A 70,219-nucleotide genomic window follows, 5' to 3' on the forward strand; every position below is an offset into this window, starting at 1 on the left:
CCTCCCAGAGATGTCGCACCAAAATCCGAAGCCAAGCACCGCCTGCCAAAAGCTTGAGCAACACCATTCATAAGGGAATACTTGAATAGTCACATTTAGTCCCCATCTGGCAGCAAAACCGTGTGGCATCTGCAAGGCTAAGGCCAACTGAGATGTCAGGGCCGCCGAGTTCGGGTTTCTCGAGAGAGAGAAACGTTTAAAAGATATATTGTTTTTCACAAATCATTTGATCTTGATCATATATATGTATAAAATAATATACATATTAATGATATTTTAATTACATGTATTTTTCTTCTAATATTCCATATATATATATATATATTTTCAATTGGACTTTATTAGAAATCATTAACAAATCGATTCTTTCATATCATTTCCTAATCTTGACGAAGTAGTGTTAGCTCAGTGGTTAGAGCACTCATTACCTAAGATCTATGTCATGGATTCGAGTCACCATAGGGGTAAGAGTGAAATCCTTTGATCTTCTTTTCAAATAAAAGTAAAGAAAAAAAAAATCATTTCCTAATCTCAATTCTTGGAATGATAAATCAATTCCATTCCATTCTAGATAAGAAAATGAGTAGTGAGTACAATTCCTTCTTTCATTGTACCCTTCCAGTCAACCAAATGAGAGTTTGAGACCAGAGGGTAGCATTATCTCATATCCATCCCTCTTATATGTATCTTATGCTACTGTTATTATATTTCCTGCAAAGTCGATGACTAGACTCTGTCACTTTCTACCATTATACTGCACCCCTGTTCATGCACTCATAGTTCTAAGAATTACCACTCTGATTACTGACATACACAACTCTTTAAGAGCTAAATTTTTGGGATTCAATTACAACAACAATAAAATCATAAACAAAAAGCAAACTTAGCTAATGGTATTAAACTTGTTACCAAAAGAGAAAAGTTTATCCAAAAATTATTTTCGTAACAAGTTTAATACCATTAACAACGTTTATTTCCTTCCCAGGAACACCGTTTTGATAACAAGTTTAATACCATTAACAACGTCTATCCAAAGAGAATCAATCAAGCTTTTAGATAAACTTTTTTTTCTCAAGAAATAAGCGCTTTTCTTCTGATAACAAGTTTAATACCATTAACAACGTTTACTTCCTTCCATAAGAGAATGCTAAGATATTTGACTTTATCTAAAATGTTTTACCTGAGCCAGAGGTAATTAAGCAATGACATATGCTAATCACCTGTATGGCACCACGTCAAAGAGCTATACAAACCCATTTCCATCTCATTATCCTTCAACTCATCCCAATTCAAAATCCAAACTCATCACAGAATACACCAACAGGATCAAATGGAAAGAAACCGATCAAAATACACACCAAAAGCCACATTCCATCATCTTCTACCATTCTTCTTCTTCTATGTCTTCTTCTCTCTTGATTGCTTTGTTGCACAAGAGTTGGTTGGGTATGGTTATAAAGTCGAGTCTGTGAATAATTCTGATCCCTCGGGGAAGACATTGACCGTTAACCTTGGTCTCATCAACAGCTCCTCAGTTTATGGACCTGACATCTCAAATCTCACCCTCTATGTTAGGTATGCACCTACGCTTCCATAATTTTTTAGACATATATATATTTTGTTCACTGACAGTATTATGTCAGAGGAAATACATGTTACATCAATTACTATAAATCATTCATATTGTTAATGTTGTCTATTAATGTAATGATATGGATGAAAATGGTTAACATTACTATATTTTTTTTTGAAACGAACATTACTATATTTATCTTGTAATAAAAAAAAATATTGAAAATTTCTTCATTATCATTCTATCTATCGATATATAATATGTTATGTTATGACTTATGATTAATATTTCAAATATTATATTAACAGCTATGAGACTAAAGACCGTCTAAGAATTCGAATAACGGACTCAACGCAACAAAGATGGGAGCTGCCACAAGACATTCTCCCCCGCCAAAACCAAACTTCACAGAACTTTTCCGTCACCGACAACGACCTCGTTTTCAACCTCCGCAACACCACCCCGTTCGGCTTCACCATCACCCGCCGCTCCTCTAACGACACCGTTTTCGACACCACCCCAAACCCCTCCGACCCCAACACCACCTTCATTTTTAAGGACCAATACATCCAGCTCTCCTCCTCTCTCCCTAACAACAGGTCCTCCCTGTACGGTCTCGGAGAGCATACCAAGAGCACCTTCAAGCTCCTAGCCAATCAGACTCTGACACTCTGGGCCGCCGACATTGGCAGCGTGAATCCCGACCTCAATCTCTATGGGTCCCACCCCTTCTACATGGACGTGAGGTCACCGTCGGGTGATGGAAAAGTTACCGCGGGAACCACTCATGGGGTGTTGCTTTTGAATAGCAATGGCATGGATGTAAATTACACCGGTGACAGGGTTACTTATAATGTGATTGGCGGAGTTGTGGACTTGTATTTCTTTTCGGGCCCGACACCCGAATTGGTGATGGAGCAGTACACTGAGCTCATTGGTCGACCCGCCCCGATGCCATATTGGTCTTTTGGTAAGTTGTAAATTTTTTCTTTGGTTTATTGTGTGAATTTCAATCATCAAATGGTTACATTGCAAAGTCTAATTCTTCTTTGTAATGATAGAGGAACAACCTTCAAACTTCTGACATTTATGTGATAGAGTTCTACGTATCACATAACATGATCAACTAATCTGATTATATTAACATTATTTGTAATAAGAATGAATAACAACAGAGAAACAAATCATTGTTTTTCTTTTCTTCTTTTTTTTTCTTAATATTATTCATTTTCAATCGAATATTAATCACTCCTAGAGACTAAAGTCCTAGTAGGTATGTTTTATCTGCAAGTTTGATGGGGGATAATTTTTTTGTTTATTTCATACATAATTGCTTCACTTTGATTTTGTGTTCTCTCTTGAAGGATTCCACCAGTGCAGATATGGTTACAAGAATGTTTCTGATCTTGAGGGGGTGGTTGCTGGCTATGCAAATGCTAGTATCCCTCTTGAAGTTATGTGGACGGACATTGATTACATGGATGCTTACAAAGATTTTACTCTTGATCCCGTCAACTTTCCACTAGACAGGTTGAAGAACTTTACCAACAACCTTCACCAAAACGGTCAGAAATACGTGCTCATCTTGGATCCCGGTATGTGGTGGCATTGTTCCTTTTTCTTGCGGTCCAGGTTTTGCAAATTCTCTTGTTAGATAATATAGTATGTTATGTTATTAGATTATTAATTTTAACAATTTTAACGGTTAGCGTTTAGGGCAAGATACTCTTGTAACACCAAATGATCAATATATATTACATACTGAAGTTCTTTTTGCCATATACATGGTTCCACTTTTACAGGTATTAGCATCAATGATAGCTATGGAACCTACACTAGAGGGAAGGAAGCAGATATATTCATAAAGCGTGATGGCAATCCTTACCAGGGAAATGTTTGGCCCGGCAATGTTTACTTTCCTGATTTTGTACATCCACAAAGTGAACCATATTGGGAGAATGAGATTAAACTATTTCTAGACCAGCTACCTGTTGATGGCCTTTGGATTGATATGAATGAAGTATCAAATTTCCAAACTTCTAATCCCACTCCGAATTCCACACTTGATGATCCACCTTACAAAATCAACAATTCTGGAGGCCACAGTCCGATACTTAGTAGGACTATTCCAGGATCAGCTCTACACTTTGGTAATGTTACAGAGTATAATGTTCATAACCTATATGGGATGTTACAAGCCAAAGCAACAAACAAGGCCTTGACCAATTTGACTGGTAAAAGACCGTTTGTTCTCTCGAGATCGACTTTTGTAAGCTCTGGTAAGTACACAGCACACTGGACCGGAGACAATGGTGCAAAATGGAATGATTTGGCGTACTCAATTCCGGGCATTTTGAATTTTGGACTCTTTGGAGTTCCAATGGTTGGAGCTGATATATGTGGTTTCTCTGGGGATACTAATGAAGAACTCTGTCGGCGTTGGATTCAGGTAATTAACTGATTACTAGCCTTTAGTTTGAACACTTCCACAAAATCTAGACCAAATTATCTTGATTTAACTAAAACTTGAAACGTTGACAACCATGCCTATATGTAGCTAGGGGCCTTTTACCCGTTTTCAAGAGATCACTCAGACAAGAATTCAATCCGGCAAGAGCTCTATCTTTGGGAATCAGTGGCAGCATCAGCAAAGAAGGTGCTGGGGCTGCGATACCGGTTGCTTCCCTTGTTCTACACATCAATGTATCAAGCACACAAGAACGGGACCCCAATTGCAAGGCCCGTATTCTTCTCATTTCCTGAAGATACCAATACATACGACATCAGTTCACAGTTTCTGATTGGTAAAGGCGTGATGGTATCACCTGTGTTGCAGCAAGGAGCAAATTCAGTTGAGGCGTATTTTCCTGCTGGAAACTGGTTCGATCTCTTCAACTACACATCAGTGAGTGTTGATTCCGGAAAGAAAGTTACGTTGGATGCACCGCCTGATCACATCAACGTGCATGTCCACGAAGGAAACATATTGGCCTTGCAAGGAGAGGCCTTGACAACACAAGCAGCCCGAAACACTACATTCGAACTTTTGGTGGTCACTGGTAGTAGCAATGAGTGTACCGGAGAATTGTTCTTGGATGATGGAGAGGAAGTCGAAATGGGAGGAGAGGGAGGGAAGTGGAGTTTCGTGAGGTTTCATTCTGCACGAGCACAAAATGGAAGTCTAGTTTTGAGCTCAAAGGTTGAAAATGGAGAATTCGCTTTGTCCAGAGGTTGGATCATTGATAAAATTACCGTCCTTGGGTTGGACAAAGTTAATGCAACACAGTTCAGTGTATCGCTTCCTGTAGGAAAGGAGTTTGAGTTGGAGCTGAAGCCGAATCAGACACTTGGCGGAAACACTCTTTAGCTAGAGAGCAGATGCTTACAAAACCACTCAAGTTTTTAGGTTCTAAAACATATTAGTGATCAGTTGTACTCTTGTATTGCACTTTCCCTGAATAAAAGAAAGTTTTGGAACAAATGGCATGAGAAAATTTGCAACTTTTACAATTTTTTTTATACACCTTATTTTGCTTATTTACTTGTATATTTGTAGGCTTGTAGCAAGTCAGTCCTTCCTCTTATGCCAGGCAGGACTAAATCAGATTAAAGATCGCGGATGTGACTTGTTAATAGTCTATTTTCGAACTCATTAAGTTCACGGAAAGTATTGTCAGATCGGTGGCCTCACCAAATTATTGTACACATTTATTGGGAATTTCAACAGGCAACAATCCAAAAAGAATAATTTGTAGGGTGAACCTATGCTGTAGCAAGGCCAGGGTCTACCCACGATCAGCACTTTCCCACCCAAGATCTACCATCTACCCACCACCAAGTGCTGAATATTGAAAAGTATGGATGTATAAGCATTAATCGGTGACTTCCTCCAAACAATTGCATGAACAACTAAATTTTCTTGCACCTTCGGTAATCGGTACTAGGTTGCCGAACGAACATAACAAAACCCTTTATGTCCATTTTCAAAACAGAAATAGTAGGGTTAAGTTTCTTTGTACCAGTAAGCAGAGTTTAGTTTTCAAAATGTAAAAATTAAAGCAGAGAAAAGATAAAATTGAAGGGAAAAGATAAAATTGCTCCAAGCCAAAATCCAAAGCAAGATTGATCAATCCCAAAAGAGACAGGGCAAAGCATATCCCATATCCACACAATATATCCTTATGCTACTTTATTATTTTCAGCAAAAATTTGATGCCTCCACTTTGGCTTTTTGCTACAGTTACATTGCACCTCTGTGGCTCTGTTCACTCCAATGATTGATACACGCAACTCATCAGGAGCTGAATTTCTGGGTTACAGTAAATCAGAAACAGAACACAGCCTTTTGGATCACTTTTCTTTCTTCTTTTGGTAACCAATTAAAATTAACGAGTTTTATATGATGGATTACCTTAAGAGGCAAGACATTTTGACATAAAGACTTTTTTTTTTAAGGGAAAGACGACAAACTATATTAAGTGAAACTGAGAAGTACATGGAGCGATGCAAAAACATCGAAAGAAAAACAATAAAGCATAACAAGATGCACAAACGTATCTATGAAGTAGGAAAATAATAAAAGATAGCAAGACGCGCAGACGCATCTAAAATTAAAGGTAACCATGTGACTTGATGTTGGACGACATCGCTGCACTGCATATGTCACGAGAGCAGTGTAAATATAGGAGTAACCGTAACCGGTGATATGATCACCTAGGAGAGGTGATTCGCTCACCGAGAGTTTGAAAGTAACCGAGGGTGTCAAAAACTCGAAAATTAACAAACGAACTCCCAAGAACCAGAACAAATACCAGATCAATATAAACAGATGTCTCGGATCCAAGATCCGGAGTTGAATGCGACCCGGGTCCCAAATACGGATCCAAATCCGGCCCAAATCCAAAGTCAAATCGGACGGGTCAAACTTGACAAAGGCTCAGGCCCATCTGAAACTGATCTGGGCACCCATGCTTCAGCCCGACATCCAGCCACCCTTTCCGATCTGCACTGCCGCCCAATTGAGCCGCGCCGCTGCATCTTCGACAAGGCAAAGCTGACCTTGGAAGGGGACACCCATTGCAATCCGTTGACCCAAGCGCTCCAAACTTCTGTCTCCCAAGATCCCGATCGCAGAATCCATTGCAACCAGGACCGCCGCTGGAGATGCTGATGCAAAGTTGGACAGGAATCCTCATAAGTGAGGCGTGCGGCCAGATGCCCCCACCACCCAACCGCATGACCAAAATGCCAAGAAGACTTCATAGTCCCTGGATCCCAGATCCTGATCTGACCCAACAAACCCGATGTCTCAGCGAACGATCGCCGACCACTTGCCCAAATCGATCGTAGCCTTGAATCCCAGATTGTAAAGACCCAAGAGAAAGGGAACACATCACGATCCGCCGCCACAAGAGGAGTCGTAGACCACTCCTTTGAAAAGCAAACCGGAAGAAAAGAAGAGACGGTATGTACCGCACTTGAGGTATACGACAGCAAGGGATGTGCCGACATTGATCTCCATCGGAGATGGAGAAAATTGCAGAAACGACCACCCATGAGGGCGGCGTTCTCTCAAACCCCTTTAGGGTTTTCTTGGTTGCGTTGTTTGGTCCTTGACATTAAGACTTGGAATGGTCCTGGTAGTGTGGTAGGTAAGCAGTGACTTGTGTCAAAATTAAAAATTGTGAACCACGTGTGTGGCACCACATATGAAAGCTATATATATTCTCATTTCTATCTTATTATCCTTGAACTCCTTCTAATCCAAAATCCAGTATATAAGCTTGCTTTAGGGTTCAATCACATTACCCCAACTAGAAGAAATTCCACAACTATGGAAAGAAACAGATCAAATTATACACCAAAAGCAATATTGTTTCGTCATCTTCTACCATTCTTCTTCTTCTTGTCTCTGCTTGATTGTATAGTTGCAGAAGAACCAGTTGGGTATGGATACAAAGTCGAGTCTGTCAATTCTGATTCCTCCGGGAAGACATTGACGGCTAATCTTGGCCTGATCAACAGCTCCTCAGTCTATGGACCTGACATCCCAAATCTCAAGCTTTATGCCAGGTACGCCTCTATGAATCATCCATTAGCCTTAGTTTTATTAGCTCAATCAGCTTCATGTACGTAGTTGCTTTCTGAGATTGCACAAAGTTCACCTTTTGATCTGGATTAAATTTAATCAATAGTTCTTTTTGGTGGTTGATCACAGAATGGGGAAGACTTGATATGAACTATTCTTCTTTAGGATGGGAAAACATCTGAGCCGTTCATAATAAGATAGGATTGTATTCTAGACTAGAGTAATGGCAGGCGGCTGGGGGGATTTTAGTATTGTTTTTTATCCAAGAATAAATGTTAAAAACATTCCGATTTCTAAGACACGTTTTCGCACTTCTAAGAGAAGTGTGAAAACTTCGTCCTAGAATATAAGGAAGTTTACCGTAAATAAACTCTATATTATTTTCTCTTTACTTGGGGTTTTTGTCCATTTACCTCATTTGTAGGGATTTTTTTTCTCACTTACCCCATTAAGTTTTTTAATTCCCCCTTTACCCAAAAGTCCAAAACACTCTAAGGAGGTATTTTCTCGTGTCGGGTCAAGGTATATGTCGTGTCACAAGAGACAAACCCAAACCCAACCCATTTATTAATCGTGTCGAAAATTTAAACCCAAACCCAACCTATTTATTAAACGGGTTACCCGTTTCCAACCCGCTTAACCTATTTAATAAATAGGTCGTGTCGTGTTGGACAAAATGACCCATTTAAGGGTTAACAGTGCTACCCATTTAACTAAAAACATGCATAAATTGATTAAATTCATTAAAAATTTCATAAGACGAAGAATATAAATAATTATATATAATTCATAAATAATTAAATCCAATAATGATGAAACAAAATATTTTAAATTGTCAAATTCTAAGATCAAATACTCCCAACGTCCAAAATTTCAAGAAGAAGTATAGCATAATCGGGTTATACGGGTTCACTTCGTGTTGGCGGGTTGACCCGTGGCCGACCCGTTTATTAAATGGGTCATGATGGGTTGACCCGCTGCCGACCCGCTTTTTAATCGTGCGGGTTCAACCCGCTTTATTTCGTGCGGGTTTTGAGTCGTGTTATCGGGTCGTGTCGAAATTGACAGCCCTACCTAATACCCCATTAAGTCTTTTTTTTTTCTTGAGACTATTTTACCCTCACCCCTTTGTTAGAGAGAGAGAGAGAGAGAAAATAGAAGAGAGAGAAACCATAGGAGACTTCACCGGAGTCCCGTCACTGACCGTCGGATTCTGGCCAACATTCACCGGATTCCGGTCACCGCCCGCCACTAGTGAACTTCTCTAAAACCCTCACCGGATGTCCTCAAAGAGGTTGTCGGAGATCTCATAAGTCCCCGGAAAGGTTTATTGTCCCCCAATATACCTTTATTGCCCCCCAATAAACCTATATTGCCCCAATAGAAGGGCAATAAACCTCTATTGCTCCCCAATAAACGTCTATTGCCCCTCAATAAAACTTTCGATCACTGTAATGGGAACTAATCTCCCTAAATTTAGACAAATAAACTTTGATTAAAGAAAAAAAAAATTACATCAATTCAAAACATCTATTGCCTCCCAATAGAACTTTCAGTCGCCGGAATGAGAATTAATCTCCCTAAATTTAAATAAATAAAACTTTGATTAAAGAAAAAAAAAAAGAAAAAAAGAGGAGATTACATCAATTCAAAACGTTTATTGCCCTCAATAGACCTTTAATGGAGTTCTATTGCCCCAATATAATTTTTTTTTCTTTTCATTTTTCTTTGCTTCTGGGCCTTCTACCTCCATTTTACCAACAAAAGAAAAGAAAAGAACCAAAGAGAGAAATTGATTGGGCACCCAAAGAATTGATTTACGCTGCCGTAGACCTGGATGCACTCCCTCAAGTACCCGACGACGATCATCTACTCGGCGATGTTGCGGAGGTCAATCACCGCATCAGAGGGGATGAGATCGAGCTCTGGGATGCTACTAGTGGACCTGTAGTTCGAGGTGTTTGATGAATCGCCGCGGCGGAGAAGTCGTCAACTTCGAATTCGGCGCTGTGGCCAGCGGAGAAGTAGAGGCTGGAGGAGTCGGGATCGGTGAGGGAGTCTGGCTCAATGGGGGAGGGAGGGAGCGAGGGAGGGAGAGAGAGAGAGAGAGAGAGAGAGAGAGAGAGAGAGAGAGAGAGAGAGAGAGAGAGAGAGAGAGAGAGAGAGAGAGAGAGAGAGAGAGAGAGAGAGAGAGTCTGAGTGGCATAAAATATAGTTTGTTAATTATGTCAAGAGTAAAACTGTCATTTTGCTTGAAACAGGGTCTGAGTGGCATAAAATATAGTTTGTTAATTATGTCAAGAGTAAAACTGTCATTTTGCTTGAAACAGGGTAAGTGAGAATAAAAATTTATTGTACCAATTATTATGAGCCGCTAATATTACATGTCAAATAATGTTCAGTCTAGTCTCTGTTCAAGTGTTGTATGTAAGTTACTCATCGATAAACGTTGTATGAAATAGTTCTTTTTAACATTATTGTATTGCTATATTGCTATATATATATATATATATATGGGTATGTTAACTATTTTTAGCTCTCTAAGAACTCATGTTATCACTTTGAGGACTAATATTACTATTTTCAGGACTCATAGGGTAAACTAAGAAAATTTACCACTTTAAGGACTTATATTACCACTTTGAGGACTAATATTACTATTTTGAGAACTCATGTGGTAACTAAGAAAATTTACCACTTTAAAGACTCATGTTACTACTTTGAGGACTAATATTACTATTTTGAAGACTCATTTTACCACTTTTAAGGCAATTGTATGCATGTCATATGTTAACACATTGTAGAATTTTTCATATATATATATATATATAATTTGACAAGTAATTCTATGTTAAATATTTAAATATATTAAAGATTTAAATATCTGACATATAATAGTATTATGTTACTATTAATATTTGGAATTAAGTTCGTCAGCACTCGTACTCACCGACATGTATTATAATGAACAGCTATGAAACCAAAGAAAGACTAAGAATTCGAATAACGGACTCCAATAACCAAAGATGGGAAATCCCACAAGACCTTCTCCCACGCCAGACTCCACAAACATTCCACCATTCCATTCCCGAAAGCGACCTCATTTTCACACTCCACTACACCACCCCATTCGGCTTCACCGTCACCCGCCGTTCCTCCAACGACGTCGTATTCGACACCACCCCAAACCCCTCCAACCCTTCCTCCATCCTCGTCTTCAAGGACCAATACATCCAGCTTTCCTCCTCTCTCCCGGAAACCCGGTCCTCCTTGTACGGCCTCGGTGAACACACCAAACCCTCCTTCAAGCTCCAACCCAATCAGACCCTGACTCTCTGGACTGCCGACATTGCCAGCGCCAACCTCGACCTCAACCTCTATGGGTCCCACCCGTTTTACATGGACGTGAGGTCACCGTCCAGTGACGGAAAAGTTACCCCGGGAACCACTCATGGAGTGTTGCTGTTGAATAGTAATGGCATGGATGTAAACTACGAAGGTGACAGGGTTACTTATAAGGTGATTGGTGGAGTTGTGGACTTGTATTTCTTCTCGGGTCCGACGCCCGAATTGGTGATGGAGCAGTACACGGAGCTCATTGGCCGACCTGCCCCCATGCCCTACTGGTCTTTTGGTAAGTAGTGAATTCAAAATTCTACCTTGGTAATTTTTAAATTTCATTATGGGGTCATATTAGTTTTGTCTATTTCCTCAAAAAAAAAAAAAAAATTAGTTTTGTCTAGTCACACAAAGCAACAGTGTATACAATAAAAGAGTGATGCTGACCGAGCCAAAAATATTTACCTGTATGATGTGAAACATTGGTGTCATAATGTGCGACACAGAAAGATTATAACTCAGTCACCTTAGCCATAAAACATGATTTTTAAGAACTATTTCAAGTAATGGGCTGCAAAAATCTTGACCCGATTTAAAAAATAATTTTCTCATTTTTTTTTTCTTTGGAAATTCATATAAAAAATCGATCGTTTTTGAGTTCCCTCAATTGTAAACGTACATAAAAATCGTGACTTATGGGTGAGAAGATTTTGTGAGAAAAAAAGAATATGCTATTTTGGTTAAAAAATCATGTGTTATAGTTTACAATTTTGTATGAAAATCATGATCTCAGACAATTTTTTATTATTATTATTTTTTTTTTATGGGAGAAAGTTCTCACTTTGGTTCTTATTTGAGAATGCATATGACATTTTTCTATATGCTTAGTATTGCTTGAATGGACACTCTTGGATATAAATACAAATGAAATGACGGTTTCTCTTTGCGTAACATGGCAAGCGCATGTCATTTCTCAGAGCATTACTCAAATGAAGTTGAGGATAGTTGATACCAAGGGGTAAATTACTTGCCGTTTGTTTCAATATTATACCAGGATTCCACCAGTGTAGATATGGTTACAAGAATGTTGCTGATATTGAGGGGGTGGTTGCTGGTTATGCAAATGCTAGCATCCCTCTTGAAGTTATGTGGACAGACATTGACTACATGGATGCTTACAAGGATTTCACCCTTGATCCCATCAACTTTCCATTGGACAAGATGCAGAACTTTACAAACACCCTTCACCAAAATGGCCAGAAATATGTGCTCATCTTGGACCCTGGTACGTCGCATTAGACATTAAACACATTTTTATTTTTCCTTGCATCCGCTTGTGAATTTGTTTTTTTGTCAAGACAGTTTAATACTATAATATGGTATGTTATTTTATTAGACTTTCAATCTGAACCATTAGGATTAGGATTTGAGGCAACAGAGCATTAGTTGCACCGAATGATACTGCTAAATCTCTCTATGCCATATGGTTCGACTTTTATAGGTATTAGTATAAATGAGAGCTATGGAACTTACATCAGAGGGAAGGAAGCAGATATATACATAAAACGTGATGGCATTCCTTACCAGGGAAATGTATGGCCTGGTGATGTTTACTATCCTGATTTTGTACATCCACAAAGTGAACAATTTTGGGCTAATGAGATCAAACTATTTCAAGACCAACTAGCTTTTGATGGTCTCTGGCTTGATATGAATGAGGTATCCAATTTTATAACATCTCCTCCCACTCCGAAGTCCACACTTGATGATCCACCTTACAAAATCAATGATTCCGGAGTCCAGCGTCCGATCATTAGTAAGACTGTTCCGGCATCAGCTCTACACTTCGGTAATATAACAGAGTATAATGTTCATAACCTATATGGGTTCTTGGAATCTAAAGCAACACACCAGGGGTTGATCAATGTTACTGGTAAGAGACCATTTATACTTGCTAGATCAACCTTTGTAAGCTCTGGTAAGTACACAGCACACTGGACTGGAGACAATGCAGCAAGATGGAGTGACTTGGCATACACAATTCCAGGCATTTTGAATTTTGGACTCTTCGGAGTTCCGATGGTTGGAGCTGATATATGTGGTTTCTCTTTGAATACTACTGAAGAACTCTGCCGGCGATGGATTCAGGTAACTGAGCATGAGCCTTTAGTTTGAACACTAACGCAAAAGTTTTACCACATTGTCTTGATTTACCTAAACTTGAAATGTTAGCACTTCAGTTTTGCATATCCAATATTACTAACTAATTTATCTGTGTGTGTAGCTAGGGGCCTTTTACCCGTTTTCACGAGACCATTCAGATAAGTTTACGATCCGCCAAGAACTCTATCTTTGGGATTCAGTTGCTGCATCAGCAAGGAAGGTGCTAGGCCTCCGTTACCGGTTGCTCCCCTTGTTCTACACATCAATGTATCAGGCACACAAAAAAGGGACCCCCATTGCAAGGCCCCTTTTCTTCTCGTTTCCTGAAGATACCAATACATACGGCATCAATTCACAGTTCTTGATTGGCAAATGTGTGATGGTGTCACCTGTGTTGCAGGAAGGAGCAAATTCAGTTAATGCATATTTTCCTGCTGGAAACTGGTTTGATCTCTTCAACTACTCCAGATCAGTGAGTGTGGACTCCGGAGAGTATGTTACGTTGGATGCACCGCCTGATCATATCAATGTACATGTCCATGAAGGAAACATATTGGCCTTGCAAGGAGAGGCCTTGACAACACAAGCAGCTCGGAAGACTGCATTCGAACTCTTGGTGGTCATTAGTGTTAGCGGAGAGAGCACTGGAGAAGTGTTCTTGGATGATGGAGAGGAAGTCAAAATGGGAGGAGAGGGAGGGAAGTGGAGTTTCGTGAGGTTTCGTTCTGCACTAGCACAAAATGGAAGTCTAGTTTTGAGCTCAAAGGTCGAAAATGGAAAATTTGCATTAAGCCAAGGTTGGATCATTGATAAAATTACCGTCCTTGGGTGGGACAAAGTTAATGGAACAGATGGGTATACATTGAGCATTACTAAAGGAGCAGAGTTGAAAGGAAACACACATGTTAAGGCCAACTTTCACAGTTATGAGCGTTTTGTCAAGGTAGAGTCCAGTGTATCCCTTCCTATAGGAAAGGAGTTTGATTTGGAGCTGAAGCCGAATCAGATACTGGCGAAAACACACTAGCTAGAGAGCAGTTACTTATGCAACTACTCTTAGTATTTTTTAGGTTCCAAAATTTGTAACTTTCTCTGAATAAAAGAAGGTTTTGTAATAAATGGCAAGAGATAATTTGCAACTTTTACAACGTGTTGTTTATACACCTGTACATGCATGTCCATTTGCAAGCATAATTAGCTATAATGAGCCACGCTCATGGTACCACCAGGGGTACCAACGCCCACCATATGGGTGACTGGCGTAAAGACAGTTAGCCGGGTTACCGCCTGAGCCCCGGATCAACCCCAAAGCACCGCCGACGCGCCGCCACGCGCCGTGTCAAGATGGCATCAGAAGCTACTGAAACTGGGAACTGAAGCACCATCAGTCCCACATCGAAAACAAGGAGAAGATCATCCTCTTCCTCACCTATAAAAGGTCCTCTCCTCTCTCCTCATTTATTACGCATTCAATACTTACCTACTATCACTTTGTCAACATAAATACATTGACTAACTTAGGCATCGGAGAGTTGAAGACCGCCCGGCGCGGTCTCCCTCTGACGCCCATTGTATTTTATTTGACAGGTAACGGGAACCACTCACAACAAAGGTATCGATCCGCCTGCCGGATCAGCGTTAACTAAGGTCCAGCTACCGCTAGACTTTTAAACATTAACATTGGCGCCGTCTGTGGGAATCCTTGAACAGAAGGTCATCCCATCACAGTTACCATGACTAACGGTAGCGGGGGAAATATCGGGGAGCAGGCAGACCAGTCCGCCGTTCCCCAACCCGCCCGCCCAGCGGTAAGCATCAACCGCGCACTATTCAACACCCCGGTCAACCCAGGCGGTGAAACAAATCCAAGCAGCAGCCGTCCCCCAGGTCAGGACCTCACCGCCTTGTATGAACTGGCGCTGGCGGACCTCCACAAAGCAAACAGAGAGCGCGAGCAGGAACGCAAGGAGAAGGCGGAGGCCCAAAACCAAGTGGCCACGCTGATGACACGTTTCGACGAGCTAAGGCGAACGCTGGACGCAAACGCCAACCCTGCACGAAGTGAGCAGTCACACAGCACCAGACACAGCCGGCCTACCGCTGGTATAGGACCCATCGTGCAAATGCAGGTACCGCTAAGCCCACCTGAGCTGGCAGGAATGGGACCACCCCCTATCCCACAACTGCCGGAGCAGGAGGCGGAGTCATCGCTGCGCACCCACCACTCGAGGACTAGAACAAGGACTGAGGGTAATCTACCCATTCCCGGGCGGGGGTTCGCTCCGCGGAACGCCCGAGCGGGCCCCGCTGGCGACACAACCACCCAAATTTTGGAGAGGATGCAGCAGTTAGAACGGAGATTAATCCTGGCGGAGGCAGGCACCCCGGCGCCAGCCCCAAACCCACTCTTCGCGTCCAGGCCAGGCCCATTCACCGCCACAATTTTGCAAGCCGTCAGACCAGCGTTTGCAAAGACCCCAAAAATGTCACATTATAGCGGTAAGACCGATCCCTTCGTCCACATGGACACGTTCAAGAAGGTCACCAACAACAAGGGATTTGATGACGCCACCCTGTGCCACTTGTTCAGCGAAACGCTGGATAGTGAGGCAATGAGTTGGTTTTTCGAGTGTCCGCCAGGGTCCATCGACTCATTCCACGCATTATCTCATGCTTTCCTCTCTCGATTCATCTTGTTGTCCGCCGGTCATCACAACACGAGCCAGTTGTTTGGCGTCAGACAGGGAGGGGACGAATCATTGAAGGCATTCGTCACAAGATGGCGAGCGGCAGCATCTCAGTGCCGCGATCTCGATAAAACAATGGCTTCGGCGGCTTTCAAGCAGGGACTCCTCAAGGGACCATTCCTATATCACCTCAACTACAATCATCCAAATGCGGCGTATGATCACCTTATGAGTGAGGCGGTCATTCATGCCCAGGCAGAGTTTATCACATATGGAGAAACCCCACCGCCACCAGCAACACCAACAAAGTCATCTCAACCCTCCTCCAGCCATCAAGAGACCGCCAGCAAAGCCCCCACTGCACCGCCAGCTGACAAGAAGAGGGAATGGCAGCAGGGCGGTTACCAAAGCAAGAGGCAGAAAGACAACCACTACAAGGGCAACCGCCAATCCCAGGGGGACAATCGCAACAAGCAGACGGAATCCTCTCAGCGGTATGCAGTGTTCACCGTCCTCACAGCCTCGTACGAGGAGATTTACAATCAGTGCAAGGATCAGATACCACCGCCACCCTCGCCGAGATTCCCCAAAAAGGGTAAGCCAAGAAACACCGGCATGTGGTGCAAATACCACGAGGACAGCGGTCACAATACCAACAGTTGCAACGCTCTCAAAACAACCATTGAGACCCTATACCGGGACGGCAAGATGGATCAATTCAAGGTGCGCCAACCGCCACCTGTGATTGCCAACATTGAGCCACTGGGCCGCATCAACACCATCGACGGCGGGGCTCCAATCACCAACATGTCTCACAGGGCAAGAAAGCGTTACGCACGCGCCAATCACCCAAAGGAAGTCTGTAACATCCGCTACGAGAGATCCACCAAACTCCCAAAGTCTGGTTGGGAGCCCATCACCTTCTCAGAGGAGGAGGAGCGAGGAGTACATCTACCCCATGACGACCCATTCCTGATCGATGCCATTCTCGACAGATGGTCAGTAGGAAGAATCTTGGTGGATAGCGGATCTGCTGTCAATGTCATATTCAGCGGTTGTTACAACAACCTTAAGCGGAACAAGAAACTACTACAAGACCATGAGCCGTTGCTTAGCTTCTCCGGCGATATCACTCAGCCGCTGGGCTCTGACTACATGCGGTTAACCATCGGCTCCAGTCCATGTATGGCGGAGGTACATACCGAATTTATAATTGTGGACTGTTTCAGTTCGTATAACGCCATCATAGGACGGCCGGCACTCAACAAGCTCAAATGCATCATCGCCGGATACATGCTTCTCATGAAGTTCCCCACACCCAACGGCACAGGCTGTGTCAGGGGAAGTCAGCAACTGGCACGAGAATGCTACTCTACCACCATTGCGCGGTCAACCCGCCGCCACGAAATCCTAACGGTAGGAAATCAGGCACCGCCACCAAATATCTTCGAGGATCCTAGGGATGAGGAGGAGAAATACGTAAGAAAGGAACCGGTCAATCCTGAAACATCGTTGAAGGTCATCAGCATCTCTGACGAGCACCCAGAGCGGACAGTCCGCATAGGAGCTCAGCTAGACCCAGAAGTAGCCGCAGAACTCACTCAATTCCTGCGGGACAACGCCGCCGTTTTCGCATGGTCATATGCGGACATGCCAGGTATCTCTCCCGAAATCATCACACACAAACTAACCATTAAGCCATCCTTCCATCCCATCAAGCAGAGGCGAAGGGCCTTCGACGAGGAGAAATACCGCGCCATAGGAGAAGAGGTCGCCAAACTCCAGGGCATTGGATTCATCCGCCAGGTAATCTATCCCCAATGGATCTCCAACCTGGTCATGGTCAAGAAGCCTAGCGGCAAGTGGCGGATGTGTGTCGACTTCAAAAATCTCAACAAGGCGTGCCCAAAGGACAGTTTCCCTCTCCCACGCATTGATCAGCTGGTTGACGCAACCGCCGGGCATGAACTCCTCAGCATGATGGACGCTTTCTCCGGCTACAATCAGATCAAGATGCATCCCAGCGATCAGGAGTGTACCACCTTCACCACCGACAAGGGCCTCTACTGCTACAATGTTATGCCTTTCGGTCTGAAGAACGCCGGAGCAACTTATCAGCGGCTGATGAATGCTATGTTCGCTGAACATTTGGGCAAGATAATCGAGGTCTACGTGGACGACATGTTGGTCAAGAGTATAAAGGCCAGCGGACACGTGGCAAACCTCAAGATCATAGTTACCATCCTCCTGGCCTACGGCATGCGCCTCAACCCAGAAAAATGCTTCTTTGGCGTCACCGCCAGCAAATTTCTGGGTTATATCGTCAGTGAACGAGGCATCGAGGCTAACCCGGACAAGGTGCAGGCCATACTCGACCTGGCAGACCCTGAGTATAAGGTACACGTCCAATGCCTCCAAGGCAAGTTAACCGCCCTCTCTCGATTCATCTCCAGGCTCACTGACAGGTGTGCCCCATTTTTCAAACTCCTCAAAACAACTCACAAGAAAGTCATCAACTGGAACCCAGAGTGTCAGGCGGCGTTTCGGGGCTTGAAGGATTATCTGGCGGCAGTCCCACTACTCTCTATCCCTGTGCAAGGAGAGACACTGTTCATATACCTAGCGGTATCGGTATCAGCGGTGAGTTGCGCCATTGTCCGGCGGGAGGGACAGGACGAGCTCCCAGTTTTCTACGCCGGCAGGGGCATGAACGGGGCAGAAACAAGGTATCCACCCTTAGAGCAGCTAGCTCTTGCACTCATCGTTGCCGCCAGGCGCCTCCGCCAGTATTTTCAAGCGCACACAATCCACGTGCTGACCAATCAACCACTGAGACAGGTGATGCAGAACCCTGAACATTCAGGGCGCCTCAGCAAGTGGGCCATCGAGCTCAGTGAATTTGACATAGACTACAAGCCAAGAACCGCCATGAAGGGTCAGGCGGTAGCGGACTTCATCGCCGAGCTCACTGAGCGCCAGCCCAGTCCCAGCACGGAGAATGAGCCCGGGACGGAAATGGTCACCGCTAAGGAGCCAGCTCCCCTACAATCAGATTGGAACCTGCATGTGGACGGCTCCGCCAGCGCCAAGGCCAGCGGCGCAGGAGTCATCCTCACAGGCCCTGGGGGGCTGAATGTGGAATACGCACTAAAATTCAACTTCAAAGCCTCCAACAACATGGTGGAATACGAAGCACTCATTGCCGGCCTACTCCTCGCCATCGATTCAGGGGCTGACAGCGTCAACATCTTTAGTGATTCCCAGTTGGTCGTTAATCAGGTCAATGACAGCTTCCAGGCCAAGGACCAACAGTTAGCGGCATACTTGGGGTACGTTAAGACACTCCTCAAGAAATTCAAATTTCATAACATCACACAAATCCCCAGGGAAAAGAACGCCAAGGCTGATTCACTGGCAAGGCTAGCAACCGCCCAGCCACATCAGAGTCCAGCGGACACAAGAGTGGAATGTCTTGACAGGCCAAGTATCACAAAAACCCTGGCGGAGATCTTCAACATTGAGGTCAATACCAGCTGGATGGACGAAGTCATTGAGTACAAGCGCAACGGCACATTGCCGGACGACAAAGTTAAGGCGCGACAACTCCAGCGGAGGGCAACCCGCTACAACATCCAGAACGGCAAGCTGTACCGCCAGGGATTCACCCATCCCAACCTCCGCTGCCTAACCCCAGAGGAGGGAAAGGTCGTTCTGGCAGCAATTCATAGCGGAGAATGCGGAAACCATTCAGGCGCCAGATCCTTAGCCAATCGCACAATGCGACAAGGCTATTTTTGGCCTACTCTCGGCGACGATGCCCGCCACGTAGCAAGATCATGCCACAAGTGCCAACAATTTGCTGACATCCCGCATGCACCGGCGGAACCACTGTCGGTCATCGTCGCCCCATGGATCCACTCAACTTGGGGCCTGGATCTGATGGGAAAATTTCAAACCGCCATGGGCCAGTTCAAGTACATTATAGTGGCTATCGACTACGACAGCAAGTGGATAGAGGCGGAACCACTAACAGCAATAACTACCGCCAAGGTAATTCACTTCCTCTGGAAGAACATCTACTGCCGTTACGGTGTCCCACACACGATAATCACCGACAATGGCACACAATTCAACAACAAGGAGCTCATCTCTTTCACCGCCAACTTGGGTACTAAGATGAGTTTTGCATCTGTCGCCCACCCCCAGACCAACGGTCAGGTCGAAGCAGCAAACAAGATAATCAAAAGGCTGCTGAAGAAGAAACTCGACAAAGCAAAGGGTCTATGGGCGGAGAAACTCCCGGAAGTTCTATGGGCCATCAGAACAACCCCAACTTCCGCAACAGGTGAAACTCCCTTCTGCATGATGTTCGGAACGGAGGCTGTCTTGCCCATTGAGGTCTCTCAACCTACCGCCAGAGTCGAGGGCTACCGCCCAGAGACCAACACTGACGGCATCAACCTGGACAAGGACCTCCTGGAGGAAAAGCGACACAGGGCCCACCTATGCAACCTGCAAAACAAGCAGCGGGTATCGCGTTTCTACAACGCCAGAGTCAAGGCCCGGAACCTCCAACTGGGGGACTGGGTAATGAAGGAAGTCATTCCACCGCCAACAAAGCTTCGCCCAACTTGGGAAGGTCCATACAAAATTGTGGAAGTCGTTAGCCCAGGCACCTTCTACTTAATGGACAAGGACGGCGTCACAACGACCCACCCTTGGAATATCGAACACCTTCGGTATTATTACAAATAGTCATGCCGCTACCCAAGAGCATCTTGACTTAGCTAAATTTTTGTTCAATATTTAGCTAAGGGAAGCTACCCAACGGGTACTACCCCTCTTTTGTAAACGCTGATCAGTCAGCTATCAATGAAACGAGGAATTATTCAAACCATTGTTACCAAGTCTAGCACTGAGGGCAACTGGCAACGCCAGGAATCGTCAGCGGACCACGTCCGCTACGTGGTGCACTTGGACCAATTTTAATTCCTTTAATGTTTCATTGCTTGGCAAAAGAAAAATCTCTACGTCAAAACTCTAGCGGTACAAACACATCATGACAAACGTCAAACTCTGAAATTTCATTTTAGGGCTGGGACTCCCCACCCAAAATAGTTCATTATTACAAAAAAAAAAAAAAAACCTATGGAAGTCTCAGCTGGCTTCAGCGGTTGTCTTCGGCTTCTCCGGCTTCAACTGGCGGCGGCACGACCGATCGGCTCGCCTGATCGGACCCTCGAGCTGTCGGACTGGGAGTCTCCATTGTACCATCCGCCCGGGTGTGTGCCTCCAGAAATCCGGCACGTGACACCTCCGACGGGGTCTGCTGGGGAGTCTGCCGGGACCTTTCCGGCGGATGGGAGCCACTTTCCCCGCTGCCCGAATGGGTACCTGCCGCAGTGGGAGGCACGACTTCTGTCTCCGGCGGGACACCCTCGACCACCGGCACGTCGGGCTGTGACGCCTTTACAAAGTCAATGGCGCCCTTCCGCGTCAACATGTCTATATTTGCCCGGGCCCCAGACTTCGCCGCTTCGGTCAATGTCTTTTTATACTCCGCCGACATCTTGAACGCTTCAACGGCGGCGGCTGCAGAAGAACTCTGTTCATTTTTCAGGCGGTTGACCTCCCCGTCCAGCCGCTGCATCTCACCCAGTCTGGCGGCAGACTCCCGCTGCACAATAATGAGCTTCTTATCTTTAGCGGCTATCCGCTCCTGCAGCAATGCGATCTCCTGCTCCAACTGGGAGACGCGTTCATTCCTCTCCAGGTCCCGCCTTATGGCCGCATTAAGCTTGCCGCGGGCGTCCGCATAGTCACACTCCGCCTTGGCCAGCCCCTGCTCGGCCTCCGCCAATCTCTCCTTGGCCTCCGCCAGCTCCCTCTGGAGACCTCCGATCTCCCCCTGAGCTCTTCCTCAATCCGGGGCTGCTTAGACGCCGCCTCGAACATATCATGTAACCCCGCAGATATTTGACCAAACGCCGAGCTGAAGGGCGATTGGTCAATTGCCGTCGGGCGCGATATGCCCGCCAGACCCCCGAACCCCAGCCGCTCGCACAGATGGAAAAGGAATGCCCGCTCCCCTTCTGTCATGAATGGCGCATACTCGGCAAAGGAGTCCAGATCACTGACGGCTGCTGCCTCCCCCTCCGCCACTGCACCCTTCGACGCAGCTTGTCGAGCCTTCTTTTGTTGGCGGACTCCGATCACCACCTCTTCTTCCTCTTCCTCGACGGGGGAGTCAGGCTGCCGGCGTTTTTTCTCCACCGCCCGTTGTGTCCCAGCAGCGGTCCTCGTCACCCGCACCGGCGGCTCACCCCGGGACTCGGTGGCGGTCCCCGTCGGCTGCACCGTCTTCTTTTGAGGACCGCGCCGGGTGGTAGGCATCCGCTCCCGCGGCCTTGTACCAACATTCCCCCTCTCCCCGCCACCCACTTGGGTGTCCGCCTGCACTACCGGCAGGCCATCCTCACCCAGATGGGAGTGGTGCGGCATCGGCAGCTCCACCGCAACCTCAGACTGGCTCAGCACCAGCGTCTCCGGGTTCACCACCGTCTGCTGGGCCGCCAACCCCTCGGCATACATAGCCTCCAGAAAATTTTCTATCTCGGCACGATCCATTGCTTTTTCGAAAGCGTCGCGACTAGATTTATTACCGAGCGGGGTTTCTGAAAAGAAAAACACAAACACCCGTCAGTCCGGATTTAAAAAAAAAAAAACAAACAAAAAAATGAGGTGTGGCGGAGTGGCTCTCACCAATAGAGGGAGTTAGCCCCAGGTCGACTAGCAATTCCCAACCGGTCAGAAGACGGAAGTCAAGCAAATTGCGGTTCCGCCAGCAGCCGCGGATCCTCGCCACGCGACACTCCTCTTCGCGCGTCAGAATATACCTTAGTCCCGCTGCACAAACACAATAATCATTAGCAAAAACCGCAGGTTTGCAAAAGTTTTAAACCGCCAGTTAGTTTTAGCGGAAGCCAGTTGCCAACCTCGGATGGGCTGGAATTCCGACTTAGTCTTAAACGTCGGCCCCTCCACATTCGACCTAGTATGGTACTCCCAGCCATCTGTGGCGACGCAGAAGGTCCCCCGCCAGTAGGACATTGAGTCCCTTAGATTCTCAATCAACTTGGGCGCTCCCTGGCGGCGGCTCAGGTTCACGCACCCTCTGCAACCTCGGCGCTTCACATACACTAGCTCGTAGAAGTGAAGCACTTCCGCCACGGTAGGCCCCTCGCACCCCCACAAGCGCCACAGGGAGTTCATCGCCAACAGCAACCGCCACATGTTGGGACAGATCTGCCCAAAGGCAAGACCAAACTCGCACACAAGAATTTGGAGATTGGGCACTAGCGGGAATGTCACTCCTTGGCGGAATATGGCCTCGTGCACGGCAGCACATCCCGCTGGGAGCATCGAGGCCTTCTCATCCGCTGTCGGGGGGCGCAGCTTCACCGAGCCCGGCAACCGGAACGTCCGCTTCATCCGGTTAACAGCGGCGGCATCCATCCGCCCACCTGCCTCGTCGACGGCGGTGCCATCTGAGAGGTACCACGCCGACTCGACATTTTGACCCGGCGCTTCCCCTTCGCCAGCGGAGCCGCTAGCAGCACTATTGCTCGCCAAGCGCTCGTCGCGCCTAGCCAACTCACCCGCCCTAGAGCTCTCTGGACGCGAACCACGATCCATAGCTATTTCCCAGGGGATGGTCCGAAGTGGCTCAACTTCAAGCGGTTCTGGCAGTGAGGTTCCTGCATGGGCAGACGGACGCAACGAGTCAATAAAGGTCATATCCGCCACGCTGAACGACACGTCAGACCCGGAATCCTCACTGCTCGAAATATCTATGATGTTGGCCATCCCAAACCCTAAAACCCACATCAGTTAGCACAAATACAGATCTAACCTACTCTCACATCAGATATAGCCAAAGATGCCAAGAACAACTACCCACAAAAATACCAAAACAAAAACAACCGCACGCTCAACCCAGATTAGACCGTCTAGCAAAACCCAAAACCCCAACTTTCTGTCAAACACCATAACCTCCCTCAAATCTCTCCCTACACCCTCCGAAAACAGCACAGAAGCAATATCATACCATTAACAGAAATACCAAAACCCAGAAACCACCATTGCAGATTCAATGAAACAGGAAGAGGATCCGAAATACCAACCTCACGTCGAAGACTTTGGAATGCAGTTCGTCTTCACTAACAGATTTCGTCCTCTCCAGTCCGACTACTCCACGCAAACCCGGGGATCTCCTTCGCAATTCGCAGGCGAACAAGGCTCGAAGCAGGCAACTCAGATTTGAAGATTTTCCAGAAATGTCGAAACTCGCTCAGTTCCCCCCTTTTTATGTCAACATCAAATAATCCTGAGCCGTCCGCTACAAAACTACATCACGTACCAACCGTACACGTGTCCCACGTCTTCATTAACTCCCTGGATTAACCGAGGCGTCGCCTCGGTTACGAGATCCATCATTACTCGCATTAATGACGAGAAGACGGCTAGGCTTAGGAGGCAAGCCTCCAGACGCTAACCCTCTCAGAGTTAGCCACGTGTCCACCGTCATCATTCTTTGGCTTCCAAGGGAAGTCACCACCTGACAAGTAAACCCCCCAACCATGGCAAGTCTCCGCTGAGCGAAACCCCGCCAGCGGATCCTCACTTGTCATCTCCCTAGTGACGGAGCCTCCGCTGAGCGAAACCCCGCCAGCGGATCCTCACTTACATCTCCCAAGTGACGGAGTCTCCGCTGAGCGAAACCCCGCCAGCGGATCCTCACTTACATCTCCCAAGTGACGGAGTCTCCGCTGAGCGAAACCCCGCCAGCGGATCCTCACTTGTCATCTTCCAAGTGACGGAGTCTCCGCTGAGCGAAACCCCGCCGGCGGAGCTTCTCTCCTCATTTGGTAAACGGGGCGTCCTCCGCTACACAGCGCACCGCTGGCTGACCCCATTTCTCATCTGACAAGCTGCGTACTTTATTCAGCGCAACACCGCTCAATAAAATACCAAGCACGTCTACTTGACGCTGCTTCCTGCTACATCTAGCGGGGGGACTTCCGCCAGCGGCGGATCCCGAGGCCACGCCTCTCTGACAACGCCGCCACGCGGAGTTACGGTCAGAATGTCCCTACGGGACACGGGGACTAGTCAACAGTCTACGACAGCCCTGATCAGGTACGTTGACCCCCGTCACCTGGGTGCTAAGATTGGGCTCGCAACCCAACACCCTCTGCTCCGTGCAGCGCTGCTCCGTGCAGCTCCCCCTCAACAAACAATAACAACGACCATCCGGAGGTCCATCTTAGCCGGGGAGTGGGGGACTCCCTGGGGGGCCTAGCAGGGGCCCACCCGAAAGGGCACAAAGCGTTTGCTCAGTAAATCCATGGTTGACAACGCACTGACGCTAATTATGCTTCTGCAAAGTCTAGCGGGAGAAACGCTTCAAACCGCCGATCAACTCCCCAACCAAGATTGCCCTCCTTGACTGGGGATTTGGGGGACTTGTACATGCATGTCCATTTGCAAGCATAATTAGCTATAATGAGCCACGCTCATGGTACCACCAGGGGTACCAACGCCCACCATATGGGTGACTGGCGTAAAGACAGTTAGCCGGGTTACCGCCTGAGCCCCGGATCAACCCCAAAGCACCGCCGACGCGCCGCCACGCGCCGTGTCAAGATGGCATCAGAAGCTACTGAAACTGGGAACTGAAGCACCATCAGTCCCACATCGAAAACAAGGAGAAGATCATCCTCTTCCTCACCTATAAAAGGTCCTCTCCTCTCTCCTCATTTATTACGCATTCAATACTTACCTACTATCACTTTGTCAACATAAATACATTGACTAACTTAGGCATCGGAGAGTTGAAGACCGCCCGGCGCGGTCTCCCTCTGACGCCCATTGTATTTTATTTGACAGGTAACGGGAACCACTCACAACAAAGGTATCGATCCGCCTGCCGGATCAGCGTTAACTAAGGTCCAGCTACCGCTAGACTTTTAAACATTAACATTGGCGCCGTCTGTGGGAATCCTTGAACAGAAGGTCATCCCATCACAGTTACCATGACTAACGGTAGCGGGGGAAATATCGGGGAGCAGGCAGACCAGTCCGCCGTTCCCCAACCCGCCCGCCCAGCGGTAAGCATCAACCGCGCACTATTCAACACCCCGGTCAACCCAGGCGGTGAAACAAATCCAAGCAGCAGCCGTCCCCCAGGTCAGGACCTCACCGCCTTGTATGAACTGGCGCTGGCGGACCTCCACAAAGCAAACAGAGAGCGCGAGCAGGAACGCAAGGAGAAGGCGGAGGCCCAAAACCAAGTGGCCACGCTGATGACACGTTTCGACGAGCTAAGGCCTTAAAGTTGGCCTTAACGTTTCGACCGTTTCAAAAACCACCATTTTGAAAGTTGGCCAAAATGGAAGTCGAAATGGGAGGAGAGGGAGGGAAGTGGAGTTTCGTGAGGTTTCGTTCTGCACTAGCACAAAATGGAAGTCTAGTTTTGAGCTCAAAGGTCGAAAATGGAGAATTTGCATTAAGCCAAGGTTGGATCATTGATAAAATTACCGTCCTTGGGTTGGACAAAGTTAATGCAACAGATGGGTATACATTGAGAATTACTAAAGGAGCAAAGTTGAAAGAAAACACAAATGTTAAGGCCAACTTTCACAGTTATGAGCGTTTTGTCAAGGTAGAGTCCAGTGTATCCCTTCCTATAGGAAAGGAGTTTGAGTTGGAGATGAAGCCGAATCAGATACTGGAGAAAACACTCTAGCTAGAAAGCAGTTACTTACACTACTGCTCAAGTATTTTTTTAGGTTCCAAAACATATTTATCATCAGTTGTAATTTTCTCTGAATAAAAGGGGGGTTTTGGAACAGATGGCAAGAGATAATTTGCAACTTCTACAACGTTTTATTTATACACCTTATTTTGCTTATTTACTCGTATTATTTGTATATTTATAGCAAGTCAATCCTTCCTCTTATTGCCGGGCAGGACTAAACCCAAATTAAAGACTGCAACTGGCCCTTTCAAAAACAGACAAGAAAAAAAGACCGGAAAATTTCAAGAACTGTACATGAAGTGTTGCCCACTCAGAATTAAAATTAGGGTCCTTGACCAAAAACACTAAAATGAACAAAAATTATCTCACTTACGTCAGCAACAGATTTTTGTTCCCACTTAAACAATTTAACTAAAAATGACCATTTTGCCCTCAGCCTAATTAATGAATTACAGTCACTGCCACTCTGTGTCCTCTCTCTCTCTCTCTCTCTCTCTCTCTCTCTCTCTCTCTCTCTCTCTCTCTCTCTCTCTCTCTCTCTCTCTCTCTCTCTCTCTCTCTCTAGCACCACCCCGTCGCCGGTTGCTTGGACCTCGCCTTCGGCTTGTCTCGGCAACAGAAAGCCGAGACCGGTCATCTCCAATCCAAACGACTGACTATGGCAGGGGGAAGAGCCCCGAAAGGTCCTTGGGTTGGCTGGCAATTTTTTCAGATTCCGGCCAAATCGAGGCGTCTCATCGATATGGATGGCTTTGTCTCGATGTCCCCTTTGTGTCTGTGGTCTCAGTTTCTTGAGAGAAGCTTCCTAGAGAAAGAATCGAAGGGGAGAATATTCCGGCAAGTTTCTTGGTTTTTTGGTGACTCTGACCTTTATCCGGCACAAGTAAGGTATCAAACAACATCGCCTCGTCGAGCTCTACATGTATTCAGGTTTAAAATCGAGTTTTGATTAAAAATGAGTAGAACCAGTTCAGTATGAACCGGTTAGTTCGACGTTGCTGGAGGTGGAGTAGAAGCCGGTCTAACTCAAGAGATCGTAGAGGAATATGATTCAAGCCAATCTTTTGACTTGGAATGTCTGCTCAATGGTTTTGTGGATAAAGTCAAGCTCACTGTCAATACCATTGTTAGCAATTTGTCGACATACGTTTAGAACATTTTTGAACCCCTACAGATGACAATGGGACTACCAGAACTGCAATAGCATCTGGGTTCATAGGACTGGCAGTTCTGGTTGTAATGGTGGTTTTGCTGAAGCGTGCCTAAAGCTTTATCAGTCTGCCTAAATTATCTGAAACTGCAATCCAAAAATGTATCTTGCTACATGAATTTTTTTTTTTTTTTTTTGGATCAAAGATATTCATTAAAAAGCTGGAAAACAGCCCAACCATACAACATCAGAAAGCCAAAAGGCTAAACTGAAAAGAAACAAAGCTCTCATAATCAAAGCCACTAGAGCCTAGACAAGAGGAACTACGAACAGACGCAACAAACAAAAAAACTAGCCTAAAAAGAAGCAAGACAGAAAGGAAAACAAGAACACAAATAAAAGGGAGACATCAGAAGCTTTGTCGGAGATCCAACGCAACAGCGTCCCTTAAGCAGGTAGCTCATGTCTTGGAGTACCTGGAGGTGTATGATGTACATACCTCCAACAATATGGAGTATTTACTACATCACCAAGCATAAGTAACACCTACTTTGGGACATCCACAAGACATGGCAAGGCCCAACCGAGACATGCATCGTGTAGCCCTATGTTCAGGCTACGCGGCGGTATCCGGAAGTCGCAAATCCGCCACCGGGAAGCCACCTTTCCGCCCTTGCCAAGATGCCCCCATAACATAGCTTTCTACATGTTAAATAGACTAGAATAGTAACTTTGCTTGTCCCACATCGAAGAACAAGTAAATGAGAAGCATTCCTTCATCTATAAAAGGAATGTCTCCTCCCACAACTCAACACATTCATTACATCTCTTGTAATCTTGTTAGGCCGCAAGGCTCGACACACTAGTATAGCTTTCAAGTGGACGTAGTCTCCCGCTCATGCGGAGGCGAACCACTATACATCTTGTGTCAATCTCTCTCTCTCTCTCTTACTTATCGTTAATTAGATCCCCACGGATCCAAGCATTAACATTGGCGCCGTCTGTGGGAAGCCAACACAAAGGCTTCGTCACCTACCACGAACTTTGACCCGAAAATGTCGAGTCGACGCTCATTCAACATCAAATTGGGGTCGGTCAACGCCCGGCGGGGTCGGTCAACGCCCAGCGGGGCTGGTCAACGCTCAGCGGGGTCGGTCAACGCCCAACTCACAAAAGTCAACGCTGACTGCAAAAAAAAAAAAAAAAAATTTGAAAAATTGCCTCCAAACTTCTCTGGACACCCAGAGAATCACTGTGGCCACCCTCCTTCGCTGCATCAAGCCGCCAGCATTAGCGGCCAACACAAGCTCCGCCACACTTCTTCAACGGCAAAAGCTCCGCCAAGAACTACCATCTTCATCAGCCAACCGGCATCTCCGCCAAACCGCCGGCGAGCAAAGCCCAGCGCACTCCGCTGGCACCATCACAGCTCCGTCAGCGACAACCCGGTCCGCCAGGAGACGCTAGCGGCAAAACCTCCGCCGGCAGGCCGGTACACTGCGTTAGCAACGTTTGCCGGATAGCTTCACCGCTGGCCTAACCTTCCTCCGCCAGATCCAACCAGCAGCAAGGCCAGCACCTCTGCTGATGTTGCACCACCAGCAGCCAAGGATCCATCAGCGGCAATTCCACCGCCCAACTCCTCTGCTCACGGCAGCAACCGCTGACCCCATGTTCGCCGGAAATGTTCGCCACCAAGCTCCAGCTTCCGCCGAACTCCATGTTCCGCCGGACCCCAGTTCTGCAGCTCTGGTCCTCTCTGTTCCGCCGAACCAGCTCCGCCTGACTCTTCTTCTCAACACCGCCTCCGCTCCGCCGGACTCCGTTGAGCAATCCCTGCTGCAAGTTGCACCTCCAAGTGCACACCAGGCTCCGCCGAACTCCCCCGCTAGGAGTCACCGGCGGCACACCACCGCCCAACTCACCGGCCAAAGCTACCACCGTCAAACTTCATCCGCCACCCATGAGCTCCGCTCGGCCGAGCTCGGAGCCTCCGCTCCGCCTAGCCGAACCTGCAGCTCCACCTCCGCCAGGCTTCGGTTCCGCCGAACTCAAATAAGTGTTCTCCGCCACACTATGCACCGCTACCAATTCCCAGCGGTCATCCCACCACTAGCAGAGTACCGCCAACAGCAGCGGCTTCGCCGGAGAAAATTTTCCGCTGGGCAACCTCCGCCAAGCTTCTCCGCTGAGTTTCACCGCCAGGCCTGGCAGCTCTGCCAAGTCCGACAACAGATTCCGCCAAGAAATCCTCCGCTAAGCGCATCCAGCGGCATATTCTTCCACTCCTTCCGCCAATATCCGTCAGCGGACCTCCTCCGCTGCACTCCAGCTCCGCCGAGCTCCAGCCACCGCTGACCGGGCTCCGTCGAATGCTCCGCACCGCTGGCCAAAGCTCCTTTACCGCTGGCAACCGGCAACCGCTGGACAGTGATCCGCCAACCGGCAACCGCTGGGTAGAGCTCCAACCGCTGGGCTGAGTACACCCATGGCTCTCTTCAAAAAGTCTCCACTCTGCACCATTCTGCCTGTGTACAAGGCCCTGCCGCCATTCCAAATTTGTACTCGACCTGCAAGCTTAAATCGCGGTGGTCGACCCACTCAAAATCTGGGATAGAAATAAACTCAGGGGCGCAGCTCTTCAAACACCGAGTGGCTAGTGCCTTTGAGCCACACAGAGATAAGCTCTCTTGTTTAATTATTTATGTCATTGTTATCTAGAAGTTAGATAAGCTTCACATGCTACGTACGGATTTATCAACCACACATGTCTGCATAACCTGCTGGGCATGCTTTGCCATATTCCATCTTTCAATTATAATCCGCTAGGCTCCACGGTCAAATGCCATGCACTGACAACATTTGACACTTGTCTGCCTATACGCATAAACAACATACACCATCCATTATCATGCATCATGATTTATATACTAATTATCATGTGTATCTATTGGGCACCGACCCTTCACCATATTTGTCTTCATTGGAAGACCAAGTGGGCATTTAGCGGCTGCATGTTAATTATGCTAGGCACTTCCAATATAAAGACATCCTGCCAATTATCATGGCCATACAGTCAGGCATGTTCCGATTATCATATACAAGACAGGTATGAGGGCATGATATATTGATGCTTCTTGAGCATATATGCTATTTATGTTTTTAGTACACACACAGAAGCCGACAAAAAAGCTCATGTTTCTAGCATATGGTTTGTGGATAGGAACTTATATATACACGTACACATAGGCTATTGCATGTGTATATCAAATTAATTTTCCCACTTGTGCCACATGACATGCATTTACATATAAATAATGTCATCACGGTTATGTTCCATCATTGCACATAACGAGTTTCGTTCCCAGCAAACTTGACATTCAAAATAGATATGTATATATGCAAGTCATTTGTCATCAATTATTAATTTGCTTATACACCTTGGCTTACAATTTTTTCAAAGTACATATGCAAAACACACATGCAAATTATTGGTGTCGATTTTACAAATCCGCATACTAATCATCCATTTTTGCAAGGAAATTCAATTATTTCTATGGAGCATTCAATCTCAACTACGAGTTGACGTACATTATCGGAATACTTTATCCGCCACAAGCAATGAAGCGTCATGCTTGGACAACTCCAACATAATTTGGGTACTCATATCAATGCCAACTCCAACTCACTCCAAATCGGCATAAGATAAGTAACTATATCTTACTTTTTACGCTCTCTCAATTTGAGCTAGTGCCATGCCAATGCCATGCTTTTATAACTCCTAAGCATGCCTACAACAGTTCGTAGATTTGGTAACACTTTCTAGACCTCACATGCTAGATATGCCATGCTTCATATACCGATCTCAAACGATCTCTAAGCATGCCTACAAAAATGCAAAAATGATATTAGCATCCACATTACAAGTACATGCTAGACACATATGCCATGCTCCTATTTAATTGCAACCCAATTAAATAAACATGGGACACAAACAAAATATTATTACTTGCTCTATGTGTTTATCATTTTTCATACAGATACAAACTTTACGAGTCTATGTTCTACGACCAACCGCCAAGCGGTAAGGCAACGCCTCATAATGACAATGACCGTTACGCGGCATTGCAGTCAAGTTTCTCTTTCGAGAAAACAGCTAGGGACTAGTTAACACAGCCCACGGCAGCCATTGATCCGGCAGTTAACCCCGACGCTTGGGTATCTAAGATTGGGCTCGCTACCCAACACCCTCTGCTCCGCGCAGTTCCCCTCATCAAACAATTTTCCGACCATACGGAGGTCTATAGCCAGGAGTGGGGGACTCCCTGGCGGGCCTAGCAGGGGCCCACCCGAAAGGGCAAAAGCGCTCGCTCCAACCAATTCTAGATGGACGACGCACTCGCACTAATTATGCCTGATATACGGCACAAAGCTACGCTTTGGTATCAACCCGTAAGAACACCCTCCTTGACTGGGGACTTCGGGGACTTATACATACAGCCCAGCATAATTAGCAACGGCAACGCTCATGCCTCAGGGCATCACCGTCGAGCTACCCGTTAATGCCTTCCCGGCACCCACGAGCTTCCGCTCACGCCTTCCCGGCACCCCGAGCTTCCGCTCACGCCTTCCCGGCACCCCGAGCTTCCGCTCATGCCTTCTCGGCACCCACGAGCTTCCGTTCATGCCTTCCCGGCAACCCTTGAGCTTCCGCTCACGAGCTTTCCGCTCATGCCTTCTCGGCACCCACGAGCTTCCGCTCATGCCTTCCCGGCAACCCTTGAGCTTCCGCTCACGAGCTTCCGCTCATGCCTTCTCGGCACCCACGAGCTTCCGCTCACGCCTTCCCGGCACCCCGAGCTTCCGCTCATGCCTTCTCGGCACCCACGAGCTTCCGCTCATGCCTTCCCGGCAACCCTTGAGCTTCCGCTCACGAGCTTTCCGCTCATGCCTTCTCGGCACCCACGAGCTTCCGCTCATGCCTTCCCGGCAACCCTTGAGCTTCCGCTCACGAGCTTCCGCTCATGCCTTCTCGGCACCCACGAGCTTCCGCTCATGCCTTCCCGGCAACCCTTGAGCTTCCGCTCACGAGCTTTCCGCTCATGCCTTCCCGGCAACCCACGAGTTCCCGCTCATGCCTTCCCGGCAACCCTCGAGCTTCCCGCTCATGCCTTCCCGGCAACCCCCGAGCTTCCCGCTCATGCCTTCCCGGCAACCCTGAGTTTTCCGCTCATGCCTGCCCGGCAATCCTCGAGCTTTGCACTCATGTCTACTCGACACACAACACGTTAATGGAACATTGAATTCTTCTACCATCTGTCGCCCGTGACAAATTGAATTCTTTTCGCGTTCCATTAACACGAAGCGACAACCAAAGAAACTTAAGCGTTCACGTATTCATCATTCACGAATTACAAACGTTTACCTTCGCAGCGCTCATACAACTTACATTTATCATATGCAATCCATATGCTCACACGACCATACGCCCTCTCGAGTTTGTACGTCATATTTGATCGTACTCGGCGCCATTCGCATGTATACATCAACATGTATCACGCACCCCATACGTTCATATATGCCAACGCATATCATTGCAACTCACATTTGTTGCCCAATGCAACGAGCATTCTGCATATGCCTGTTTTTTGTCTTTGTTGTGCAGGTTAACGAGTCCCTTCTTGCTTACGGAGTTCGGGGACTTGTAGAGGCTCCGTGCCGCCCGGTTACTTATGCTTGATGACTTCGTGGTTATAACTCCCCAACCAAGAAGCTCCTCTTACTCGGGGACTTCGGGGACTTGTACATACCTCCAACAATATGGAGTATTTACTACATCACCAAGCATAAGTAACACCTACTTTGGGACATCCACAAGACATGGCAAGGCCCAACCGAGACATGCATCGTGTAGCCCTATGTTCAGGCTACGCGGCGGTATCCGGAAGTCGCAAATCCGCCACCGGGAAGCCACCTTTCCGCCCTTGCCAAGATGCCCCCATAACATAGCTTTCTACATGTTAAATAGACTAGAATAGTAACTTTGCTTGTCCCACATCGAAGAACAAGTAAATGAGAAGCATTCCTTCATCTATAAAAGGAATGTCTCCTCCCACAACTCAACACATTCATTACATCTCTTGTAATCTTGTTAGGCCGCAAGGCTCGACACACTAGTATAGCTTTCAAGTGGACGTAGTCTCCCGCTCATGCGGAGGCGAACCACTATACATCTTGTGTCAATCTCTCTCTCTCTCTCTTACTTATCGTTAATTAGATCCCCACGGATCCAAGCATTAACATATGAGCTGATTGATTAACAGTTGCGAGGCAAGGTAATCCATCTCTTGATAGAACATGAACCAGGGAAGACGGAGGGCTAGAAGCCCAAACCTCAGGACACGTCTTCCTTACTGTAAGGGCAGCGACATGGTGAGCCTCCTCATTCGCTTTTCGGGGGATCCAACGCCAGCTTGATCTACTTTGCAAAGGTGAGTCTCATCTAATCCTCATGACAATTGGGAAAATTTTCCATGGGATTGTATAATTTTTATTATTGATGCACTTAAACAACTCTTGACAGTCGGACTCGAAGAGAATGTGGGCATTTGGAAAATTCCTTGCTACAGAGCAAGCAATAGCAGTAGCTTGGGCCTCTGCTTCAAGGGGTGAAGCCACCAAACCAAACTGATATAGACCAGCTATTACCTCACAAGTCGCATTCCGGGCACTTGCACAAAGGCCACTCTGGTAAGAATGACAATTGATAGTTGCATCTAAATTAATTTTCACACAATTGTTCGGGGGAGGAGCCCAAGCAGCTGGGTGCGATTAGGGTGGGTGCAGGGAGTGAGCATGGGGAGGTTGGTGGGTGTGCGGGGGTTGCAACAGGGGGTTTGCAGGGGAGGGGCAAGGGATGATCAGGGGATGTGTCGGGGATGTGCAGGTGGTGGGGGGCATGGTTGTGGAGGTGATTGGAAGGGAGAGAGCATGGAGGATAATTCGAAGAGATAGTGAATAATGAAAAAATATCCACTATAAAGCATGTAGTTGTCGCAACATTATTAAAAAAAAGTGATAAAATCTGTTTAGTCCGTATAGTTTGCCTCTCTAATCGTTTCAGTCTCTGACATTCTAATTTAATCTAAAAACTCTCTAACCTCACAATTTCCCTCCAATAGGTCCATTCCGCGTCAAATTAGGAGTTGGTCTTGGGTGAAATGTCCAATATACCCCTTTGTTATTTCATTTTCCTTTTTAATTTCTTTTTTCCTTTTTTTTTCTTTTCATTTTGCCTACTTTCTCCATCCTCAACCCACCAATCCCATTCTGATCAAACTCCACAACCCATCTGTTTCTCTCCCCAATTGAAACCAAACCGAGCAAAGACCTAGCTTGGCGGTCTATAGATGGACATCGATCAAAAGCAAGAGGCTAGGAGCTTATCGATCACTTCTTCACCTTCTCCGAAGCCATCTCCCTCCTTTGTCTCTTAGCGGATCCGCCCTTGTCACCGACGCCATCTCTCAAACATAAGCAGATCCCAAGTAGCTCGGAAATTCGCCGCTCAACCACTCCCCTCTTGTTTTCACAGCCTACTTCTCTCTCTCCCACTCAAATCCCACTTTCTCTCTCCATATCAGGCCTCAATTTCGAAACTTTTCACTGAAAACTACTATTTTTTCAGACTCTGAGTTTTTTGGGTCTTGCTCAAAATGGTGATTTGGATTTTGGGTCTGGTTGAAACGGTGGTTTTTGATGGCCAAGTTGACCAAAACCAGAAATGAAGAAGAAGAATAGTGATGGAAAAGAAAAATGGTCGCCGACGTGGAGAACAATAATTGGGGTTTCGGGTCGATCTGGATTGGTTCGCCGATGTGGCGCTACTGATGCAGCAGGATATGATGGTCATTAAAAATGAAAATGAAAAAGGAAAAAAAGAAAAAATAAATTAAAAAGGAAAAATAAAAAAAGGAAAAAAGAAATTAAAAAGGAAAAAAGGAAAAAAAATTAAAAAGGAAAAAGAAAAAAGAAAAAAGAAAAAAGAAAAAAGAAAAAAGAAATTAAAAAGGAAAAAAAAAAGGAAAAAAAAATAACAGAGGGGTATATTGAACATTTCACCCAAAGCCAACTCCTAATTTGATGCGGAAGGGACCTATTAGAGGGAAATTGTGAGATCAGAGAGTTTTTAGATTAAAATAGAATGTCAGGGACTGAAATGATGAGAGAGGCAAAATATAGGGACTAAACAGATTTTATCCCTAAAAAAAAAAAAAAAGAGGATAATGGCAGCATTTAAACATCTGCTTTAGTTACAAATTCAAACAAGTTGAATGTTGACCTACTTTCAACGTGGAAAAGCTACAAAACAGAAATAAAAGGAAGCATTCGAATTTTGAATCAAATATCTCAAAGTGAGATAAGAATGAAGTGGCAGCGTGCGTCAGAGTTCAATCTCGGAGTCAAAGATGAAGTCTCTGATTAGTAGCTTATCTTCGTGAGCGTAGGAAAATTCAAATTTCAAACGAACCTTTATCCAGCCCTCTAGAGTCTTCACTGCCTCCTATATAAAGAACACAAGGTTGCACAAGAAACACACGGAGAGAACTAGAGAAAAAAGTGAGTCAATTTTTTGCATCAGAGTAAGGTAGCGTTAGAGAGGAAGAGAGAGTGAAGAGTTGCTAGTTACCTGGAGACCACAATCCGACGATAGGAGAGCTTTATATTCAGGTATCCTACTGGTCATCCCTTCATGGTCTTCCTTGCTATTTTTTCTTTATAATTGTTGTCGCCTCCATGAGTGTAGAAGACTTGCTTCTTATTTCCATGTGGGCTCTATAACCCTTCCAAAACAACATCGAAAATAAATCCTCCATACTAAAAAGACTTGAAACCCCCAAAGCCACAAAAACCAAAAAAAAAACACTACTGCTGGCTACCAGAATTCAAAAAAAAGAAACAACCAAAAACATTTTCGATACACCTTCGTGTTCACAAAATGTGCAGGTTCAAAGAATGGAAGAAGCACGCTCACATAGGAGGAATTTCGATAACTTTCTGATGGCAAAAGAAGAAAAGCAGACTGCTCACCTGTGTATTTCGCTGGACTTGATTTCGATGTCTATATTGTGGTGTGTCCTACGTATAGGTGGCGGAAGCAAAGATCAACTCAAGAAGGTTCACTGCACTTGTTTTCTTATGCAGAACGGATGACAGTCCAATTCGAAGAGCAGTTTGATCGTACAAAAGGAGGAAAACGAAAAGTTACTAGTAGCCACGACGGAGATCGGTGTCCAATTGGAGCGCGCCATAGCTTTCCGGAAAGGGAATAGCGCTAGGAACAAAACTCATCGCTATGCTACGATATGTGGGCTTTTTCGGCCTTTCGGAGTCATTTAGGGCCTCAAAACTGCAATTTATTGTTTTTTCGAAATTTTGGTTTCCTAGTTTATTTTGGGTTTGTTTTATTTTTACCTGTGGGCTTTAGGGTTTCATTGTTAGTCGCCCTAGGGTTTCTTTTCTCATATATAAGCAACCTTAAACGGTTGCAAAACTATCTTTTATCATATTATCAATCAAAATTGAGAGTTTTCTCTTTTATCTCTGATGGACTCCAGAATGTTTATTTTAGGTTTATTGCTTGTAAACCTAGTTTATCATTCCAACTGCGCTAGGTGGTATCAGAGCAGGTCTTCCATGTCTCTCTTATTTGCCTTAGTAGCAATGGGTGAAGTTACGAAAGCATATATTGAAGCTCTTACAGCAACGTTTACCACTACCTTCAACTCCGTGAATACTCATATTGGAGAAATTCGTGGACTGTTAGGAGAGAGGAATAACGACAACAACAATAATAGGAATAGAGGCGAGGAAAGAGGCTAGCGAGCTAGGGCTCTACGTGGTAAAGTTGTTGATAATAATTCAGAATCTGGTTCTGAAGAAGAAATTGTGCAACCTGAACAACAAGGACAAGCTGATCAGGATTACAAAGTCAAAGCTGAGATCCCTTTCTTTTCGGGCAACTTGGGTATGGAAGATTATTTGGATTGGCAGCTTCAGGTGGATAGGTTCTTTGAGATTATGGAGCTGACTGAAAACAAGCAAGTTAAGCATGTTGCCTGGCGATTAAAGAGTACTGCTGCAGTTTGGTGGGATAAGCTGCAGAATACCCGGAAGAAGCAAAGAAAGCAGGGAGTTAAAACATGGCAAAGAATGAAGCAACTTATGATGGAGAGATTCTTGTCGGATGATTATGAGCAGATTCTGTACAAGTTGTATATTGAATGCATCCAAGGTATGAGGACCGTTGCTGAGTACACTGCTGAGTTCTTACGCTATTCTGAGCGTAATGAACTAGGAGAAACTGAAGGTCAGAAGGTAGTTCGCTATATTAGTGGGTTGAACAAAAGCATTCAGGAGAAAATTGGGTTGCAAACTGTATGGACTGTGGCCGAAGCTTCAAATCTGGCATTGAAGGCAGAGTTGTTAGAGAAGCCTTCACAAGCTTCTTCTTTCCAGAGATATAACTACCAAAGGAGCCCAGATTTGGTAAACGCCTCAACTGATAAGGGTAAAGCCTTACAACAGAATACAGGAAGTGCTTCTAGGGCTTCCAATCCCCCTTCTAAATGGACTGGCAGTTCTAGCAGTTCTAGTGGTGCTCCAAATAGGGCCCCAAACCAGAGGCTTACCAATCCTTATGCTAGACCTACAACAGATGTTTGCTATAGGTGCAACAAGCCTGGGCATAGGTCTAATGTGTGTCCTGAGAGGAGACAATCTACCCTTATAGATGATTATGATGAAGATGAAGAAGAAGTTGGAAGAGGTGATGAATATGAAGGGGTTGAGTTTGCAGTGGAGGAGTCTCCTGAGAAGGTTAATATTGTGTTGCAAAGGATCTTATTATCTCCTAAGGAAGATGGGCAGCGGCACAATATTTTCAGGTCACTTTGTTCCATTAATAACAAAGTGTGCAATCTAATTGTGGAAAATGGGAGTTGTGAAAATTTCGTAGCCAGGAAGTTGGTGGAGTATTTGCAGTTGCCTACACAGCCTCATGATACACCTTATTCTCCGGGGTGGGTCAAGAACGGTCCACAAGTTCGAGTTGCTGATTCCTGCAAAGTATCGGTATCCATTGGTAAGCATTATAAAGATGAAGTTCTATGTGATATTATTGATATGGATGCTTGTCATATTTTATTTGGGCGACCTTGGCAATATGATGTGGATGTGACGTACAAAGGCAGAGATAATGTGATGATGTTTTTGTGGAATAGTCATAAAATTGCCATGGCTCCTATTTATCAATTTGAGAGATCTGGTGTGAAGAAAGGGGAGAGTTTTCTAACTTTGTCTAGCAGTGAACTTGAGATGGAGGAAGCCTTTAAAGAATCTGAAGATATTTGTCCAGTGGTGATTAAAGGGTTGTTGACTGCAGAAAAGGAAAATATGATGATTCCTAAGGAAGTGCAGAATATGTTGGGAGAGTTTGAAGAGCTGATTTCAGATGAGCTGCCCAATGAGTTACCACCTATGAGGGACATTCAGCATCAGATTGATTTGGTTCTTGGAGCTAGCTTGCCAAATCTGCCCCATTACCGCATGAGTCCTAAAGAGAACGAGATTTTGAGGGAGTAGATTGAAGACTTGTTGAAGAAAGGGTTCATTCGTGAAAGTATGAGTCCTTGTGTAGTTCCAGTCCTCCTTGTTCCTAAGAAGGGTAATCAATGGCGGATGTGTGTTGATAGCAAGGCTATAAATAAGATCACTGTGAAGTACAGGTTTCCTATCCCTCGTTTGGAGGACATGCTTGATGAGCTGGAAGGTTCCAAGGTGTTTGCCAAGATAGATCTTCGAAGTGGACACCATCAGATTCGAATTAAGCCAGGGGATCAGTGGAAGACAGCCTTTAAGAGCAAGGATGGCTTATATGAGTGGATGGTGATGCCATTCGGGATGTCTAATGCACCTAGCACCTTTATGAGGCTCATGAATCAGGTTCTTCATCATTTTATTGGTTCTTTTGTCGTGGTGTATTTTGATGATATGTTGATATATAGTATAACCAAAGATATTTTGATGATATATTGATATATAGTAGAACCAAAGAAGAACATCTAGTACATTTGAGGCAGGTTTTAGGAGCCTTACAAGAAAATAAACTGTACATTAACCTGAAAAAGTGTACTTTCTACACTAGTAAGCTTTTGTTTCTGGGTTTTGTGGTTGGAGAGGAAGGCATTCAGGTTGATGAAAAGAAGGTACGAGCTATAAGAGAATGGCCAGCCCCAAAAACAGTTTCTGAAGTGTGGAGCTTCCATGGTTTAGCTACTTTCTACAGGAGATTTGTGAGAAATTTCAGTACCATTACTGCTCCTATTACTGAATGTTTGAAGAAAGGCAAATTCCAGTGGGGAGAAGAGCAAGAGAAGAGCTTTGCCTTAATCAAGGAAAAACTTTGTACTACACCAGTTCTAGCTCTTCCCAATTTTGACAAGGTCTTTGAGATGGAATGTGATGCTAGTGGCGTGGGAGTAGGTGCTGTGTTGTCACAAGAAAAGAGACTAGTAGCGTTCTTTAGTGAAAAGCTAAGTGAAGCTCGACAAAAGTGGAGTACTTATGATCAGGAATTTTATGCAGTGTTTCGAGCATTGAAGCAATGGGAGCACTACCTTATTCAGAGAGAGTTTGTACTGTTCACTGATTATCAGGCCTTGAAGTACCTTAGCAGTCAGAAAACTGTAAACAAGATGCATGCAAGATGGGTGAGTTTTCTACAGAAATTTCCTTTTGTGATTCAACATAAATCTGGTACTCTTAATAGGGTGGCAGATGCTTTGAGTAGGAGAGCTTCCTTGCTTGTCACTCTAGCTCAGGAGGTTGTGGGTTTTGATCTCTTGAAGGACTTCTATGAGGAAGATGTTGATTTTAAGGAAATTTGGGCCAAGTACAGTAGCAATCATGCAGTTGCAGATTTCCATGTGCGTGATGGATATTTATTCAAAGGCAATCGGCTTTGTATTCCTAGTTCCTCATTGAGGGAGAAATTGATTAGAGATTTGCATGGAGGAGGTTTGAGTGGACACTTGGGCCGTGACAAAACTATTGCTAGCCTTGAGGAGAGGTATTTCTAGCCACAGCTGAAGAAGGATGTAGGAGCTATTGTGAGGAAGTGCTACACCTGCCAGGTTTTCTAAGGTCAGTCCCAAAATACAGGTCTTTATCTACCTTTACCTGTTCCTGAGGATATTTGGCAGGATCTTGCTATGGACTTTGTATTGGGATTGCCCCGTACCCAAAGGGGAGTGGATTTTGTGTTTGTGGTGGTTGACAGATTCTCCAAGATGGCGTACTTTATAGCTTGTAAAAAGACTACTGATGCATCCAATATAGCCAAACTGTTTTTCAGGGAAGTGGTTCGTTTACATGGAGTGCCCAAGTCCATTACCTCTGATAGAGACACGAAGTTTCTTAGTCACTTTTGGATTACATTGTGGAGAATGTTTTGAACGGTTTTGAATCTTAGCAGCACAGCTCATCCTCAAACTGATGGGAAAACAGAGGTTACTAACAGAACTTTGGGTAACATGGTTAGGAATGTTTGTGGAGATAGGCCCAAACAGTGAGATTATGCTTTGCCACAGGTAGAGTTTGCTTATAACAGTGTTGTGCATAGTGCAACAGGGAAGTCACCATTCTCATTAGTTTATTCTGTTGTTTCTCAACATGTGGTTGATTTAGTGAAGCTTCCTAAAGTTCCTGGTGTTCGTGTTGCTGCTGAGAGCATGGCCAAGGATGTGCAGTCTGTTAGAGAAGAAATTAAGGCCAAGTTGGGCGAAACTAATGCAAAGTATAAAGCTGCAGCTGACAAGCATCGAAGAGTTAAAGTGTTCCAAAAGGGTGATGGCGTGATGGTGTTTCTGAGGAAGGAACGATTTCCTGTTTGTACCTACAACAAGTTGAGCCTAGAAAAATATGGTCCTTTTAAGGTGCTGAGGAAGATCAACGACAATGCTTATGTTGTTGCCCTTCCTGATTCCATGGGCATTTCTAACACCTTTAATACAACTGATCTGCATGAGTTTCATGAAGATGAAGTTCTTTATCCTGAAGTGAACTCGGGGTCGAGTTCTTCGGAAGTGGAGGAAACTGAAGCAGAACGGATGGCAGTCCAATTTGAAGAGCAGTTTGATCGTGCAAAAAGAGGAAAATGAAAAGTTAATAGTAGCCACGACGGAGCTCGGTGTTCGATTGGAGTGCGCCATAGCTTTCCGGAAAGGGAATCGCGCCAGGAACAAAACTCATCGCTATGCCACGAGATGTGGGCTTTTTCGGTCTTTCGGGGTTGTTTAGGGCCTCAAAATTGCAATTTACTGTTTTTTTTTAATTTCAGTTTCCTAGTTTATTTTGGATTTGTTTTATTTTTACCCGTGGGTTTTAGTTGTTAGTCGGCCTAGAGTTTCTTTTCTCATATATAAGCAACCTTAAACGGTTGCAGAACTATTTTTTATCATATTATCAATCAAAATTGAGAGTTTTCTCTTTTATCTCTGGTGGACTCCAGAATTTTTATTGTAGGTTTATTGCTTGTAAACCTAGTTTATCATTCCAACTACGTCAGTTTTCGATGCCTATATTGCAGTGTGTCCTGCGTATAGGCTGCAGAAGCAAGATTCAACTCAAGAGGGTTCACTGCACTTGTTTTTGATGCTTGTATCACAGTGCATCCTACATATGGGTGGCAAAAATGAGTGTCAAGTGAAAGCCTGGGGCTGCCAATTCACACCAAGTACGAATCTGTAAAGTTCTTGGGCTCACAAAGTGAAGAAACTGATCCAGAGGGATCTTTATGCAGTGCCAAAGTCAAGAGATTACTCCACCTGCAGCAAAGTCATCATCAGAATGGTGTCCCAGAAGGCAAAGTTGCTATCTTTCTGCAGAAAGGTGTTCGACTTAGCTGACCTTCAATCACAAGAAGGCAGAGTGTTCAGCTTAGCTCACTTTCAATCACAAGAGTGCAGCGTGTTTGACTTGACTCGTTGGGATCACTAAGCTGCAGAAACACAAAGTGGAGGAGATATGGGAACTGTCTGATACTTACGGCAAGTACACAAATGCAGAAGCATCACAAATGCAAGAGTTGTTCGATCAAATTCAAGTGGTGGATGCAACAAATTGTACAGAGAAAATGGTCATGGTTAGCATTGGAAAATTCATTGTGCTACCTTCTTGTGGGCTTCCCCAGTATGCATCGAGGAGTGTACTCGTACAATCAATCCTCAGATCACCTGAAAGCCACGTGATAGTTCCTGCATAAAGAAGATTTCTCCTTTAAAATGTAAAACAAGTTACAGAGCTATGTAAATCTTCTTCAAAAAATATTGTAGTCTTGTGGTCAAGGTTCAAGGAACAACAAGAATGAAGTCGTGTTCTTTGTCTTACCTTGAGGGTCACAAGCACCAAAATATTGGGGTGGTTATGTTTTCTTCAAAAGATGTGGTACCTGCAAGAGTTTTGATAATTAAAGAGTCGATGCCAAGGTGACAATAATCATGTCTTGACGGTGGGAAACTAATCAACACACGTAAATCCCATATGCAATTAAACCATGGTGCTGCTGTAGCTTCGAACAAGAGCTGAAATTCACTGCAAACTGCTCTGAACATGAGACAGACAACAAAGACCGAGAGACTGTGAAGAATCATAAGTAGCTTTGTTTCTTCTCTCTGTCACTTTGATCATAAGGCGGTGGAACAATGGTTTAATAATGCAAAAGGACCAAATAAAGGCCATGACAAAGTGGATGACCATGTCTTCTATTAAAAAGGCTTGGCGGTGGGAAACTGATCAACACACATCGAGACAAAAATTTCATATGCAATTAAGCATAATTGTCAAACCATGGTGCTACTGTAGCTTTGAACTAAAGACAAAAGCTTTCAAAACATGCAATTAAACAAATGTGCAGCAAGCTTCCTTTGAATGCAATTTAACAACAAGGGGGCGGAGACTAAGAAGCAAAGTCTAGCTACGTGTTTCTTTGTCAATCAAATCAAAAGAAAACCATGCAAGAATCAATATTCAAAATGAGGCATGTAATAATCAAATATTGGCAGACAAAGCAATTGAGTCATGGTGGACATCGCTGAAAAGTAAAGAGAGCAATCGGTGGCATCATCGAATCATGAGTTGGTGGTACATTTAAATAAAGCATGAATTTTGGAGTGCAGTACAATTCCCAGCAATTTCAATTGGTTCGAAAGAAAGGTTTCTCACCAGTTCTGGGTTCCACACGAAGTGCTCTGACAGATGAGACTTGCGAGTCAAGGCCTCTGCGAAGAAGAAGAAGAAAAAGAAAGATTGGTCAGAACAAATGCTTCCAAATCGTGGGATAAAAGGGGAGGAATGTAAACTGACAACCAATCCGGTGCGCAAGGAAGAGCGAATGTGAAATCCAAGCATTCGAGCCAACCCATTTATACGCGCCTCGATCGTATGTCTTCTTCTCCTAATTGAGCTGACTGAGTTGATCTCCATCTCCAATTCAACATCTATTCTAAGCTGATAACCACACTAGAGGCATTCTCTAAGAGACTTGAAGCTTATCGAGTCATCCAAGTTAGAGATGGCAGTTCAGTTATCAAATCAAGTCGTGGGTGTCCAGGTCTGTGAGTTGCAAGCTTTTGGGCTCATAATCTCCTACCAACAAAATTCGGAGCAGTGCAAAGCCCACTCTCGAAAGCCCGTTGCACAGCTTGGCAAAAGTTCACGCCCGATCAAATTGTTCCTCCATAAGTGAAATAAAAAGAAAGGAGGCCCATTGCAAAATCCAGGACCCATTACGAAACTTGGCACTCTACTAAAATCGGCTATTCACAAGAAATATGTGCTATTCTACGGGTTCAAAAATATCCGCTCAATAAAAGTTGGTACAAAACCGAAAAATCTCAAATGTTGAACTACAGTGGTTTGATCCCTTCATAAGGTATGTAGGCAGTCTGGATTTAAATTTAGATGCAACCGCGACCTTAACCGAATCCCTGATTTTCTCTAGACCAAATCCATATGACCACAAACGTCAACTCCAAATGACCTTAAAGTCCCCCAAACACTTAACCAAATTTCTTTGGTGGGTCATTCACCCATCAAAGCACCCAAACTTTCTCAAAATCTGAACTACTAGTGGCTTGATCCCTTCTAGGGTATGTAGGCAGCCTGATAAACATTCTGGGTGTAGCCGCAAAATCAACCAAACACACTCCTCTCCATTCAATTTTTGTCTTTGGATTTGGAATCAAATGGTCTTCCTTTGAAGCAAGGGATTGTAATTAAGGGATACTTTTTTTTATCTTGAATGAGTCCGAGCTTAACATAATAAAAACTCTATTTCCGTTAATGAAATAGAGTGAGATTGTGTTCAGTACATTTATTTACTATTTTTGCTCAACAATATTTAATAAATAAGATCAAATTTTCCTTCTTGTTATCCTTTAGCAATACTTTTAGAGATGATTTTGCTATTGGTTGTGTATGACATGTCTGTACAATTTATTGCTCAGACATAATTTGGGCAATTGTAATTCGATAATTGCATAGATGCTGCTTTACTTTGTTTTGTGTTTCAACAGAACTTGTCCTTTTCGTTTACTTTATTCGATAATTGCATAATTTTGGTTTATTTTTTGTCGTAGACTCGTAGTTGATATGCTGGTAGAAATATCGACTTTGTATGGTAGATGCCTTGGTCGATGCCAAAGGAAGAAATTTCCCGAAGTTCCCATTTGCTATTTTCCAGGCAGTTTTTTTTTTTTTTTTTGGGTAAAATAGGGGCAGAAGGCCCAGAAGGAAATAAAAAAGAAAGAAAAAAACTATCGCGGGGCAATAGAGGTCTAATAAGAGCATCTCCAATGGCTTTGTTATTTGGCTTTGGTCAAATTTGAATTTGACATATGACATGGCAAATTTGATATAGCAACATTTTGACTAATTTTAGCTCCAATGGAGATGTCAAATTTGAATATTACTTTAATATATAAAATTCTATTTATGTTGTTTTTCCTCTTTTTTTTTTATCTTGTAAATCAAATATCATACAATGAATGGTTCCATTAAGAGATGCAATTGAAATTATGAGAATTTGAGATATGGGAATACATAGCAGGAAACATAAACAGCTTGAAATCCAAGCATGATCAAGATTGAACCGAAGCTTTCCTTGTGCTTCAAACATCTTCTTTGCATCTACAATTTGAAGAGAGTAAAAACTGATTAAAACAAATTCTGCCAACCAAGCTCACCAAAGCTGAATGTCTCACAAAATGCAACATGACAGCAAAAAGTAACTAATTTAAATGATATTCCTTCATTCTCAGTGACGAACAAGATATTGCAGAAAAAGAACAAAAACCTTTGTTGCAAATCTGGTAGGTGGTCAACTCGTCTGCATTTAACAAATGTGCAGCTTAGTGATTGATTTAACTCATCTGCAGAAAAAGAACAAAAAAATCAATGCAGCTTAGTGACTAAACCATATAACTTCTGCTTTTTGGGTTGTCCTGTTTGAGAGCTCACATCCATTTTTCAACATTTCCCTAGCTGTATCAAACCACCTGTCAAATCAGACATAAACCATAATGTGAAAACTTATCTAAGAAAACATCTTAGATAATACTGAAGTGCAAACATTTGGCTATAAAGATTAAACCCTATAACATGAAATAGAGATAAAAAGAGTGCATTATATCTTGCACAATGTAGTTCAGGAGGACTGTGCTTTTATGTCATGTTTTCTTGAATCTACCTCACATTTTCCTCGTCAGTTTGGAATTTCGTATTAAAGCTAACTGAAGGCTAAACTAAGCAATGAAAATTGATTCACAAATTTAACTTAATTGCACCTGATCTGTTCTTTTGTATCATTTTACTTTGTGTTTACTTGAATCTGCCCACACTCTTTACTCATCAGTTAGAGTTTGTCATAGAATAATAGCTAACTGTAAAGACTTAGAAAATCAACATTCAAAACCTTAACTCAAATAAACATGATCTATGCATAATCAGCAACCAGAGCTCAAATAAATTCATTTTCAACTATTAGACATATATGATCAGGCGAGATAACTTTTGACTTATGGACTGAGTTTTGATGCCATTACTGGCTTAAGTTATGTACATTCCCCCTCTAACTCTGTCTGCCTATAATTCCTAACTGGAACGGAGGACAAACATCTATACACCCATTTTTTTAAGTAGTCTTATTGTGAAGTATTCACTTATATAAACATGCATATTAGTGTCATGGTGTACTAAATATTAAACATTGTGACGAAAATTATGTAATAGAAAAAGATAGAAAGATGAAAATTGAGGCACCTGCTATTGTAGCGGCAAGGATGAATCTGAATTACTTTGATCCATGTTCCTGTTATTCAAAGAAGAGAGAAGAAAGTTGAAGACAACAAAGTATTTGAATCCACGATATTCAAATCCAAGTTTCTAATTCCATTAAATTCAACATCATCATGCAAGAAAAGGAAGGACCATAATCATGCAGCTCACTGCATTCTCACATAAATCCAACAATTCCGAGGAATGAATTCCTCCAAAATCAAAAATTAATGAGCACCCAATTGATCAATTGCACTTTGGAACAGAAATTCCTAACCAAGACAGATTCCTACGCAATTGAGATCAAATCATGGTCTATAACCAAAACACCTAAATAGAGCGTCTGAAACTAGAGTAAATTATACACGAAATAGTAGAAGAGAAAGTAAGATTGGATCCAGAAAACAAAGAAATTGATTGAGAGAGAAATTTGAATCGACCATGATTGAAGGGAAGAGAGGCATCACCTTTAATTAGCTCATTGGAACCGGGATTTCAAAAGCATCAGTTCTGGGTGAGATGAAGGAAGAAAGAAGGGGAAAGGAGAAAGAGAGACGCTTCAAAAGCATCAGTTCTGGGTGAGATGAAGGAAGAAAGACGGGGAAAGGAGAAGGAGAAAGTGAGAAACAATTAAAAAAAAAAAATGACAGAGCTTCTTCTATCTGTCAGATTTGACAGAGGAGAGGGACATGTCTAATCCACGTGGAAAAGACATATCGGTTGGAGAAGAGTTTGGGCTGTCAAAAATAAACGTTGGGCTTCCACATGGCATTTGACCTCTCCGTTGGAGATAGTCTAAAGGTCTATTAGGGGGCAATAAATGTTTTGAATTGATGTAATCTCCTCATTTTTTTCTTTAATCAAAGTTTAATTTGTCTAATTTTAAGGAGATTAATTCCATTCCAACGACAGAAAGGTCTATTGGGGGGGGGGGGGGGGGGCAATAAACCTCTCCGGCCCCATATGAGATCTCCGACAACCTATTTGGGGACTTCCGACGAGGTTTCATAAACTTTTATTGCCTCATAAAGGTCTATTGGGGAGCAATAAATGTTTATTTGGGGGCAATAAACCTTTCCAGCGGCCTATGAGATATCTGACGACCACTTTGGGGACCTCCAGCGAGGTTTTAAAAGAAGTCCGATGGGTGGCGGCCGGTGACCGGATTCCGGTGACCACCAACCAGAGAAGTCTCCTATGGCGCGCTTCTCTCTCTTTAATTCTCTCTCTCTCTCTCTATGTAATAAAGAGGTGAGGGAAAAATAGTCTCAAAAATAAACAAAACAAAAAAAAATATTGGGTATTAAGGAAGACCTTATTAGAGTTTTTATGGATAACTAGGTAAGTGGGGAAAAAAAGTGGGTGGTGTAAGGGGGAAAAAATCTATAGAATTAGGGTAAATGGTCAAAATTCCTTAAAAAATTAAAACTAATATTTGAACTTATAAACCTGACACACTTTTGGTACTTGTCGTCAATAACATTGTTAGCCCTTATGCCATTATTTATTTTTCAAAGGATAATTTAATATTTTCGTATCATCTCTCTCTCTCTCTCTCTCTCTCTCTCTCCAAGGACCTTGCCGTTGCACCCACGTCAGCTCCGATGACAACGGCACCTAGCCCCTCGCCACCGCCTACTAGTTCGAGCCTGTCCCTCGCCTCTATTGCTTGATCCTTGTCGTCGGGAGAAAACCAATTCTGGGAGCTAGAAATGATGAGAGTTGAGACTGATTCGAAAGGTGCTAAGTTTGAGCAAAGGAGGAAGATCAGGGACCTGGAGAGGGTTAAGAGCGAATACAACGAATGAAAGGGTCTGATTTCAAAGCTGGAGCGAGATGCAAAAAGGGTATGTGTTTGAGGGTTGTTGAGAATTCTGGGAAGAAATGTTGGTGTGGTGGTCAAATTAGCTAATTGGCTTTGATGATTGAATTTTCTTCTTCGTCACCGCCGAAGTCAAAGACTCAGCTGGAGGCTAGTATCACCACAAAAAACTTCATGAATTTTCTTCTTCGTCACTGCTTTTCAATCATCAGCTCACCATTTCCTTGGGCCAGCCCCTATTTTTTGCCATCGGATGATCCATTTCGCTAGTCGGATCCCCGAACCCAACTTTGAAGCGCTAATAGAAAACAGAAAGAAAACAGATTAGGTGTAGATAGGAACTTTTGGGTGTCCATAACAATTGCTAGTGTTGCTTACCTGTTTTGTTTTGTTTTTTAATCATCCTTGAAGAGATGCATTTGTTCTTAGAAATATGACGGAAAACATGCACATTAATGGAACAAATGAGGGAATAAACCTAAATTGGGCCAGGTTTTCAACCTTAGATACCATTGTGATGTTTAAAAAAATATATTAACTTTAGGGTTAAATACTGTTTACTCCTTATATTTTTGTCCGAAAAACACTTCAGTCCCTCGCTTTTTAATTTCACACGTTTAGTCCTTGTACTCTCAAATTTTGGACCTATTTCCATTCCGTTAGTCTCCGTCCAAACTCTTTGTTAACTTGCTGATGTGGCAGTCACTCTGCAGGAAAATGTCCATTATACCCTCACATTTTTTTTTATTTAAATTTTATTCTTTTCTCTTTTTTTTTCTTTCTTTTTTTTCTTTTTTTCTTTCTTTTTTATCTTTTTTTCTTTTTCCGGTTTATTTCTTCTTCCCTCTCCCCTGCAGAAACCTCAGCGATTAATACAACGCCTCCGTCAATCTCCTTAGCAACCTTCCCCTCCTCCTTCAAATAAACAAAAACCTATTGTCAAATGCTTCTCTCTCCCATTGACAAAAACCCGAGAGGAGATGGAGCTCCATGCCCCAATCATCAACAATCCATGAGCTCCATCCAAACCCTGCAAAAACCTAGTACCATCAAATCCCAATTCAAGGCCAAACAGCTCCATGCCCCAATCCCCACCGCTATCACCAACGCACTGCTCCGCCGCCCAAAACCATATCCGAAATGAAAATCTCCCTCTTCTCCAATGGAGACTTGCAAAACCTTAGGCCACACTCTTCTCAATCTCTGCTTCCTATACTCTCTTCCATATAGGCCATCAGAAAAACTTCAAATTACACTTCCAAAATCAACGAACAAAAATTGATCAAAACACCTAACTTCTAACCAAGATCAAAACTTGACCACTCAAATCGAACACACATGCAAATCGGACTCACTTGGGGTTGGGGTTGGAATGGGAAAGACTGGCATACATGTTCTTGGCCTTGAAGCTCTGCTATCAAGCAAGAATCGAGCAGAGAAGAGAGCGATTTCCCGTTCCGGTGAAGAATGAAGGTACAGATGCAGTTCGGCGAAACCAAAAACAACCGGGTCTGGCTTGAAACCCTTCGCATCAACCATCTCCCTTTTCAGCTCCATCGCCCTCTCCACCTTGCAATTGTCCACCAACCCTTTGAAAAAAAAAAAATCTGGTACGTTGTCGAAGAAGGATTAAACGGCGTGTCGTTGATGAGTTGCTTGTAATGCTCCATAACAGTATCGGGTTTCCGGTAGTCCAGATTGGTTTGGAAGATGAGGTTGTGGGTGACGATGTTGGGTGCAACGCCGGCCTGGGTGATGCGGTGGAGGGAGAGGAGGTCGGAGCACTTTGAGTGGGATAAGACCCAAAAAAAAAATTGGGAATTTGTTTATGGAGAGAGAGAAGAGAGGAAAAAGACATTTTTACCTTTGATTTAACGTCAAAATTAGACGGATGGACCTATTAATCCAAAATTGAAAGATGAAGGAGTAAACGTGTGAAATTAAAAAGCGAGGAACTGAAGTATTTTTCGGGCAAAAGTACAAGGAGTAAACAGTATTTAACCCTTAACCTTAATTATTAGTGGGTAATATCTCATGTATTGTTCTTGAAATTAAAAAAAAAAAAAAAAAAAAGACTACAACCGGCATGCAGAGATGTTTCTTATTGTTACTACTCTATTACGCAAACTCGTTAGGTTTGCAAAAAGTATGTCAAATCGGTGGCCTCACCAAATTATTGTATGCAATGGGATACAACTAAATTACAATGGATGCATTTCAATAGGCTACAACTCAAAAAGAATAATTGGTTGGGCGAACTTGCAACGTAGTAAGGCCGCCACACTCAAAATCTACCCCCAACTAAGTGCAAAATTCAGAAAAATATAGATGCATTATCCTTAATCTGTGACTTCCACCAAACAATTGAATGAGCTACTAAATTTTCTTGCACCTTTGGTAATAGGTACTAGGTTGCCGAATGGAACACAACAAAACCCTTTTTTTTTTGGCAAGGGATATGTGGACGAGGGAAGGCAGCCCACCAGTCTAGGAACATTATGAACCACACCTGGCTAGCAAGAACCAACTAACATCTGGGTGCAGTTCCAATTACCAAGTGCGAGTAGGCCCAAAATTTTTCACCATGCAAGTCGATAGTCGTCCAACAGTTCTGCCTCGTGATAATCCTGACTCTCAGGAAGTTGACACATTCACCAGCATTACATGGGTCTGACAGGACCCCGTTACTCTGCAACCTACTAACAAGGGACTTGTGAATGTTGAAATTCGAACTTAGATGGGGTTCCACTCAAATCAATAGCATGTCATCCCTGCCAACCCTCGTTGGCCAACAAAACCTTTTTGGTCCTGCTATAGTATGGTAAGGTTGAGTTTCTTTGTACCGGTAAACAAAGGTTAGTTTCACACAATTTTTCCTTATGCTACTTTATTATTTTTGCTGCAAAGATTGATACCTACAGCTCTGTTCACTCCAATGATTGGTATACACAATTCATCAGGAGCTGAATTTCTGGGTCTCAGTTGCAGCAGTTAATCAGACAGAACAGAGTCATTTAGGGTTTAGAGTTTTAAAAATAATGAGTTAAGTGATATTTTTGAAAAATCAATGAATTAAATGTCGAACAAGTCAAATATCAGTGACCATTAATAATCTTTTGTCCATTAAATATGTTAAACATGTGACATGGTTAATGTTTTGAATCAATATTTACCAACATGTTCTATAATCAACAGCTATGAAACCAAAGAAAGACTAAGAATTCGAATAACAGACTCGAGTAACCAAGGATGGGAAATCCCACAAGACCTTCTCCCTCGACAAACTCCACAAACATCCCACCATTCGATCCCCGAAAACGATCTCATTTTCACCCTCCACACCACCACCCCGTTCGGCTTCACTGTCACCCGCCGCTTCTCCAATGATGTTGCATTCGACGCCACCCCAAACCCCTCCAACCCTTCCTCCATCCTCGTCTTCAAGGACCAGTACATCCAGCTTTCCTCTTCTCTCCCGAAAACCCGATCTTCACTGTACGGCCTCGGTGAGCACACCAAAGCCTCCTTCAAGCTCCAATCCAATCAGACTCTAACACTCTGGACCGCCGACATTTTCAGCTCCATCCCCGACCTCAATCTCTATGGGTCCCACCCATTTTACATGGACGTGAGGTCATCGTCCGGTGATGGTAAAGTTAATGCAGGAACCACTATATCATGGCATGGATGTAAATTACGACGGCGACAGGATTACATATAAAGTGATTGGCGGAGTTGTAGACTTGTATTTTTTTTCGGGTCCGACGCCGGAATTGGTGATGGAGCAGTACACGGAGTTCATTGGCCGACCTGCCCCGATGCCTTACTGGTCTTTTGGTAAGTAGTGAATTCTAAGTTCTGCCTTAGTAATTTGTAAATTTCATTTTGGGGTCATATTAGTTTTCAAGAGTCACACAAATCAATAGTGTGTACAATAAAAGAGTAATGCTAACCAACCATAGTTTTTTTTATAATATGGTGTCAAATAGCGATGTCTCAATGTGCGACACGTAGACGAATTGTGATAGTTTCATGATATGAAAAAACTAATTTGGTCATTTTAACCATAAAAAATGATTTTTAGAAATTATTTCAAGTGATGGGTTGCAAAAATCTTGACCCAATTTTTTAAAATAATTTTCTCGGGTTTTTGACTTTGAAAAATTCATATAAAAAATGAATTGAGCATTTTGAGTTCCTTCAATTGTAAAATTGCTTAAAATTTATGATTTAGAAGTGAGAAAATTTGGCGAATCCACTGTTTTGGATGAAAAATATGGTGTCAGATAATCTTTTATTATTATAATTCTTTTTATGGGATAAAGTTTCTGCATTGGTTCCAATTTGAAAAAGCATATAACATCTTTTGATGTGCTTAGTATTGCTTGAATGAACACCGTTAGATGTAAATACATAATGAGTGTCCTCTTTACGTAATTTGACAAGCACATGATGTCATCTCTCTGAGCATTAATCAAATGAAATTGAGGATACCAAGGGGTAAATCATTTACCGTTTGCTTCAATATTTTACCAGGATTCCACCAATGTAGATATAGTTACAAGGATGTTGCTGATCTTGAGGAGGTGGTTGCTGGTTATGCAAATGCTAGCATCCCTCTTGAAGGTATTTGGACAGACATTGACTACATGGATGCTTACAAGGATTTCACTCTTGATCCCATCAACTTTCCATTAAGTAAGATGCAGAACTTTACAAACACCCTTCACCAAAATGGCCAGAAATATGTGCCGATCTTGGACCCTGGTACGTCGCATTAGACAATAAATACATATTTATTTTCCTTTGCATGCGCTTGTGAATTTTCTTGTTACACATGCAACTTAACATGTTATATATCAGACTTTCAATTTAGACCATTAAGATTAGGGTTTAAGGCAACAGAGGATTGGTAGCACCGATTGATATTGATAAATCTCTCTCTACCATATTGTTTGACTTTTATAGGTATTAGTATAAATGAGAGCTATGGAAGTTACATCAGAGGGAAGGAAGCAGATATATACATAAAACGTGATGGTATTCCTTACCAGGGACATGTATGGCCTGGTGATGTTAACTATCCTGATTTTGTACATCCACAAAGTGAACAATTTTGGGCTAATGAGATCAAACTATTTCAAGACCAACTAGCTTTTGATGGTCTTTGGCTTGATATGAATGAGCCATGCAATTTGATAACATCTGCTCCCACTCCATATTCTACACTAGATGATCCACCTTACAAAATCAATGATTCCGGAGTCCAGCGTCCGACCATTAATAAGACTGTTCCGGCATCAGCTCTACACTTTGGTAATATAACAGAGTATAATGTTCATAACCTATATGGGTTCTTGGAATCTAAAGCAACACACCAGGGGTTAATCAATGTCACTGGTAAGAGACCATTTATACTCACTAGATCAACCTTTGTAAGCTCTGGTAAGTACACAGCACACTGGACTGGAGACAATGCAGCAAGATGGAGTGACTTGGCATACACAATTCCAGGCATTTTGAATTTTGGACTCTTCGGAGTTCCGATGGTTGGAGCTGATATATGTGGATTCACTTTGAATACTACGGAAGAACTCTGCAGGCGATGGATCCAGGTAACTGAGCATGAGCCTTTAGTTTGAACACTTTCAGAATAGTTTTACCACGTTGTTTTAATTTAACTAAAACTTGAAATGTCGGCACTTCAGTTTTGCATATCCATTGTTACTAACTTATTTCTCTGTCTATATGTAGCTAGGGGCCTTTTACCCGTTTGCAAGAGATCATTCAGATATATTTACAATCCGCCAAGAGCTCTATGTTTGGGATTCAGTTGCTGCATCAGCAAGGAAGGTGCTAGGCCTCCGTTACCGGTTGCTCCCCTTGTTCTACACATCAATGTATCAGGCACACAAAAAAGGGACCCCCATTGCAAGGCCCCTTTTCTTCTCGTTTCCTGAAGATACCAATACATACAACATCAATTCACAGTTCTTGATTGGTAAAGGTGTGATGGTGTCACCTGTGTTGCAGCAAGGAGCAAATTCAGTTTATGCATATTTTCCTGCTGGAAACTGGTTTGATCTCTTCAACTACTCCAGATCAGTGAGTGTAGACTCCGGAGAGTATGTTATGTTGGACGCACCGCCTGATCATATCAATGTACATGTCCGCGAAGGAAACATTTTGGCCTTGCAAGGAGAGGCCTTGACAACACAAGCAGCTCGAAAGACTGCATTCGAACTTTTGGTGGTCATTAGTAGTAGCGGAGACAGCACTGGAGAAGTGTTCTTGGATGATGGAGAGGAAGTCGAAATGGGAGGAGAGGGAGGGAAGTGGAGTTTAGTGAAATTCTATTGTGGAGCAGCAAATGGAAGTGTACTTTTGAGCTCAAAAGTTGAAAATGGAGGATTTGCTTTGAGCCAAAAATGGATCATTGATAAAGTTACCTTCATTGGGTTGGAAAAAGTTGATGGATTAGATGGGTTTGCAGTCAACTTTATTAAGGGAACAAATTTGAAAGGAATGTGGGATGTCAATGCCTACTTTCACGGTGATAAGCGTTTTGTCATGGTAAAAATATCCAGTGTATCCATTCCTATAGGAAAAGAGTTTGAGTTGGAGCTGAGCCTGAAGCGTGACACCGGTGAAAACACTCTTTAAGAGAACATTGTTACACACCACTTAAATTTATGGCTTCCAAAACAAATATAAGAGACTTGTAATATTGGACTTTTTACTTGATATAATAAGTTTTGGAAGCAATGGCAAGAGAAAAGTTGCTACTTTGACCATGTATCCAAATTTTCTGACAAAATATTTCGAGGCAGAAGTATTTCTTTTAAAAGAGAAACTAATGCAAACAAAATTCAGCGATAATTTTTTTTTAAAAAAATAGAATATCTATATTTGCCGATGAAATTTTGTAGGCGATAAAAGAAAAGTTAAAAAAAAAAAAAAATAGATATCAACTTTTGACAACAAAATAGCGTCAGCAATATATATATTTTTTTTCTTTTCTTAGTGAAAATTAAATATCCATCTTTACCAGACAGTTGTTTGTTAAAAAATTCAATAAAACCTTCCTCTAGAGAATGCCTTGATGTTACTTACGAAACAAGCACAATCCTAACGGGAATTGAATTCCAGATCGACGTAGTCACTAGACGCTCATCTAACCTCACTTCATATGCAATTTTGACAAACTGAGATTGGTTTACAATTCGATCTGAATATCCAAATTTTTTTTGTCCTAAAGCAGATTCATCATTCACCTCGAAGATACCTTTCAATGTGAGCAGGCCAGATTATATTATATATCTTACACAAATGTTTCTTCACAATTTGTATCGCCACTTTTCATTTATCACATACTCACGAAAAACTGTCTCTGCATAATTGTCTAGGTGATGAATTCAGATTAGCCTTTTGAATTCCCACCAAATTCTTCCAAGAGCCGCTCGATGGTCTTTCTTGATATGATCTTGTCAATCTCAAATGCTTGCATCTGCTCTCCGAGACCTGCATGGGCACCATAAAGAAGTTTAGTTCAATCCTGAAATGGTAATGCAATTAACCATAGAAACTTGGAAACTAAAACAGGTGCAATCAACAACAAACAGAAACTTGTAAGGTATGCATTTCAGACAATCATCATTCTAAGGCATGTGTTCCCGATTTACTCTTCCATGACACTTGCAAGTGGGGCTATAATTGCAATTTTGCTAACCATCAGAAACTGAAGTCCATGTTCTGCAGAGAATTGAAGCAATTCTAACCTGGCTTGGGGATAGCTTTCAGAGGTAGTTGGGAAGCACTTGAATTGAAGAAAGACAGCAGATTCCTCATGAGCTCCACTGATTGAGCAGACACTAGGATCTCTCTCTATAATAGACCAAAGTTATAGAGTGATGTGAGTCCACATCTACTAACAAGAAAAAAATTATAGATGTGCTATTTGGAATATACATGGTTAGTGGGAGCCAATTGATTACTTGTTAATTATGCTCATCTAGCTTTTTTCCTGGGTAACATAAAGCTGCGTGATCATAATTCCTTAGCACAAGCATGAATATAAAAAAGAAGCACGTCTCTAACCTTGAAGTTCTTTTTCAAATCATAATACCCAGAAACAATCATGAGAAGACGAAGTTTCTCCACCTCTGAAATCAGAAGGAAAAATATTAAAAATTAAAAAAAACAGGAACAGAACGACATTTAATTCTGTAGCTTGGAGTTTAGACAGGTGATAATGATCCATAAATAATTTGACGAGGTCATGACAACAGTAATCCTACTGCACTGGTAGGGGAAATCCACAAATTCTATGTGTCAGGCAATGAAATTTAAAAGCTACAGAAATATAATATATTTCAGCATGTATCCTGACACTTCTATTATAAGTCAAATAAAAAGAAGAAAACAACTGAAATGTGCTTGGACTAAAGCACAAGACATAGAATCTCCGAATTAGTACACATACGGTTCACCAAATATTAGTCCACAAACTGACTTGTAATTGATAGTAAATGCTTTTTGTTTCTTGGGAAACAAAATAACTTTATGCTTAATCGACAATCTCTCAAACACTGATAAGGAATGGGTTTATTTCTCAAAAAATGGAAAAACTATCTTATAAAAGTCAACATGATGCATGAAAAACATGAGACTACTTACAAGTAGGAAACTCACTTAAAGTTGGGCAATACAAATACCAATGTTCTTCAGATAGTTCATCTTTCATCCAAGAGGATAAAATACCTAATCACGGTGATAACAATGAGATAAAGTACACTTACGTTGAAAATATTTGATTTCATGGACTGGGGATTCCTCATGATCAAGAAGTTCTGAAATTGACGTCCCAATAGAACTCATCCCAACATATGATACTGTCAATCTAGAACCGGTATTGTCCTGATTACCTGTTTCAACAATTTCCATGTTATTGGAATGGGTGTGTTTATGATAGAAGAGGAACAAATCCTATGACAAGGCATGGAATATAGAATAACTAATTTACTAGATTGATGTCATTTGTTTGAATGATTTTTTATTGTGCGAGTTAGTCACCACATATGATTGTTCATACCAATTTGTTGAACACCCAATTTTGCAGTTAATAACAAAGCGTTATTGCAGGCATGACAAGAAATTTGTTGCACCATTAAGTAAAAACTCAAGGTTAGTTCAAGTTCATACCTACTTGTGTCCACTTTTTGAAATCCTTGCGCAATATATCAGCTACTTTGAGACCAGTTACATCATACATCTTGTATCTCACTGAAATCAAGAAAACAATAAAATTAGTGAAAAAAAAAATTTATTAAAAAAGTTAAACAGAAAGTATGTGCAAGTGGAGGAGTGGAGAACAAAGTACATACATAACTGGTAAAGACCATCACATCCAAAGCGACCAGCACCATGGATTAGCATTGCAGCCATGTATTTATCTTTGATGGAACAATTAGAACTGCTCAAGTTTGCAGAATCTAAGAGGATGGCAGCTAACTGCAGGCAATCAGCAATTCCAGAGAAATATTTTTAATTTAAGGTAATGGAGGTGCAAGTAATCTCTAAACAATTAACCGATAGCATTTCATATCTTGAAATAACTACATATTGTATGGAAAGAGAAGGGGTAAAAAGGGAGCTACCAAAAATCTACTGAATCCATGTCCAGCCAAAATCTCAGGTGAGCGCAGCGCAAATTTCTCAGCGATAGGAGTACAGCATGAGCTGTCCTGTTTGGTATAACAAGACAATCAGCATACAATGGTAAGAAAAATAGGGATACATAGGCATGCCTATGCATGCATACGCATTTGATTTGTATATAAATATGTAAAATGCATTCAACCACGTGAATAATTAAAAGTATATACAGTGACATATTAGTACCCCAAAAAGAGCCAAGTATTTAAACATGAAGAGAACAGAATATACTGTACAATTCACTATATTTGGCTTGTGCAAATCGGTACAATAATTTCCAAATAGAAGCAACTAATTGCAAAAATCATTGGATCACAGCATTCCGACTGTAGTGCACAAATATTTTTCAATCCTTCATGGTAAAAGTAGGATAGAATAAGATATAAGCAAACAACTGATGGTGTACTAAAATTTCTAAAATCATACCTGTCCTACAGTAACAGTGTCAACCCAGGGGTATACAGAGTCACCCTGTAAAATGAAAAGAAATCTTTAAATAGGCTGTTTTTAATTATTGAAGGTTCCTGGAGGATGTAAGATAAACTTAGTAAAGTAAACAGAATTCAACAAAGCACCTTTCCGCAATTGAAAATTTCAACTACTGCATCTTTCAATGCCTGTTTTAGGAAGACACAAATATCAATCATTTCCTGTGGTTAGGAATGCAAGTGTATCCAGATTTCAAGAGATAATATTACCTCTTGCTTGGTTGGGAGCTTGTAGCCATTTAGTAGAACTAGTTTAAGACTCCCAAATAGATCATAATATGACAGATCAATCTGCTCGGCATTACATAATCAAGGGAAAACATATAAATTGAACAGGCAAGTTACAAATGACCAGACTTGTTTGCTCTTCAGCATTGATCTATCCAAGTGGAAGACCATAAAACACCATAATAGAACTTGACAAGAAAAAAGCAACTTGACAAGCATTTCCGTAGTGAGTAGAACATACCTCATCTACAAAAATTAAGGACATGTGATCAATTTGACAAGAAGCAAGCAACCATTTGAGTTCGCTTTGAGAACTTATGTCTGACCTCTTCATGTTGATCACAGGCACCGTGCATAAATGGTCACTTTTATGTGTTTCATTCACGTAGAAAGCATACATGATGGTTGAGGCAAGGGATCCGACATCTGTAAATTATCACATGATGATTACAGGAACTCTGATATCAGTCACAGATTTGATGCCACATAGACCAAATGCACTATGCATGCCTGACTAGATGAGCATAAACTTTGGACAATGGAGATCCTTAGAATTACAATACGGTTAAAAGTATCAGTAGAAATGAAAGAATTTACTTGCAGATGATAAGGATTTTTTCGCCTATCCAGGGAACAGCACATAAATTCTCTTGTGCCATGAGTCTTAAAAGTTTATATGAGTGTATTGTAGTCTCCTCTTTTGTTTAGGAAAAGTTTTAAAGGCAATGATACAGATCTTGCAGATGACAACTAAAGATAGGCATTACCAGGAACATCTTGAGCTATTACAGCATGTAAAAATCTTCCCGGAACACCAGCATTAACTTCATCCTTTGTGGCTTTCAGATACCGATTAAGCCTCTTAATGCTTGGACATGACTCAGAAATTTCGAACTGCGGCGAGTTGCCATTGTAAAATGAAGCTGCAGACTGAGGAAGTGGAACTGCAGACAGGTTTTCCTTCCTTCTATTCACACGAAATGTTTTTTCAACAGTGGGACTTGTATTACTAGATACACTCTCACGCTGCTGATCATTTTCTTCAGTAGCCAAGTTAGAGCAAAACACAGTCTGAACATTTGTGAATTCAAAGGACTCAGATTTACCATTCTCTGACCACTCAAAGTTCTTTTCTGGACTAAACTCAAAAGGGTTCTTCTTTATACTGAATGAAGAGGATTTTTCCTTTGGAGTAATTCGATCAAAGGGTTTTTCATTTGGACTGAACCGTTCAAACACATCTAATAAGGTATCTTGTGGCTGTTTATGACCAATATCTGACATAGACCGAGCAATGTTCCTGCTGTGACCCACATTAAAATCAAACGCCGGAGGAGGCCCATCGATCAGTCCATTAAAAAATGGGTTCTTTCTTGCACGACTGTAAGTTTCCTGAAAATGCAATTGAGGCACAGTTTCAATACAATTCAACTGATTCAAAGAAAAGGGTAAGCAGAAAATTTGTCAAAGATTGAACCTTGGCACACTTTTCCAATACAATTCAAGGATCAAATGAAAAGAGTAAGCCGCAAGTGAGTTAATGATTCAACCTTGGCACAATTTCAATACAATTCAACAATGAGATATAAAAGGGTAAGCAGAAAATGAGTTAAAGATTGAACCTTGGCACAACTTTCAATACAATTCAACAACGAAATGAAAAGGGTAAGCAGCAAGTGAGTCAAAGTCTGAACCCCGGCACAGATTTATTACAATTCAACAATCAAATGAAAATGGTAAGCAGCAAATTGCAATGGAGTTCAAGATTGAGGCACAGCTTCAATACAATTCAATTATTAAATGGAAAGGGTAAGCAGAAAACGACTTAAAAGATTGAACCTTGGCACAGTATCAATACAATTCAACAATGAAATGAAAAGGGTGAGCAGCAAAGTGAGTTAAAAGAGTGAAACCTTCTGAGGCTGAGCGACTGCTTTTGGTCTCGGGCTTGTTGGAGACCTCATGATGATGAAGATGAAGAGAAGAGAGCCCAATGCTAATGCAAAGGAACAGGCTTTGAAGGCATTGGAAGGCGGCAGAGTCCATGAGTAAAACAAGAGCACAAAAGGCCAGAGTGAGCTTTGTGATACCCGCCATGGTCTTAGCAAAGCCAGAGCAAAAGAGCCAAGGAAAAAAAGTTCATTATTGGAACGAGTACCTATCAAAGTGTCAAACTTTTTTCACCTTGCCTCACCCTTTTAACTTTTACTCTTCTTCCAATAGGTAGTAGATTAATATAAAAACACTCGGCTTTTCAAAACCGTGTCAGTTTTTCATTTCTTATTTCAAAGGCTTCTTACAGTTTCACCAGTCTTGCAGCCGCGTCAACCGAGCTTGGAAGCTTGGGTCGCATCGCCGGGAGGATCAGAAGCTCAATCAGGTCCACGTGGCTAAAAGGAGAGACCTTTAGGTCTTCAATCTCAAAAGGGTATTGATATTTCAATTGGTTTCTCCAATTTTCTAATCTGGGATTGGCTTATTTGCGTTTATTTTCAATTGGGTATGTTTGACTATGATTTGGTTGTATTCTTGTGAGTGCTTGATAATGCTGTGTTTGGTTGGTAGGGAAGTGTTGGAATTGGAGAGAAATTCTTGTTTTTCATTGTGTGGGTTTTCATACTGTAAAAATTTGGTAGCTTGAGAATTAACAGGTTGAGCAAATAGAGAGGCTGTTAGAGACATAACACACCCAGTAGGGTTTTAGGAGTGTGATAACTTGAGAGTTAAGGGGGGCGACAATCACACTGGGGTTAACTCTTTCTGTGAAAACAAGGCATTACAGTTGTTTAATTTGTTCTTTTCATTAATTGTTCCAGGTGCCATGGATATCCCTCTGCCTCTTAGTAAATTGGCTATGCATCTGGTTAATCACGACGACAAGTAAGTATACCTTATCTGGTATTATATCACTGCTATGTGGTTTTGTCTGGTGCTATTGGAACGATTGGATATGTCGACTTTTGCAGAATGGATTTAGACGGAATTTTAGTACAAGGAGGAATTGCATAAACAACAGAATGTTTTTCTTAATTTGTTTTTCTCTGTTTTGGTCACTAACTTAGCTACTCCTATTCCCATCTATCTTGAAGCTCAGTAGATTTTTACTTTGCAGCAGAAGTGCGTTTGTTTGTGAATTTCCAATGATAGATGTTTTGGTTCATAAAATTTATCTTATAAGGTGTAATTTGCTGGAAAATTTGTTGACTCCCTCTCTACTCTATTAGGGACAAGAAATATGTAGTTCTAGTAGCAACCGGAAGTTTCAATCCTCCTACTTACATGCATTTACGAATGTTGGGTAAGTTTCTCCAGCACTATTATTATTATTTTTGCATTAACTGGAAGTTTCAATCCTTCTACTTACATGCATTTACAAATGTTGGTTAAGTTACACCTGCATTATTCCATTTTTTTTTTTTTTTTTTTTTTCACATTTGATTGCCCTATTTTAGAATTATGTATAGCAGGTTGTGCTCTATTTTGAATTGGGTAATAGACTCATAGGTTTCTGGTGTGAGGGATTATGATGATGAAATGATGATTGCCTGTTAGGTTATACTTGAGAAACTTTATTCTAAAGTGCTAAAATTGTCTTACTATATCATCATCATAGTGACATGATGCGGCAACTCAATCATGAAATCAGTCATTGTTAATAGACCAAAATCATTTAAAACTGAAACTTTGTGGGCTTAGATAATATAAATTATTTAGCTTCTGCTAATTTTTAGAGTTCTCACCGATGAGATAACTAGTAATGTCATCTTTCTCTTGGATAGGTTAAGGTTTTAGGGAAGCATATATGATAAAGTAATCTGGGGTTCACATCCAAAACCAATTGGCAATGGATGGAGTGGCCCAAACCCTTATAAACTCATAGGCAAGGTCCCATTTTTCCCATGTGGGATGTATAATCTCAACAATATGTATTTCCTTGATATTTCATAGAACAAGAAATGGATCTCATTTTTAACTTTAAGGACGGAATTGCAGGTATACAGTAAACATGTTTGTTTTATGTCAGATATATAGTTTTTTAAAATGTAAAGAAGGCCCGGCTACGGTGAAGAGAATGAAATGCCTACTGTTTGTAAACCATCTTATCAATGGCTCATTCCTATCATTTAGTGTTTGCAACTTTTGCTAAGTTGATGAGTGTCTTAAGTTAGTAGTCTTTCTACAACTTTTGGATCTCTCAACTTCCACTGAAATTACATGTCTGCTGTAATTTGATCTTTTTTTCTTTTTTTTTGTGCACAGAACTGGCGAGAGACGCAATGAATTCTGAAGGCTTTTGTGTGATTGGAGGTTATATTTCACCTGTTAATGGAGCATACAACAAGAGGGTATGTAACCTTTAATAGTTTCTCTGTAGGCTTGAGTAGAAAGAGCTTGCGTAAGCACAATGGGTTACTTGGATGAGTTTGTTAATGCTTGCCGATGTTTGGTTACCTATTTCTGCCTTATAAAGTTTTGTAGCTAAGTGACTAAGTCATAAGATCAGGTACTCAGATAGTATGACATTCATTAACATGGTCTGACAAAGTACTCACTTGGTCTGCTATGCAGGGACTTATATCTGCTGAACATCGTATACAGTTGTGTCATCTAGCCTGCAAAAGTTCAGAGTTTGTAATGGTTGATCCGTGGGAGGTAATTCTCTCTCTCTCTCTCTCTCATGGTGCACTGTACATGTCCTCCTGGACCTGAAATTTTGGGTCATGCTTTTGTTCTGCCGTACTTTCTATATCTTGCTATTCTGGCTTTGTACTTATGTATATTAGTTTTTAAACCATTTTTACAGGCAAGACAAAGTACCTTCCAACGAAGTTTAACAGTACTGTCTAGAGTCAAGGGTTTCTTGTCCGAGTCTGGGCTGATACCCAGTGGTAAGGTTTGCAAAACTATGATCCGTTATTTGCTTCTAAGCGATTGAATTGAATAATTAGAATTTGTCATCACATAGATTGTTCTTTTATATGTATGCATATAAACAGGAGTTCCAAGCACATGTGCATATTCTTGCCCAAAAACAAAAGCTGTATGGCTATAATGTAATAGGAAATTTGTCGGGAAGCTATGCTACTTGAAACCCTGTTTTTAAGATTGAGTTGTTTCCTGGACACTTGCTCGCTCACTATTAACATATAGTACCTTATAAAGCTCAAATTCCGTATAAGCTCTAGGCTCTAGCACTTAATTTATCACATATTTCTTTAAGGACTTTGCTTAATCAATTTAATGCATGACAACTTTGAACCCGGTATACATATCTACTTCTTCATTAGAAGTATGACAATTTTTTGTTGTCCTACTTTTGATAGAATCTCTGAAGTGCATGCTTGTTTGTGGTTCTGATCTACTCCACTCTTTTAGCATTCCTGGAGTTTGGATTCCAGACCAGGTATGTCTGTAATATAGTGGTATTGTTTAGTTTATTCTCATCTTCCTGTACTTACTCCGTTACCTCTTGTAGAGAATTTTTTTTATTAATTGAAAAGTGATTTTTACATCAAAAGGTGGTATATATAGGTGATTTGATCATTACTTCCAACAATTACACATGAGTTTAGTATTTGAGTGGAAGTTAAAGTTATAGCGGGATAATGTTAACCATTTGACTTCATCCATTTCTGGTCAAAGCAGAACGTTATCTGCCATAACTCCTTGTCCTTGTTTATCAGGTCAGGGGCATATGTAGAGATTATGGTGTGGTTTGCATATGCAGGGAGGGACAAGATGTTGACAAGATAATGTCAAATGATGATATTTTGAGGGAGAATAGGGTAACTCCATCTTTGATTTTCCAGTTTTCTGCTTGTATATTCTAAAAATTAATCAAACTCTCTCTCGGTGGTTTAAAACTCTGAGATTTGCTTAGCTGCACATTTTAGTTAACTATTAACTAAAACAATGTAATGAACCAGATGAAGTTTGCACCTGGGTCTTCTTGGGTCATGCAAATATATAGTCTGAATGATAAGATTAGGTTTCATCATGGTTTTGAAGTTTTCGGGATTTATGACCTTTTTCTTTCATTTTTTGTGAAATCTTTTAATGCCTGACAAAGTAAAACCTTTTGTTGCCTGAGTAGTTTTGATTTAAACCATCTTTACAGTCAATTGCTTTGTGGTCCATTAATGCTTGTTAACTGTACTAAATGTCATCTTTATTACAGGGTAACATAAGAACTGTGGATGAGCTTGTACCAAACCAAATAAGTTCAACAAGAGTAAGGTAAGGCGATATGTTCGTTAACAAAACTATTAAGAGAAATTATGAACTGACGATTTACAGTGTAATTCAGGGATTGCATCTCAAGAGGATTGTCAATAAAATATCTGACTGCAGATGAAGTAATTGATTATATTAAAGAGCAGCATCTGTACTTGAACTCAAATGACAAATGACGATCATGATTTTTCATCAAAGTGCAGATGTTTATGAGATCATTGTGTAAAAATTAATAATCAATCGATTAATGGTACATATTTTTGACAATGGATTGTCCACTGTTAAAAGCATTCTGATTTTTCTACCACCGTTTTTTATCTTTCATTTTATTCACATTTATCCCAGGTTGTTTCCCTTCAAATCTTGTTCCAGTGATGGCCACTGTTTCAAACTTTAGTCTAATTAGGTTGATAAGCTTTATTCCCCCACCAATCCCTTTACTAAAACCACTCTTGGTTAGCAAGACTCTTTTTTCTTTTTCTTTTTTTTTTTTTTTTTTTTGGAAAAGTGGTTAGCAAGACATTGGTCTTGGACAATAAGTGGAAGACATAGACATGATTGACAACTGATCAAATCACAAAACTAAATCATTCTCAAAATCTCACCATCGGATTCATGATCTATGGAGTCAAAAGATAAGAAAGGATAACAACTTTGTTTTTACTAATAATTGGGATCAAGTCAAAATTCAGGAACACCATCATTCAATATTATCACCTAGGTCTGCTTTCCCTAATATCATGTAATCTTATAATTCTTCCAAGTTTTTCTGCTGCATAGAAACTATCACACACTTTCGTTTGAACAAAAACTATACATCCAAAACCACTTTTTTCATGAGTGGACTGGGATTAAGAAAGGTTTGTTTACTTTTTATTCTTTTTTTGTTTCGAAACATACCAACCACTAATTGATGGTTGTTAGGAACTGATGTATCAGCTTAAGTTGAGTCAAAGAATGACAAAAAGCATCACCTTAAAATTGAAGAAAAGATGATGACAATCAGATCATGAGAAAAAAGAAAAGGAATTCCACTTCCAATTTTCCTTCATCGGCGCAAATGGAGCTCTTGGTCCTACATGGTGTAGGATTTTGTCCATTTGTCCTAGTTGAACTGTGTAGAAAATGAATATGTGGGTATTCATACAGGTTTGAGGAACCAGAGTCATCATTATGTTAGCTATCCAGGGTTGATCTTTGACCTTAAAAAGTTGAAAAAATAGTGCATGCATGCTCCAAAGTAGAGGAAGAGGAGCCATGCCTATCATTATGCACATGGCCAGGCAGGAATTAATGGATAAGAAACTTTCAAATGATATTTTCTTTTTCTTTTTTTCGTTTTGGTGGTTAAAAATCTTTCTAAATGTATCCAGTAAATTTCTATGTAAATCCAGTAAATTAGTTTTGCATGAAAAGATACTTATATCCTCGTACGAAATGATAATAATAAGTCATGGTAAATAAAAATAATAACAAAAGAAACCCTAAAGTTCAAAACTTTTTTTTTCTATTTGTACCCAGCAGTTCACTGTATTTACGTTGTTACGTTATTTTTTCGAGCAAAACCTTAAACCCAAATTTCACTTTCCTTTATAATTGCTTCAAGGGTTTAATACGCATGATATTGACAAAGTTGTGACTGCAATTATGATTTCGGAGGAGTCAAATAAGGTTTGTGTATTTTGTTTATCATAGAACCGGAAAAAACGATATAATTTTTAGTGCAGTTTATCGCACTTCATTCGGCCAACAAGCACCGAAAGAAGTTAGAATTTTCGGCAGTTAACAACCGAAAATATAAGAAAGTTGGGCAGAAAACCACAGAAAATTTGTCAAAATTTCGGAGCACAACTACCGAATTTGACTGTTTTGTTCGGGTGATAACTACCGAATATTGGTATAATTTTCGGCAGACAACTACCAAATGTTACTACTTGTCAAATTTGTGACTGCGCTCCTTTTTCCTGTACTCGGCGCCGAGTCCGTTCTCTATAATGATGCTCTGCACGAGTTCTTCTCAGTTGGAGATCGAACTTGGCGCGACCCTTATTGATGCCGAGATAATAAGGGTTTTGTTGGGTGTGAAATTCGCTGGGTGTGAGGTTTGCTGGGTATGAGTTAAAAATAAGGGTATTGTTGGAAAAGTTGCTGGGTGTAACTACAAATTCTATTTTTTTACTGAGGGTAAAAAATTTACTGGGTCTAAATAGAAATTTGCTAGGTACATTTAGAAAAACCCAGAAAACATTCCAAGAACGAAAAATTTGTTGAGTAACTAAATAGAAAGTTGGGTAAATAGAGGCAATTGTTATCACAAATTCTCGCATGGATCCGCAACCCTCAAGAATTCACAAACGACTCTCTTGTTCAGTGTCATATCTACTTTATAAATAGCGAGAAGCATTTTTCTCAATATTATCAACATTTTTAAGAAACAAAAATTGTCCAATGAAATGCCTTAAAGATTGTTCTTCATTATTTTTTAACTCAAGTAAATTTGTAACATATATAATTATCCGATCAATGCCTCAAGATAATTCTTCATTATTCTTTTCACGAAGACAATATTGTTGTCCTCCTCGTTACACACGAAATCCATGAGGGAAAAAAGAGAAAAATTACTCAGCACGATAGTTTCTCTTCTAATCGAGAAAGCTAATGTTATATATAGGAGCCCGATATTGTTCTCTATGAGGTTAGAAGGAAAGGGAACCATTGCTGGCAGGCATGGCAGGTTGATCGAGAAAGCTACTGAAGAGAGGAAGAAAGAAGAATCCTGAAGTTCTTCAAGGCGCACCCGACAAAGAAAAGCATGCAAAATTACTCATTACTGGGCGGCCCCCAAAAACATAATTCATATTACTTTGGCGGCCCCCCCCCCCCCCCCCCCCAAAAAAAAAAAAAAAACTATTATTCATTTGAATTCAGAGCTGCTGCTGCTGTGTATTTAATAGCTAGGAGCTACTGGCTACCTTAGCTTTGTTAAAGAAAGCTTCCAAATGTCAGTGTAACTTTACATTTTTACTTGTGAACTTCATAGCTGAGAGAAAAAACTCAAAAAAGAGAGAGTGGGGACTGGGGACTGGAGACCCTAACTAGAATCTTATGCCAAATACATAGCATAGAGGTTAATTTGGTAGGATGCAATCATAAATCACTATTTTAGTAGATAGTGTAGACTTAATAACTATGCCTTTGCATAGGATAGAGAAACTCAATTATACATATACACCTTTTTCATTAAAATGGAAAGTTGCATAAGACTTGAGATTATTGGAGTAAAAATGAATGAGATTATCTATGCCTTTGCATAGGAAAGAGAAACTCAATTATACATATACACCTTTTTCATTGATATTGAAAGTTGCACAAGATTTGAGATTGTTGGAGTAAGAATGAATGAGAAGTAAGTCTACACTAGGGGCATTTTTCATTAATTGTGATATTCTAGTCATCAATTTGTTACATGAAGAAGATTAATGAAGTTCAATATCGCAATTAGAAATAGTGTAAAATAGATTAGGAGTACCTTTTTCTTAAACAAATAGAACACAGAAAGTCGAACTGAGATTTTTATTTTCTACCCACTAAACCAAACCAAACACTAATATGTAAATATTTCCAGTAAGTTTCTTCTAATATGTGCTAGGGCTAAGACAAAATTATCGTTCATTATTCATTAATACATTTCGATGTTGCCGGCCACTCCTAGGCATGGCATTGGACCTACCCCATCCAATGGAAAATTTTCGTCTCACTCATTTTATATAGAATCAAGCTTGCACTAAATTACTAAGCTTCTAAAAAGAAACCGAAGTAACCAAATCTAGGCAAAATACCATTGGAGCTAAAGAGCTCATGAATGGTAAAAGGGTAATTGTTTATTTTCCACAACCAGCCAAAAATAGTTTTTATCCATAATAAACAAAACCTCAACTTCTGTAATGAAATTTGAAAGCCTTTTACTTCTCCTTTTTTTTTTTTTTTTTTTTTGAGAAACCTATGACAAACCAATAAGTCAGAGCCTAAAATACACTTAAAGACAGAAAAATGGCAGGGAAACAACCAAACTCCTATCTAAGTAATGTAAACTCATTACAAGTCAATTTGAGTCTGCTTGTAAAGCGAACCCATAAACAAAGAACAACTTCGTGTTTTCTAAGGCAAAATCATTGACTAGCCTCCCCATTAGTCAAGCGCACAATTGTAGTACCAACAGAGAGCCACTTCCTAACAAACAAATAGAATCCTTATCTATAAGCCGCTTGAAAAATGTCAATCTTATGCCAGATAATTACCAACTCTCGCAGAAGTCATGATTCGCAAACGATTGGTCATGGACCAGATATCAGCCCAACTGTCCAAGAAAGTCCACCTCTTGGGCCAGGCCCACCCTCACCACTATGTGATAAATGTTATATTTTTTCAACAAAAAACAAAGGTACTTATATTCTACTGAATTCTAATCTTAATCTTATGTAGCGTGGTAAAAATAATCATTGGATTTATTATGACCTATTAT

At 42.2% G+C, this 70,219-nt stretch overlaps 6 protein-coding genes and 1 long non-coding RNA gene across 10 annotated transcripts; 5 read left to right on the top strand and 2 right to left on the bottom strand.

Moving 5' to 3' along the window:
- The first annotated feature begins 1,330 nt into the window (after window positions 1-1,330).
- LOC112203191 (alpha-glucosidase) lies at window positions 1,331-26,811 on the top strand. Its single transcript, XM_024344189.2, has 6 exons — window positions 1,331-1,575; window positions 1,882-2,543; window positions 2,938-3,168; window positions 3,376-4,022; window positions 4,131-4,688; window positions 26,313-26,811. The coding sequence occupies exons 1-6, from the start codon at window positions 1,331-1,333 to the stop codon at window positions 26,655-26,657; spliced, it is 2,688 nt and encodes an 895-aa protein (XP_024199957.1). The 3' UTR covers window positions 26,658-26,811.
- Window positions 7,285-14,308, top strand: LOC112201655 (alpha-glucosidase). Its single transcript, XM_024342567.2, has 5 exons — window positions 7,285-7,645; window positions 10,634-11,295; window positions 12,055-12,285; window positions 12,502-13,148; window positions 13,285-14,308. The coding sequence occupies exons 1-5, from the start codon at window positions 7,407-7,409 to the stop codon at window positions 14,188-14,190; spliced, it is 2,685 nt and encodes an 894-aa protein (XP_024198335.1). The 5' UTR covers window positions 7,285-7,406; the 3' UTR covers window positions 14,191-14,308.
- Window positions 26,812-37,542: 10,731 nt separating the features above from the next.
- LOC112203192 lies at window positions 37,543-39,462 on the top strand. Its single transcript, XM_024344190.1, has 3 exons — window positions 37,543-37,696; window positions 37,745-38,962; window positions 39,068-39,462. Exons 1-3 carry the CDS (start codon window positions 37,543-37,545, stop codon window positions 39,460-39,462), a joined length of 1,767 nt encoding a protein of 588 aa, XP_024199958.1.
- Window positions 39,463-42,457: 2,995 nt separating this feature from the next.
- On the bottom strand, window positions 42,458-44,419 carry LOC112201657. Its single transcript, XR_002936846.2, has 6 exons — window positions 44,245-44,419; window positions 44,101-44,156; window positions 43,267-43,327; window positions 43,050-43,133; window positions 42,787-42,877; window positions 42,458-42,704 (listed from the first exon to the last, which is right to left on the bottom strand). It is a non-coding gene; the product is annotated as an uncharacterized LOC112201657 (long non-coding RNA).
- Window positions 44,420-52,178: 7,759 nt separating this feature from the next.
- Window positions 52,179-55,733, top strand: LOC112201656 (alpha-glucosidase). The gene is given in 5 exon segments (XM_024342568.2): window positions 52,179-52,705; window positions 52,707-52,870; window positions 53,570-53,800; window positions 54,002-54,648; window positions 54,788-55,733. Coding segments are annotated over 5 exon segments (2,478 nt in total). The 3' UTR covers window positions 55,697-55,733.
- A 582-nt stretch (window positions 55,734-56,315) lies between these two features.
- LOC112166729 (exopolyphosphatase PRUNE1) lies at window positions 56,316-61,587 on the bottom strand. Of its 2 annotated transcripts, XM_024303620.2 has the most exons (13): window positions 61,377-61,587; window positions 60,231-60,855; window positions 59,705-59,889; window positions 59,446-59,526; window positions 59,323-59,364; window positions 59,174-59,218; window positions 58,690-58,776; window positions 58,417-58,543; window positions 58,235-58,315; window positions 57,832-57,957; window positions 57,131-57,195; window positions 56,812-56,917; window positions 56,316-56,554 (listed from the first exon to the last, which is right to left on the bottom strand). In XM_024303620.2, exons 1-13 carry the CDS (start codon window positions 61,425-61,427, stop codon window positions 56,454-56,456), a joined length of 1,722 nt encoding a protein of 573 aa, XP_024159388.1. In that variant the 5' UTR covers window positions 61,428-61,587; the 3' UTR covers window positions 56,316-56,453. The 2 variants fall into 2 exon arrangements, with proteins under 2 accessions (XP_024159388.1, XP_040363007.1); XM_040507073.1 differs by lacking the exons at window positions 59,323-59,364; window positions 59,446-59,526.
- Window positions 61,588-61,734: 147 nt separating this feature from the next.
- LOC112166730 (nicotinamide/nicotinic acid mononucleotide adenylyltransferase) lies at window positions 61,735-66,016 on the top strand. Of its 3 annotated transcripts, XM_024303623.2 has the most exons (10): window positions 61,735-61,891; window positions 62,280-62,343; window positions 62,688-62,761; window positions 63,724-63,809; window positions 64,033-64,116; window positions 64,268-64,352; window positions 64,788-64,867; window positions 65,148-65,249; window positions 65,642-65,700; window positions 65,771-66,016. In XM_024303623.2, exons 2-10 carry the CDS (start codon window positions 62,285-62,287, stop codon window positions 65,871-65,873), a joined length of 732 nt encoding a protein of 243 aa, XP_024159391.1. In that variant the 5' UTR covers window positions 61,735-61,891; window positions 62,280-62,284; the 3' UTR covers window positions 65,874-66,016. The 3 variants fall into 3 exon arrangements, with proteins under 3 accessions (XP_024159391.1, XP_024159393.1, XP_024159394.1); XM_024303625.2 differs by lacking the exon at window positions 64,788-64,867 and having other exon boundaries at window positions 64,268-64,357; XM_024303626.2 differs by lacking the exon at window positions 65,148-65,249.
- Window positions 66,017-70,219: the final 4,203 nt, after the last annotated feature.

Source organism: Rosa chinensis, chromosome 5 (assembly GCF_002994745.2).
Source record: "Rosa chinensis cultivar Old Blush chromosome 5, RchiOBHm-V2, whole genome shotgun sequence".
In the NCBI taxonomy this organism is placed as follows: Eukaryota; Viridiplantae; Streptophyta; class Magnoliopsida; order Rosales; family Rosaceae; genus Rosa; species Rosa chinensis.

Excerpts from the sequence above, each read along its gene's own strand:
- LOC112203191 (XM_024344189.2), top strand. The coding sequence starts at position 1,331 with ATGGAAAGAAACCGATCAAAATACACACCAAAAGCCACATTCCATCAT. Across the intron at positions 2,544-2,937 it reads GATGCCATATTGGTCTTTTG|GATTCCACCAGTGCAGATAT; the intron begins GTAAGTTGTAAA and ends TCTCTCTTGAAG. Across the intron at positions 4,689-26,312 it reads ATGATGGAGAGGAAGTCGAA|ATGGGAGGAGAGGGAGGGAA; the intron begins ATGGGAGGAGAG and ends ATGGAAGTCGAA.
- LOC112201655 (XM_024342567.2), top strand. The coding sequence starts at position 7,407 with ATGGAAAGAAACAGATCAAATTATACACCAAAAGCAATATTGTTTCGT. Across the intron at positions 11,296-12,054 it reads CATGCCCTACTGGTCTTTTG|GATTCCACCAGTGTAGATAT; the intron begins GTAAGTAGTGAA and ends ATATTATACCAG. Across the intron at positions 13,149-13,284 it reads TCTGCCGGCGATGGATTCAG|CTAGGGGCCTTTTACCCGTT; the intron begins GTAACTGAGCAT and ends CTGTGTGTGTAG.
- LOC112203192 (XM_024344190.1), top strand. The coding sequence starts at position 37,543 with ATGGGTGAAGTTACGAAAGCATATATTGAAGCTCTTACAGCAACGTTT. Across the intron at positions 37,697-37,744 it reads GAATAGAGGCGAGGAAAGAG|AATCTGGTTCTGAAGAAGAA; the intron begins GCTAGCGAGCTA and ends ATAATAATTCAG. Across the intron at positions 38,963-39,067 it reads CAAAGTATCGGTATCCATTG|GCAGAGATAATGTGATGATG; the intron begins GTAAGCATTATA and ends TGACGTACAAAG.
- LOC112166729 (XM_024303620.2), bottom strand. The coding sequence starts at position 61,427 with ATGAGGTCTCCAACAAGCCCGAGACCAAAAGCAGTCGCTCAGCCTCAG. Across the intron at positions 59,527-59,704 it reads CCTTAATTTTTGTAGATGAG|ATTGATCTGTCATATTATGA; the intron begins GTATGTTCTACT and ends AATGCCGAGCAG. Across the intron at positions 57,196-57,831 it reads TGAAATCAAATATTTTCAAC|AGGTGGAGAAACTTCGTCTT; the intron begins GTAAGTGTACTT and ends TTCTGATTTCAG.
- LOC112166730 (XM_024303623.2), top strand. The coding sequence starts at position 62,285 with ATGGATATCCCTCTGCCTCTTAGTAAATTGGCTATGCATCTGGTTAAT. Across the intron at positions 63,810-64,032 it reads ATGGAGCATACAACAAGAGG|GGACTTATATCTGCTGAACA; the intron begins GTATGTAACCTT and ends TCTGCTATGCAG. Across the intron at positions 64,117-64,267 it reads TAATGGTTGATCCGTGGGAG|GCAAGACAAAGTACCTTCCA; the intron begins GTAATTCTCTCT and ends CCATTTTTACAG.